The following is a 72,089-nucleotide window of genomic DNA, read 5'->3' on the forward strand; positions in this document are numbered from 1 at the left end:
TATTTGATACGGGTGCGAATAAATCCTTTGTTTCATATGGATTTATTCGACATCCTTCATTTGTTCTAACCAAATTACCTGTTCCCTTAGAAGTAGAGATAGGTAATAATAAAAGTTTTATTGTTTGCGATGTATGTGAAAATTGCAAACTGAGCATTGACGAGGAAGAATATTTGATAAATCTAATCCCGATGTCAATGGGAGAATTTCAAGTCGTCGTTGGGATGGATTGGCTATCTCGACACCACGCAAAAGTCGTGTGTTTCCGTAAAGAGATAAAACTGACATCTCCGAGCGGGAAACACGTCACCATCTATGGCGAAAAAGGAGGCAATCCCATTGTATGCTCAATGTTGAAAGCTCACAAGCTAATGAAGCAAGGATGCAAAGCATTTATGATATACGCTAATGAACCCGAAAAAGAATTACGAAAGATTGGAGATGTACCGGTAGTACGAAATTATGAAGATGTTTTTCCGGAAGATTTGCCGGGGATACCGCCAGAACGGGAAGTAGAGTTCGGGATCGAATTGATTCCGGGCGCGAAACCCGTAGCAAAGGCCCCGTATCGACTTGCGCCGTCAGAATTGCAAGAATTGATGTCCCAAATCCAAGACCTGCTTGACAAAGGATTCATAAGGCCGAGTGTGTCTCCTTGGGGCGCACCGGTATTGTTCGTGAGGAAGAAAGACGGGAGTATGCGCATGTGTATCGATTACCGGGAGTTAAACAAACTCACGGTAAAGAATCGATACCCGCTCCCGAGGATAGACGACTTATTCGACCAGCTACAAGGTGCGAACTGGTTTTCCAAAATTGACCTTAGATCGGGGTATCACCAATTAAGGGTCAAATAAGAAGATGTGCCGAATACGGCTTTCCGCACGAGATACGGACATTACGAATTCCTTGTGATGTCATTCGGGCTAACAAACGCACCCGCGGCTTTCATGGACCTCATGAACCGGGTTTGCAAACCAATGCTGGATAAGTCGGTCATCGTGTTTATCGATGACATATTGGTATATTCGAAAAGTGAAGCTGAACACGCACATCACCTACAAGAAGTGTTAGAAGCCCTTAGACGAGAGAAGCTATACGCAAAATTCTCTAAATGTGCCTTTTGGTTACGAGAGGTACAATTTCTTGGCCACATTATAAGTGCTGACGGAGTACTGGTGGATCCGTCAAAGATTGAGGCGGTGTCAAAATGGAATTCCCCAAAGAACCCTTCTGAAATTAGAAGCTTTTTGGGACTTGCGGGATACTATAGGAGATTTATTCAGGATTTCTCCAAGATTGCGTCGCCACTAACCAAGCTGACCCGAAAGACAGAAAGATTCATCTGGGGTGTTGAACAAGAGAAAGCGTTTCAAACACTAAAAGAAAAATTAACTCAAGCTCCGGTACTAACACTACCGGACGGAGTTGATGACATGGAGGTTTATTCGGATGCTTCACTATCGGGACTCGGATGTGTACTGATGCAACGAGGCAAGGTCATAGCCTATGCCTCGAGGCAATTAAAGATACACGAACAGAAATATCCTACGCACGATCTCGAGTTGGCGGCGGTAGTATTCGCATTAAAAATATGGAGGCACTATTTGTACGGAGTAAAGTGCACCATATTCACCGACCACAAGAGTTTGAAATACTTCTTCGATCAGAAGGAGTTAAATATGCGACAAAGGCGGTGGCTAGAAACGGTGAAGGATTATGATTGTGAAATACGTTATCACCCGGGAAAGGCTAATGTAGTGGCCGATGCGCTGAGCCGCAAATCGGATTATACCCCAATACGGGTACGATCAATGCAACTGGTTGTGACTTCAAGCTTGCTTGAACAAATTCGAGAAGCACAAGATGAAGCTGTAAAGGCAGAAAACTGGAAAAAGGAAAGAATTATCGGCCAAGTTAAGGACCTAGAGGTGGGCAGTCACGGCCTGAAGACTCGCTTTAATAGAATCTGGGTCCCTAACACATGTGGGGTTAAAAAGCTTCTACTCGATGAAGCTCATAAATCCCGTTATTCCATTCACCCGGGAGCGACCAAGATGTATCATGACTTGAAGCAAAACTATTGGTGGCCCGGAATGAAGCGGGACACGGTGAAGTACGTGGAGAAATGTTTGACGTGCCTACAAGTCAAGGCTGAACACCAAAAACCATATGGTAAACTTCAACCGTTAGAAATCCCGGTTTGGAAATGGGAGCAAATTACGATGGACCTATTGACCAAACTACCCAAAACGAGTCGTGGCTTTGATGCTATTTGGGTAGTCGTGGATAGGTTAACTAAGAGTGCTCACTTTATTCCGATTCGCGAGACTTATACGTCTGAGAAAATGTCCGAGGTTTACACCAATGAAATCATAGCAAGGCATGGGGTACCGATATCCATTGTGTCAGATAGAGATACTCGATTTACTTCGAAATTCTGGCGTGAATTCCAAGAACAGATGGGGACTAAATTGTTTCTTAGCACTGCTTACCATCCACAAACGGATGGGCAGAGCGAAAGAACAATACAAACATTGGGTGATATGCTACGGGCTTGCATTATTGACTTTGGGGGTAGTTGGGATGTCCATTTACCCTTGGTCGAATTCGCATATAACAATAGCTATCACGCGAGCATTAAAATGGCCCCGTATGAGCTATTATATGGCAGAAAGTGTCGGACTCCGGTATGTTGGGGAGAAGTTGGTCCGCGGGGGCTAGCGCCAACCGATATAATCCGAGCTACAAACGCGAAAATTGATATAGTTCGGGCACACTTGAAAGCGGCTCAAGACCGGCAAAAGGCATACGCAGATAAAAGAAAAAGGCCAATTGAGTTTCAGGTTGGCGATATGGTCATGCTAAAGGTTTCCCCATGGAAGGGTATCATTAGATTCAGAAAAAGGGGGAAGTTAAGCCCGAGATTTATTGGGCCATTTAGAATCACTGAACGGGTCGGTAAAGTGGCTTATCTACTTGAATTACCTGAAGAGTTGAGTGGAATTCATAGCACATTCCACGTATCACATCTTCGAAAATGTTTGGCCGACGAAACTGCTCATGTCCACTACGATGACATCGAGGTGGATAACAGCCTCAACTATGCGGTAAAACCAATTGCGATTTTAGATCGTAAGGAGAAAAGTTTGAGGAACAAGATATTAAGTCAAGTCAAAGTCAAATAGGAGCACAGAAAAGGGTCAGACACTACATGGGAGTCCGAGGAAGAAATGCGGCGACTCCACCCTACATTATTTGGTATGTAATTCGGTTTCGGGGACGAAACCCTTTTAAGGGGGGTGGACTTGTAACACCCCGAAAATATAAAACTTTATGTTAAAGTTATAAATTATTAATAAACGGGAATTTACTAACTAGGAACCTTTAACCTAGTTAGTTGATAGACTAGAAATAACTCATAAAAGGTTAAAACCTATTAAATAAAGTGTGGAACAAAGTTGAGGGGCTGGAATTGTCAAAACTAAAATTAAATCACCATTAGTAACCAAACACTCCAAATTTTGGAGTGTTGGTCGATCAGAACAGAAGAAGGGGGCGACACCCCATTCCAAAACCCTAAACTCACAAAAACCTCAAATTGAAAGCCCAAGTCTGTTCTAAAACGAAATCTAAACATAGATTAGTGATCCTCATCACGAAAGGATTCTAAGGTATGTAAAAACTTGTGTTAATTTCTTGCTTGAATTTCTCATGATGTTATGAAATCTGGAAAATTGTTGTTGCATGAGTGTTATTTGGTTAATTTAGAATCAATTTGGTGTTTAGAAGTTAAATTCAACCAATTACATGTGAAATCATGACTAAATTCAGAAAACTCCATGAACACCTTGAAGGTGGGTTGTGGGTTTTACAAGGTGATGATGAATTCTAGGGTTCTTAGAGGTTAATCTAGTAAAATTCGACCTTAGAAGATAGTTCCAGGAAAGAGGTGATGTTTACATGACATGTGATAGCTTAATTGAAGTTAAGTTGGCTAGTTAGCAACTTATAAACATGAAAACAAATGAAATAGAAATTCTGCCTCCATAATGTTCGTTGAAATGCCTCAAAGAAGGTTTTAAAAGAAAACTGAATTGTAAAGTTTAAACGCATAAATACGAAGTATCACGAACGTGCGTTATGTGAGTAAAACATGGAGTTCTAAACATAAAGTGCTTGAACTCTTTAGGAAAAGAAGCCGGGGCATCTAGTGGACAAACCGGTGTGGACGCTCGTTTGAAGGGCTCGCTTTGAAAGGTATGTAACATGTCTCGTTACATTATGTAAATTTAGATCGTTGTAGTTGTTTATCAAGTTTCTAGTTAAATTGGATTGGAGCGAAGGCGTTGTCGTATTTGAATACTAGAATGAATGACGAATTTAGCTCGTTGGTAGTTGCCATGAAGGAAGGAAATTCCGTAGGCAAGCCAAATGGGTCAAACAATCAAGTAAACATGATCTATATTCCGAACATGATAAATTGATGTATGTAGTGGCTATAGTATGATGTACTAGAAATATTAGACCTTTACTACATTGATAATGCAGGATGTTGAAACCCGAAAGTTGGAATTTTGGTTGAAATGCTCAAACCAAACAAAAGCATGAATTCCCAGGTGCTACCGTAAATTACGGTGTCACCGTAATTTACGGTAGAGGGTTTTGATTTACGGTGGTTTTCTCCTGTGTTACGGTGCAACCAGGAATTTCCAGCACTCACCGTAATTTACGGTGGTACCGTAAATTACGGTGGAGTCTGGAACACTTTTATATTCTTATTCTTTTTAATGGGGAGTTAAGTCTTTAAACCTTATCATTCTTAAACATCAAGAGCTAACGATCTAATTGTTGATTCTTAGGTAATTAGAAGTCAAGGATGGCGATCAAGCGACAAGATGAATGAACCGAACACTCCACTTCGAAGCTTCCGCTATGTTGAACTTGTTAAACAGTGTTTCTTTTGTTGTAATCAAAGTCTTAAACAACAATATTACGTTCTACTTTTGTTTTTAGTAGGCTAACTAGTAAAAGTTTTGAAACTTATGTAACTTCTATCGGCTTTTGGTATAAAATAGTTATTAAATTCTAGTATAAATATAAGGGTGTAACATCTGATCCACCAGATATGAAGTTGATGATTTGTGCATCAGCTAGGGGAGCAGGAGCTCTTTCTAGAACCTTTTTAGGATCCTGGATCCTTGATTTTTTCCTTCCAAACAGCTCCTTCAAATGCCCTTTGCTTAACAAATAACCAATCTCTTTCCTGGGTGCTATGCATTCGTCAGGGAGATGGCCGAAATCTTCATGATATGCACACCATTTGGATTTGTCTTTTGTTGCAGCTGGCTTATCACTCTTTCTGGGCCATCTTGCCTTTTCACCTAGGTTCTGCGTTGCAAGGATTAGTTCATTATTATCAACAGAAAAGCAATATTCAGAAATGGGAGGATCATCCTCATCATCCTCTTCTTGCTCTATTGCGTGCACATTCTGATTATCAGACTTGTTGTATGATTTGGACTTGTTGTTCTTGAAGTAGGATCCTTGCTTTTCCTGCTTTGAGGATCCTGCCAGTCTTTCTTGGATCCTTATATCATCCTCTAGACGGATGAATCTAAGGGCCCTAGTTCTTACTTCATCAAGATTCCTGCAAGGGGTCATGACAAGATCAACATTGAATCCTTAAGTAAACCCATTTTGAAGGCTTCTACAGCCGTAGCAATATCCAAATTAGGAATCTCTAAGGATTCTCTACTGAATTTAGTGATATAATCTCTAAGTGATTCGTTTTGACCTTGTGTTACCCTATATAGATCACTAGTTAAACGTTCAAACCTCCTACTGCATGAGAATTGGCTATTAAACAAATTAACTAGATTAGCAAATGAAGTAATAGAGTAAGGGGGAAGACTTAGCAACCATTTAAGAGTCGATCCTGTCAGTGTGGATCCGAAACCCTTGCATAGACATGCTTCTTTTAACCTCTCAGGAATGGGATTGATCTCCATACTTTCTCTGTACTAAGTTACATGCTCTTCTGGATCAGTTGAGCCATCATACAGCTTCATGTTTGATGTCTGAAACCTCTTTGGTATCTCTACATCACAAATAGGTGGTGCAAAATGAGATATCTTATGACTCCCATCTGGAATTTCAGGAATGGGCACAAAGCCATGGTTAGCATTATAAGTAGTATTTGAAGTGTTACCTCTTGAAGGATTCAGGGTTGGAATTCCTGATGTGAATCCATATTGGCGAGATTCTGGTATAATTAAGGGACCAGATGAAGCAATGGTTTGCATGGGTATGAAGTCTCCCAAGTGAATCTCTGAACTTCTGGGTTCTGCACTTCTTAAGGATCCTTGATCCTGAAAGATGTTGGATCCTTGATACACCGAAGCTGGGGGTCTTGGAGGATAATCCATGGATCCATGAGCCTGAGATGAGGATCCTTGACCCTGGGATGAGAATCCTGGATACTGAGAGTAGAATCCTTTAAACGTCTGCGTCCCCATGTATCCTCCTGAACTGGTGAAGGATCCTTGATGCTGGAAGGAGGATCCTTGAGGCTGAAGAGAGGATCCTGAAGGCTGAAAGTAGGATCCTTGAGCCTGTGTCATTGCCGATGATCCATAGGGCATACTAGATGATCCATCCTAGTACTGGACACCTGATGCTGTAGAGTGCTGGATAGTTGTTGCTGGGGTGCCGAAATCTAGCGATCTAGGCAACAATGGAGAGTGATCCTCCGCTAATCTCTTCAATTTCTTGATGTCATCAATTTCTCGAAGGATCCTGTCATTAGTGTCAGGATGAAATATTTGGATAGAGTATTTAAAGATATTGTAAGTTAAACACACTTGGTCACACATTTTTTCCATGACATTTGATAACATTTCGTCACACAATATAAAAAAGTGACGATGGTGTGACAAATGTTCATGTAACGCCACATGAAATTTTGTAATTTTAAGTGTGGCTATTGTCTACAACTTGGTCACACAAAATAATGTATGTGGCCATATATATTAGATTTCAGCCACATTATTAAGCATATAGCATTGTCATAGATCATATTTGGCCACACTTTTTTAGTGTGGCTATTTTTTCTTAACGTGTGGTTAAAGGTTTCGAATATATCTATTCTTAGTCACATGAAACAAATATTGTGGTCGTAGATCACATTTGGCCACAATTTTTTAGTGTGACTATGGCTTTTTTCTTAAAATGTGGCCAAAGGTTTTGAATAAATATATTATTGGTCATATGAAAACAAATACTGTGATCGTAGATAACATTTGGCCACACGTTGCTACTGTGGCTAATATATGTCATAGTTTTTTCTTAAAGTGTGACTAAAGATGTCAAATACATGAGTTTTTAGTCACACGAAACAAAAATATGTGGCTATAGAAAACATTCAGTCACACATTTCGAGTTGTGGCTAGTAAATGTCACACTATTTTCTAAAAGTGTGGCTAATGATACCGAACTGGTGTAAATGGTCACATTAATAATAAAATGTGTGGCTAAAGGTGTTTTAAAATGTTATGAATGACTTTAGCCACACATTTTTTCAAATGTGTGACAGTGCAATTTTGCCAAAAGTGTGGTCGTAGACCCTTTTTCACGTAGTGTCTGCAAAATCAAAGTATAAAGATCATTGTTAGTAGGGCCAGAAGTAACAGCAGTATTTGATTTTGAGAAAACGGGGGTTTGTTTCTTCGCAGCATTCTCAGCATTCTACTAGGATCCAGAATAAACAGGAGGCAAAGGTGGAATGCCCTGTGAAGAGGTGATCGCCAGCATGGAGCTTGAAGTGTTCTTCGCTTGAGAAGCCATGTAGTCGAAGGTAATGAACATAAATGAATGAAATGAACAACATTTTCAAGAATGAAGCACCGATTTCCCCACGGTGGGCGTCAAACTATTTTGGTCAAAAATCACACAAGGGTAATGCAACCAAATCCGATTTTGTGAGGTGTGATGCTTGGTTAAATGATCAAATGTATGAATGAAATGAATGTTGGACACAAGGATTTATACGAGTAAAAAGCCCTTGATCAATGTATGATCTCCGGCACAAAAAACCTCGGGTGATGGAAATTACCGATCACCAACAATATTAAACAAATAAGGTTTACAAATCGGGATGATAACAAGCTCGGTACAAGGATCACTAGTGTGTAAAAAGTGTATAATCGCCAATAACTTGCAGAGAGTTCTCGAGAGTAGTGTGTGTTGCTAACTGTTATCTAATCAAGCTTGTTATCCCCTTTTTAAAAATAGAAACTAGCTAGCTAACTAACAATCCGAAAAAGGTGCAAGTTCTCCCACGATCACCACAACGGTCGAAGAGCTCATGCACGTGCATAATTAGAAGGCATATTCCACTGGAATCTCGGTTAGACCAAGTCCCACACGAATACTCCTGCAAAACAAGTTCAAATATAATGGAAACAATTGTTAGTATTAGGATAATAATGAGGATCCTGGATCCTTAGTCCTGCAACGTCTTCTGAGGATCCTTAATTCAAACTGAACTGAGGACCGTGATCCATGCCACACTTGAGGATCCGTGATCCATAGGCTATAAAATTCTATCCCTCACAAAGGTGATGAATAGAAATGAATGAAATGAACAAAATTTTCAGAATTGAAGCACCAATTGCCCCACGGTGGGCACCAAACTGTTTTGGTCAAAAATCACACAAGGATAATGCAACCAAATCCGATTTTGTGAGGTGTGATGCTTGGTTAAATGATCAAATATATGAACAATGTATGAATGAAACAAACGGTGAACACGAGGATTTATACGAGGAAAAAGCCCTTGATCAATGTATGATCTCCGGCACAAAAAACCTCGCATAGTGAAAACTATCACTATCAAGTATATTGAATAAACAAGTTTACAACTTTGGAAGTATTGAGCTTGATACAATGAGTTCTAGTGTGTGTGTTCGAGAAAGAGAGTAGTAGAAGTGTTGTACGTAAAACCAGAGTGTAAAAAAGTGTTTCTAAAAATAAACTCAATACCCTTTTATTCTTAGCCAAAATATCCTAACTAACTATTCGAAAAATCAGCCCATCACCCACGATCACCACTAACGGTAACTAGCTCGTGAACATGTTGAAAATATAGAGCATATTCCCCTGGAATCTCGCATGGAATATGTCTTCTTCGAAACATACCTACAAAACAAGCCAAAAGGTGATGGAAACAATTGTTAAGTTAGAATAATAATAAGGATCCTGGATCCTTATTCCCGCAGCGTCTCCTGGCGATCCTTAATTCAAACTGAACTGAGCATCCATGATCCATGCTACACTTGAGAATCCGTGATCCATAGGTTATAAAATTCTATCCCTAATGTAAGTCCCGAAAATACGGATCAAACAACGATATCAAACGATCAACAAGGATGGGCGGAATCCAAACTTTATGATCTTCAAGAAATCAAGAACAATAAAGATGAAGATTTAAAGATTTGTTGATTCAAAAGCTTAAACTTGCATACAATATCAATTGTCTAATACAAGTTTCTAAAACCAAGGAACCAACCAACCTATGCTCCTAATTTCTACATTCTATTTATAGTAAGGGGTTTCCACCAAAACCCTAGGCCCATATTCCTAAGCCCACTCTAATACCCCCACTTCTAGAACTTGATCCATTAAGCAATTAATCTACTAATCCATAAACCTATAGGGCCTAACAATCTCCCCATAGGTTTACTGGATTAGTTGCTGAATCCGTTAGGAGGTCCACCAGGCAACGGAGCTGGATCATCAAACAACCGATTCTTGATTACAATCTTGAACTTCTTTTCCAGCTTAGCTTTCACCAGATGTCAGCATACCCGCATCACTTTGTAGTTGCTCGATCGCCTGATCTTTGCTTGATATTTGAGCTTGCAAAGATGAGATCTGAACTTCTTTCAGGGCAGCGTCGTGTTCCAACACAATCACTCTTCTTTGCAGCTTCGCTATATCAACAGCCGTATCATCATCACTATCTCTTTCTTCAACAAATTTCATCTTGCTGGTGGCGAAACGCATGGCTGCTTCATCATGCTCAGAGAAATCGGCACCACTGGAACTTCCTACATTGAACCTGATGCTGCTTGAGCTTTCTGGTTGCAAATGAGTTGTTTCAGACAGATCGAGATCGAAATCGAATTTTAAATCAAAATCGAGATCTTGCGTGCTTGTTTCTTGAGTAGGATCGGTGGGCATAGTAGGCTATGGTTCTGAGCTTGGGCCAGAGAAAGAAAATCAGGAGCTGTCGTTTCTTCGTTTCTTGTTGGATGCTTCTTCAGCATCATCTGTCAAATAATCTTCAGTTTCAGGAATAGATACGGAAGGAGGGTTTCCGACACTATTCTTCAATGACTCGATCAGGGCTTTAACGTTTTCAGTCATCATTTCAGCTTTTACAAAGACAATAACGTCCACATCACTGTTGTCGTCAGATTCTTCTTCATCCATTTCTAACACTTCAGCTTCTATCTCAGCTTTATCAGCAACACTCATGAGTTGCTCGTCATGTTCTTCGGCAACTATGGCATTCAAAGGCTTTGGTTTGGAAAGTATGAGAACCTGAAAAACCTTGTAATTCGAATAAGTGGTCCGGTAATACAATGAGAGGATCCGAAATGCTTAAGAAAAGAGATTAGTCCGAAATGTAACTCGAAAGAGAAATGGTTGACAATTTATAGAGTTTCGGATTTGGGCCTGAGATCAACGAGCCAGCCCCAATTCAGAACAGTGTTCCGAATTACATTCGAGAGCAATGGGCCGGATCTGATTCGCTTTATCTGAAACAGTGGGCCCCAATTGTCACACCCCGACCACGTAAAACATCAAATCGTGGCGGAAACGTCGGGGAGTGTTGTAACAGAATTATTGTTCCACAACCATGGTAATTAAATAATATTTTATTCTTCACCCAAGGGTGGAATACATTGTTTCAAATGAGAACCCACAAGTTACATTGTCTTAAAATAAAAAGAAACAAAGTACATAACAAGTTTTAACTAGTCTAGATCCATTTTATCGTCACTAAGGCCCAAGTCCACCCTAGTGTATCACGATCATCCTATGCATTTGCTCCTGAAACACATGTGAAAATAGGTACGTCAGCATAAAAATGCCTGTGAGATACATAGGTTTTGTGAAAATAGGATCCATGACTTAGGTTTTAGAAAAATGTTTAATGAAATGTAGTCATGAACCTTGTTGATTGTATTGTTTGTAAATCATTTGAAAAACGATGGTAGATATGTATTTTTGAAAGAATAATGTATGGTTAAATGAATAACCAAGTAAAATAAGTTGTATAAAACAAGTTGTTTGTAGAACAATGTATTGTGAAAAATATATGTTATATAGCTAAACTGAAATGATTTAAACAACGCTGCGATGCGTAATATCATACAAACACTTATATATAGGAAGTACCAGCGGCGTATCCACCATGTTTGTATCATATTACACACGCATCGTTACTTAAATCACTTACCCAAACAAACCACCAATGTAAACATGTTTATGTTTAACCAAATGTCAAAATGTTTATGCGAAAAACCATGTCTAACGTCAAGTGTAAATCATGAAATGTGTGTAACAATGTCAAAATGTCTATGTCAATGTCAATCATGTCATGTGTAAACAAAATGTCATGTATGGTAAGTGAAATATGTATCAACTAAACCATAGGTGAAAATGCATAAAACAAAGTATTGAAGTAAAACTCAGTTTAAATCAACGTTATGTTTTGTGGAGATGCATGCTATACTGAATATAAACATTTATGCGGTATTGTGAAAATGCATACATTCAAGCCTTGTGACTGTGGTGATAAACCTTTAAACAAATTAAAGGTTTATCGGTTTTTATGTTTAAATCGAATTCGGTCATTCCTTTCATCCAAACATACCCAGGATGTCAGGAACGGGAGTTGTCAATTCCTATGGTACCACTACCTACTAACGAGCGGCGTGATCAAAGTTAATGAATGTATATTGTCCCACTTAAACAAACCAAATGTCATACCCAAAATATAAACATGTGAAAACAATGCACTAAGTATGTAATCAAATGTACACACATAGCGTGAAAATGTCATGTAAATCAAGTGTACTAAGTATGATGAACATACATAGCATGAAAATGTCATGTAAAACAAGTGTACTAAGTATGATAAACATACATAGCATGAAAATGTCATGTAAAACAATGTACTAATGAACATAGCAAGTATATAATGCGAAAACATGAAAGCATGAAAGTAACAAGTAGGCACATGTGTTTCACCCCAAAATGTTTGGAAAACAATAAAAGAGGGGACTATGTACTCACTTGAGATTGCTTAGAAGTCGTAGGATAACCACCAAGCAATGCTAGTAGATCACGGAATCAAACGGCACCTATATAGGTATCTACATTAATAAACGGACCTATCGGAGGATCGGGTAGTACGTGGTTTCGTAAACCAAATAAGTGTGGGAACTTATGTAATATGGTCTAACAAAGCCTACGTACTAAAACGAAACCTATCCTAAGTGCTCTTGACCCGTTACGACCCGCTTAGGTAGCTTATGCTACTTTAACGCGTCGTTCGCGTAAAACGCGTTTGGAATGCCTAACTAGCCCTATGATAAACAAGATATGCCTTAACATGTTCAATATTGTTGTTAAATCAGTTTAGATACCAAAAATTATGTTACATAGGCTTAAAATAAATTTTGGCGTAAAAAGGGTATTTTGGTAATTTTACCTAAGGCACATACATTACCTATCATACAACTAGTTAAACGATGTGACCATAAGGTATAACCTCGGAAGGTTATTCCCTATACAACTATGGTCACCTAAAGTGTTTGGTCGGATCCTAATGATCGACCAAATGGGTCGGGTTCGTAAGCATAAGCGATTGATTAGATCGCTTACCTTTACGACCCTAAACAAGCACAAATCTAAAAGCGACGAGCTAAACATGCTAGAACATGTTTAGTAATGTTAGAAAACAGGTTTGGCATTAAAACAAACGGTTTTAATACCCTAGAGTAATTTGGTTACAAAATACGCGAGAAAACGCATTTTGGCCGAAACTACAACTCGTCACTGAGCCTAGATAACGTGGTAATCAGTAGGTATAGTCACTAGGGACTATAACCATCGTGATTACGCTCACGTTATGAAGTTCAAACGAACTTCGCATTGACCATAAACTGGTCAATACAGAAAGTCAAACACAGTTTGACTTTAACGCTAAAACGAACGAAAAACGCGAAAGAATACTTACAGAAGGTCCCCGCAAGATTGATTTCCAAGTATTTCTCAGGTATGAAGTGTTTATAACTCCAACTTAGAGAAAATCTCAGAATCAAGTGGGTTTGAATGAAGCTGGGGTTGGGTATTTATAGGAAAGGCACAACCGTTAGGATCGTTTATCGCGAAACGTGCTTCGATCTCGGCCGTCCAAGTGTACCCATTGTTTTGCAAAACCATTAGAGCCCATTGTTTCGGTCCCTTGTTTTGAAAATACCATTTGCACATGATTTTTAGGTGTATAACAGCTGTTAACAGCTGTTTTCAGCAAAAATTGCAGGTCTGGGGAGGCCACGCGGCCTGCGTAAGATTCATACAAGTCTTACGCGCCCCGCCTGGGTGCACAGATCAGCAAACAGCTTTCAGAAATGACAGTTTCAGCCCCTGCATGCTTTTAAGACCATTTTTGACACGTTTAAGGCCCGTTAAGCCAACCTTAAGGCCCTAAAATGATGCCTAAGTATGAGGGACATAAAACATGCTCAAAAATATGCCGGATGTCGGTTCGTTTGGTCGTACGATCGCGATGTTCGCTTAATTACGACGGAATGCGCATAAGCGCGAAAGACGATCCAAATTGCGCGACGAATGGATTTTTCTCATGCCAAACATTAAAACATAATATTTTAATGCTTACATAAATTTTTGGATGTCCGGATGTATTCAGAACGTAAGTTATGCGCGAAAATGCGAACTTATGCACTTTTTGACGCTTTTAGTCCATGAATGACCCAAAAGTTTATTTTAGCACACCGAACCCCTCAAAGCCTATTTCTAAGCTATGTAAAGGATATTTAAGGTATGTTTAACTTATGATCATGTTCCGGAACGTTCGTTACAGTTCAGATTGGCATACTTTCGTAGTTTGTCAATTTTAGTCCCTGTAAGCGAATTAACTAGATTTTTGCCATACCAAAGCCTTCAAAACTTATTTCTAAGTTATGTAAAGGTTATTTAAGGTATGTTAAGCATAAATTGATGTTCCGGAGTATTTGTCGCTTTTAACTGATTACGTTTACGCACCAGTTTGTGTATAATTCTCCAGAAAGCGATATAGAGTTTGAAATCGAATAAAAGTCAAAACATGAAAAACATAAACAAACAAACATAGGGATCAAATAACTTTATTTCATTGATAACTGAACTGTTTACAATGATTACAAGCACAGATGTCACACCAATCCGAAATAGTGGGCCAGATTATTACGTTAATGATTTTCATTTTCAGGACAGAAAACATCTTTCTCAAAATCAACGATCCAACCAACCGAGCAACCTTTTTTAGCAAAGAGATAATCAAATCAAAACAAATCAATAATAGAAAACTAATGGAGGAGTAATATAGGGAGAACCTGCCATGGGATCAAAATCGTTCTCGAACTGATTAAGGGACACTTTTCAGCTCTTCGTTTACTTAGGCTGGTCCACGCAATTGTTGATATGTTTGTCCTCTTAAATCCACCGCTCAAACTTCAACTTTTTGCTTTGTGATACGCTTTTAGGTAGTTTTATACTGTGACATCTGTGTGTCCCATTCCAAGGCATACCCCCGCGATCAAGGTAAGCACAACGGCTCATCGTAGCAGGTGAGTATACTGAGATCATCCTTTATGATGTGTGAAATATGTATTAATTAAATTCAACAAGTTTTAAAAATTGGAAAAACCGTAAGCCACACACTACCGGCAAGTGTACCGGTCATAAGTAGTAAAACAAGTAAGTCCGAGTATCGAACCGTGGACACAATCTAGCGACTCTTGATACTGAACCTCTATCGAGCCCTAGCCTAATAAATTGGTTTTGTTTTGAGAAAAATATTTTTTTTAAACTAAAAAGCAATTTAACTAAATAGACGATTAAACAGCAGCAAGCGCAGGCGACTAAAGACTGGACTGAAACTCAAGTATGAGAAAAATAGGTTACCTAGGTAAGAATCCCTAGACTCATGAATAAAATCCTAACCTTGGTTCTGAATGAAGACTCTGCCTAACCCGATAAACCCCTGGAAGGTAAACCGAACCTGACAGTATGACAAGTGATGAAGTGCTAAAATGGACTGACTCGAGTTATCGACCACCAAGTCCCACAACTATCAGGTATAAAGCAATTTATTTACTAAAACCCTCAAATTATGAAGCAGAAATAACTAAGAACACCGAGACCCTAGGAAACTCTAGACGCGAATAAACAGATGAACCCGAGTTATCGGCCACCCAAACTGTCAAACAACGCCCAGCTAATAACCTAGCAATTCTAGATTAGATTTCTCACCTCTAGAAGAGATTGCACGTTTTAATTAATTGGTTTTAATAATTATTACACTTGAATTAGATTTCTCACCTTCAAGGTCTAGACCGAAAGATTACAACCTAGACTGACTCCTGGCTCTAAAGTATATTTCTAAGTATCTAGAGCAATGGAACCAACAAATATATTATCAAACCAATCAAAACCAACACACAAATAGTTAGAATCACGTTCAAAAAATTGTAACTTATAAATCATCACATTCATTCAAAACCAAAAGTTAATCATTTAAACAAATTGGCTACTTCATCAACCCTAGGCAACCATAAAAAGTTTAGCTACTCATATTGATCAAAAGCATAACAAATTCAGTTCTGAAAATCAAACAAAACATGGTTTCAATGCAAAGGATTAGAAAAATAAGCGCAATATCAAACCCGTAATGCTCCAAACTCGAAAACCGAATATTCCTTCTTTCTTGCTCCAAAAGAAACAGCCTCCTCTTTATGCCTTCTGTGATATTGCCTCCGCTTCGTGTTAAGGTAGATGTCCTCCCTATATTTTTCTTTTTTACGTAGGGTTTCACTAATGGGCCGCCCAAGTCTCTTCTGCCTTTTGTCGTGAATGCAATAATCAAATGCCGATGGCCTCATTATTTCATCAACAGCCAGCCCAAAATAACAATGCCACCTCCAAACTTGCGCCCTATTCTTTTCTTTCTTCTAATTCACGTGAGTTTAGATGTTGGAACTAATTCCAACTTTCAAACATTTTGCACTTTGGCCCCTATAATTCTATGAACTATTTTTTAAGAACTTTTCTTTAATTGCAATTTAACCCTTCGTGTTTCGGCTTTATTTAATATTTCCTGATTCTTCGTGCATTGATCGTTTAAGCTCGTTTTTCATTCCTTTTGCACCAGGACCTGTAATAATAATAAATAATAAAATATATGTCTAAATATTATAAAAAGGACTCTAAACTATTATAATAATATACAAAATACACAAGGAAAATAAGATGCGTTTGCAACACATCAAACATCCCCACACTTAAACCTTTTTCGTCCCCAAAAATATGCAATGGAATCATAACTAAGATAGATGGTTTCAAAAAAATTTAGCTTATTTAATTCAAAGATATAAAAACGTTTAACCACGATTACTGGTATTGTTATCCACTTAAACCCAACTGCCAACTCATTAAGCCTTTTTCATGCTAGCATTATGTTTAAATTAACAATCAATCTAAGGGTCTCACACTTAAGGTCCACAAATCCACCTAATCCCATATCAAGCTTATAAGGTTAAGATTAAAAATCTACTACTTTATATAAATAACCCTTTTGTATTTAGAATTAAATTTTGATGGAATGATGGATGATGATGAGCTTTAGCATTTTTTTTCCATGTTTAACTCAGAGGGCATTATCACCAAGTCGCTATCCCAGTGGAAAATACCATAAGCCTCACATTTTTTTTTCTTTTTAGTTAGCTCAAATAGATGGATGATGGCTTTTTTTTTTTTTTTTTTTGCAGGCGCCACCAGATCCGGATTTATTATCATAAAAAGGATAAGGTGTGCCAATTTAATTAAAAATACTTATAGGCTATTTACTTATAGTGGCACCTTTTATACTATCAACAGTTTCGGCTTTTCTATTTCACCTAAGATGAGAACCCATAAGACTTCATGATTTAAAATTAAGGTAATTTAAAGCAATCTAGGGAACTCTCTAAGTCGGCTGGGCCTACCAGTACATCACAGAAAATACGCCTTTGATCTATTTTATCTTTTATGTATAATATTTTGAAAACCAAAATCCCAATTTTTCTATCATTTTCCATTTATTTGCAACAAAATCGGGGACATTTTTAATTTTCTATTTTTTATTTTTCAATTTTCAATTTTTTTTTACTTTTAAAATTTTTTTATTTTTCAATTTTTTTATGACTCAAGACTCTACTAACTAGACACTAAACGATAGTTTCCCATCCCCACACTTAAACTCTACATTGCCCTCAATGTAGGATGGAAACCGACTCAAAAACTAAAAATAAATAAGAATAAAAAGACTAAGGGCAAATTGGAAAGGACTTAGCTGGTTTTATCATCACATATGCTCCAAATCTCTCGTCTAATCCGGCTCGATCGTATAGCATTTCAGTCGCGATCGGCCTTGACTCTGACTAGTACACTTGGTAAATTTCTTGAAATTGGTGTACAGCTCCGAAATCACCCGAATGGAGATTGAGTACGGGTGGTACATATTCAAACCTGCATAAACAAAAACAAGAAAAAAAACCAAGCAGTACCGACTCAAGCTGACTCAAACAGACTAACTAAGACTCAAAATAAAATAAAACAAATACGAAACATTACAAAAAAATATACAATTCTACAACAAGTTATCATAACTCACGGGGGATCATAAATATCAAACTCACCCCTGAACCTCTCACTAGGGCCTCTAAAACAATTACTCATACCGAAACCCTTCTTTCTCCAAAAGTCGCCATCAAACCAACTCGACTTATGCTCGCTCGTGTAGGGATATTTATACCTTGAATTACACACTAAAATATCATCCCCACACTTAGTTTCCTTCACATCTCCAGAACTAAACTCTCCCCATTCATCTTCCTTTCCCGAACTCCAAGAATTATCCTTAAACTCAACCTCACTTCCTACGACTTCCACCTTTTCCTTAAACCTAACATGCTTCTTTTTCTTCCTATCACTCTCCATTCTAACATCTCCAATTCCCTTTAACTCTTGCCTAATTACCGAGGGCGTCCCTACCTTCTCGGAATTCTTTCCATTAACATGGAATGTAACCGTGTCATCGGTGACACCAAGAGTTATCTTACCGCCATGAACATCTATTATAGCTTTCGCGGTAGAAAGGAATGGACGACCTAAGATGAGTGAAACACAAGAGTGCCCACTACGATCCTCGCCCATGTCTAGAACAACAAAATCAGTAGGGAACACAAACTTACCTACTTTCACTAGCACGTTTTCAATTATACCTCTAGGAAATTTCACTGAACGATCGGCGAGTTGAACATTCATGTAGGTCGGGGTAGGCTCTCCTAGCTTAAGCTTCTTAAACACAGAATATGGCATCACATTTATACTAGCTCCTAGGTCGGCCAAAGCAGTCCTAAACTCATAACCCTCTATCTCACAAGGAATGGTGAAACTTCCCGGATCTGGCATCTTTGTGGGAAGTTTGTTCGAGATCACTGCTGAACATTCCTCACTCAATGTAATAATTGAAAGATCCTCAATTTTCTTCTTATTGAGCAGGAGTCCCTTGAGAAACTTGGCAAATTTAGGCATTTTAGCCAAAGCCTCAAGGAAGGGAATGTCTACGTGAAGCTTTTTTATCATCTCTAAAAACCCATTATATTGAGCAATTTGCTTCTTATTCAAAAGTCTCATAGGGTATGGAGGAATGGGCTCATACACTTCAACCGGTTCTTCTACATTCCCATCTTCCGGTTCAACCACATTCTCAACTACCTTTTCTGGTTCTACCTCTTTCTCAACAACCCTCTCAGGTTCTATCACCTTCTCTATCTCAAACCCTTCATCAACAAGTCCTGTGCTCCTACCACTACGTGTGAACACGGCATGTAACTGGGCATTAGGGTTAAGCTGGGTGGTGCTAGGGAATGAACCTGCGGGCCTCTCAGTCATCCTGCTCGCCATTTCTCCTATGGTCCTCTCTAGACTCTGTATGGTGGACCCTTGATTCCTAAACATCAACTCAAACTCCTGGTTTTTCTTCAGCTGCTCCTGATGTCTAGCCTCACCTTGCGCCACTATCGACTCTAGGAGTTTGTTAGTCCTACTCTGACTCTCCTCATTCCTCTTCAAAAACTCGCTCAACTCAGATTTAGACTCTGCACTGTTCTGTCCATCAGCAGGGGTCTGAAACAGACTCTGGCGAGGCTGGAATCCAAGGGGATTCCTGCCCTGCCAGTTTGAGGTCTGGGGTTGCTGCCTTCCAGAGTTGTAACTCTGGCCTCGTCCCTGGTTCTGAACAAAACTCAACTCCTCCTCATATCCTACAGGGAAATCTATCGTCTCATGCCCACCTCTACACACCTCACACTTAGAACTAATCTTAACCTGAATGTCCTTGACCATCTTTGTCAAGGATTCGACCTGGGAGGCTAAGGCTACACTAGAATCCACAGTATGAATACCTTTAGGGGCAGCAGTAACGCCCCCAAAGCTTGGCTCGGTGTAAGTACTAGTGGCTAGATCCTCTATCATCTCAAGACACTCAGCAACTGTCTTGGTCTTCATCATGTTGCCTCCTGCTGTGGAGTCAAGCAGTCTCTTAGTCGCTTCAGAAACTCCATTATAGAATTTCTCCACGACTCTCCACTCCTCAAGCCCATGGTGTGGGCACTTGTTCAGCAACGCCTTAAACCTATCCCAAGTCTCATAGAAAGACTCCCCCGGCTGCTCGGTGAATGCGTAGATAAGATTTCTAAGACGAGCTGTCTTAGCAGGTGGGAAATGTTTCTGAAGGAATTTGGACTGAAGATCATTCCAAGTGGTGATGGCCCCTTGTGGGAGGGAGTCCAGCCAGATAGCAGCCTGATCAATGAGTGAGAATGGAAACAGACGAAGGTGAATGGCCTCCTCAGTGACGCCCGTAAGGCGAAAAGTACTACAGACCCTACCGAATCTAGTCAGATGAGCATGTGGGTCCTCGTCTCGTAAACCATGGAACTGGACCGAATGGGTAATGGTGTTGATCAAGGTAGGTGGGATGGTCCAGTTGTTCGCCTCTATAGCAGGAAGTGTGATGCTCGAGCGAACGGTGGTGGGAGCAACACTAATGTGATCAGCAACAGTCCTACGATCAGCCATAACTACTTCGGCTTCTAAATTGAATTCTACTTTTGGAACCTTAAACTTAAGCTGACGTAGGCGACGACGGAATTCGGATTCGGGCTCAGAGAATGGTGAAGTATCAGGTGGGCTCGAGGAACATGTGTGCATACAACTAGCTAAATAAGTAGGCACACAGAACTAGCAAGTATCCTAAAAAAAACAACTATTTTTTTTTAATTTTTGGTTTTTATTATATATATATATTTTTTTTATTTTTTTTAACTAAGAAATAACAAAAACAACTAATCTAAGAAAGCAGTAAAATGGCTAAATCCCCGACTCGGCTCGTCCTCAAAAGTGCACTGTGTCCCCGGCAGCGGCGCCAAAAACTTGATGTGTGAAATATGTATTAATTAAATTCAACAAGTTTTAAAAATTGGAAAAACCGTAAACCACACACTACCGGCAAGTGTACCGGTCGTAAGTAGTAAAACAAGTAAGTCCGAGTATCGAACCGTGGACACAATCTAGCGACTCTTGATACTGAACCTCTATCGAGCCCTAGCCTAATAAATTGGTTTTGTTTTGAGAAAAATATTTTTTTTAAACTAAAAAGCAATTTAACTAAATAGACGATCAAACAGCAGCAAGCGCAGGCGACTAAAGACTGGACTGAAACTCAAGTATGAGAAAAATAGGTTACCTAGGTAAGAATCCCTAGACTCATGAATAAAATCCTAACCTTGGTTCTGAAAGAAGACTCTGCCTAACCCGATAAACCCCTGGAAGGTAAACCGAACCTGACAGTATGACAAGTGATGAAGTGCTAAAATGGACTGACTCGAGTTATCGACCACCAAGTCCCACAACTATCAGGTATAAAGCAATTTATTTACTAAAACCCTCAAATTATGAAGCAGAAATAACTAAGAACACCGAGACCCTAGGAAACTCTAGACGCGAATAAACAGATGAACCCGAGTTATCGGCCACCCAAACTGTCAAACAACGCCCAGCTAATAACCTAGCAATTCTAGATTAGATTTCTCACCTCTAGAAGAGATTGCACGTTTTAATTAATTGGTTTTAATAATTATTACACTTGAATTAGATTTCTCACCTTCAAGGTCTAGACCGAAAGATTACAACCTAGACTGACTCCTGGCTCTAAAGTATATTTCTAAGTATCTAGAGCAATGGAACCAACAAATATATTATCAAACCAATCAAAACCAACACACAAATAGTTAGAATCACGTTCAAAAAATTATAACTTATAAATCATCACATTCATTCAAAACCAAAAGTTAATCATTTAAACAAATTGTCTAGTTCATCAACCCTAGGCAACCATAAAAAGTTTAGCTACTCATATTGATCAAAAGCATAACAAATTCAGTTCTGAAAATAAAACAAAACATGGTTTCAATGCAAAGGATTAGAAAAATAAGCGCAATATCAAACCCGTAATGCTCCAAACTCGAAAACCGAATATTCCTTCTTTCTTGCTCCAAAAGAAACAGCCTCCTCTTTATGCCTTCTGTGATATTGCCTCCGCTTCGTGTTAAGGTAGATGTCCTCCCTATATTTTTCTTTTTTACGTAGGGTTTCACTAATGGGCCGCCCAAGTCTCTTCTGCCTTTTGTCGTGAATGCAATAATCAAATGCCGATGGCCTCATTATTTCATCAACAGCCAGCCCAAAATAACAATGCCACCTCCAAACTTGCGCCCTATTCTTTTCTTTCTTCTAATTCACGTGAGTTTAGATGTTGGAACTAATTCCAACTTTCAAACATTTTGCACTTTGGCCCCTATAATTCTATGAACTATTTTTTAACAACTTTTCTTTAATTGCAATTTAACCCTTCGTGTTTCGGCTTTATTTAATATTTCCTGATTCTTCGTGCATTGATCGTTTAAGCTCGTTTTTCATTCCTTTTGCATCGGGACCTGTAATAATAATAAATAATAAAATATATGTCTAAATATTATAAAAAGGACTCTAAACTATTATAATAATATACAAAATACACAAGGAAAATAAGATGCGTTTGCAACACATCACTTTAATTTTAACTTATTATTCAACGCCAGACTTCCTGGTGAACAGGTCAGTACTTCCGTACAGCAGAGAGACCAAGGAAGATCTGACGATGGCCCCTTCTTCTCCTTTTTTTTTATCTGTCAGACTTCCTGGTGAACAGGTCAGTACTTCCGTACAGCAGAGAGACCAAGGAAGATCTGACAAGGGCTCTTTTAGCAAGATATTCTGACTGTGTCCAGGTCTGCATATAATCTGGATGCAACAAAGGGACAGCCCGGATGATTTCTCAGTATAAAGACCCGAAACTTCAGATGTTGGCTATCTATCAACGCAGGATTTAAGACCATGAAATCATACACCGTTGGTCTGTTACCCACGAGATGTCCAGTCCATTATGTTTGTATCACTTTTGCTTCTTTTGCTTTTCGAGCGGCAGACCTATCAACACATCGCAGTGGAGCCGAACCTGTTTAACATTGAAACCTTACGTGTGTTAATCGAGTTCTTTAACACGAAAGTTCATTTCATTTCCCGGCAACTTTTTCTCCCCCTCAAATGATGCGTATGTACATATATGTGTTTTTTTTTTTTTTTTTGCTTTTCTCCCCCTCAAACTATGCATATGTACATATATGTCCCTCTTCCCCCCTAAATTTGTGCATCACACTCTATGCGCAAATTTACTTATTTATTTACATTAGTATGAAACCGATTTTTTTTTTGGTCGCTCAGTCGGTGATACGTGTCATTTTCAAAAGATCTACAAGCACATTGAATCACGAGATGCTGACAGGTTTTGTAAAAAGATCCGCTGAATTAGAATCAGTGTGGATCAGTTTAAGTTTAAACAATCCTCTGTCAAAGCAATCTCGAATAAAGTGCACCTAGATATCAATGCGCTAGGTTTTTTAGTAGAAGACAGGGTTTTGTTAATCTGGATAGCGGTATCATTATCAAAATAAGTAGTAGAGTTTAGATAAGTCAAACCGTAATCCTTGAGCTGGTGTTGTATCCAAAGAACCTGAGAGCAGTAGGCAGCAGATACTGTAACGCACTTTGCTTCCGCTGCAAAAGTGAGCTGTTGCTTCTTGCACTGCCATGAGATGAGACTGTCCCCCAAGAATTGGTATCCGGCTGATGTACACTTCATATCCCTGTTTTGATGAACTTGTGTGCCCAGAAACATTTTCACTTCTCCCAACGAGCTCATTTCGAACTTCTTTCTCATCACCAATGCATGTTCCTCATCATATCCGGACCTTTAACTTGCTCGAAGCAACTTTCTCATACCCGATTCGCTGTGGGATTGTGCATCAGTAACTTCCTTATGCTATACCAGATTGCTCCCCCTCATTTGATGCAGTAGAGTTGTTGATCACCGGTGGATCTACAGTGCAGTCTGAGAGAATTGCTCCCAGAAACAGAGAAGTTCCTTGAATGTTTGAGAGTCCTGAGGAGACTTCAGTGTTACGTACTGCACCATCAGGGATAGATATAGCAGGTTCAGAAATCGGCTTCTGAACAGTCGAAGAATGAAGTTGCGAGCCACTCTTGGTGAAGAGAACCTCCATTCTTTTGTCACACATCAGAGATACGCTCAAAAGGTTGTGCTACAGATCAGGGACATAATTGACGTCTGAGAAGGTGAGAACCCCGTGTCTGACAGTGCCCTTCATGGTAATTCTTCCAGTTTCCTCTCCCGCGAAGTTGACAAATCCACCATCAAATACCCTTTTTGTTATTCAACTGGGATAAGTCTTCTATCACGTGTCTGGAACAACTACTATCGATAAACCAAGGTCTAACGATTGCCCTCCATAGCCGTTCCTGCACACTTAGCGGGATTAATTAGAAACTGGAACCCAGGCCATTGTTGACCTGAGTTGACCATCGCTATCAGTGTATGAAACCAAACGAAAAATCATATGACTCTTAACATCGCCGGTGGTTTTTGGTGATGGAGTGGATGTTGATGGTTGCGAACACGGAGACTGGGATCCAACAGGAGTTTTAGGTTTCCAATTCCTAGTGTCTGAAACACTTTCATTTGTTGGAAAAACTTTTGTTTTTCTTTGAAACCTGTTAATGTTTGAAAAATTTTTGTTCTCCTGTTTGGCAAGATTCCAGTCTCTGTCAGAAGGCTTTGCTTTGGGAGGACCATTTTTGGTAAAGTGAGAGGGCATGGCCTTCTGATGGTACATGTTCCTAGAGTAGTAGGGACGATGAACACAATTTCTTGCGATGTGTCCCGGAATTCCACAATTAAAACAGGTTTGTCTCTTTGAGAAAAAGACATTTAGCTCTGCTTGTGTTATTCCAGGAAACTTATCAAGTCTTTTCTTTTCTTTTGATGTTGACTGCTTGTGTTTATGTTTTGTCTTTGAAGAACCCTGCTTACAGTTATCAGCACAAGAGCAAGTATCGACAGCTTTACCCTTCAGCTTAGGTTCAGTTTGCTTGAGAGTCGGGTTTTCCTTTCGAACATTCTTTTTCCGTGGTCTTCTGTTTTTACGTGAACGTCTTTTCTTTAAAGGAGCAGATTCAGTAGACTTTGCTTTATTTGAAATGCTTTCTTCCGAATCTGATCCTTTGGGATCGAGAGTTGAATCATTGGTTGAATTGACTTCCACAGATTCCTTTTCCTCAGAAACTGTGCTCTCAGGAGGTTCTGCAGAATTGGTTTCCACAGATATCTCTTCTTCAGTTTCATCAGTTGAATCAACTGTTGAATTGGTTTCCGTGGATCCCTTTTCTTCAGGCTCCGAGATCTCATAAGTTTCCTCAGAATTGGTTTCTACGAATATCTCTTCTTCAGCTTCGTCAACCTCTGAGTTTCTGACGTCGGCTGATTCTGGTTTCACAGACGAAGAGCAATCTATGTTTGAAACAGTTTGACTCTCTTCGGGCGTTGCACTACTTGGTTCTGAGTGTTTGTCACACTCAAAATTCCTAGAAGCGCTACGCTCATTATCTGACATACCAGAATCTGCAACTTGGATGTCAGGTTCATCAGATGATCCTTGTTCATCAATTTCTTTACTAACACAGTTAAACATATCAATTTTATCATCTTTATCCTGTTTATAAGTTTCTGATGTATCAGTTGATGTTTCAGGCACACTAGAATAGTTACCCAAATCAGCAGAACTGATTTCTGAGTCACTTGAAACAGGTGTTTCAAATTTATCAGACAAAACATCAGATTTCCCTGTTAAAGCATTTTCGTCACGATCATAATCCAAAACCACAGCACCTGAATCATCAGTTTTAATCGGAATACCCCGACTCTCAGCATACCAAGACATAACACAGTTCCAAGCGTAATGATCGGGTTTGGCAGCATCCGAATCATCAGCAACATCAGCAACGATTGAATGTGGTTCATCATCCACTGCAGACTGCTCTTCAACTGTCACTGATTCTGCATATGTACTAAAACAGTTAATGTTATCTACAGAATCGGAATCAGAACTTGACATAATTTCTTGGTGCTCCTCAGTTGACATTTTTTCTGGTTCTGTTTCATTTCCTTTTTCAGATTTGCCAGCCGATTCATTTAAGCAATTTTGATCCGCATTCTTAACAAAATTCATTGGTTTTTGAAAATCAGCGGGTCTGGCATTCTTTGGTTTGAAAGGCTCCCATGTAACATAATCACTCGGTTTACCATAAATCAAAGTATCATAATTTTCTTGTTCCTGCTCAGTAGTAGGCATTCTTGAGTAATTATGATTATATGGCGGAGGAACCTGTTTGTAGCCCAAACCCTTACCCTTATTTTCTTTATAAGCAAGTTGCACATCGCACAGATTACGAACAGTGTCACTGGAAGTATCAAACTTTTTAATGTTTAACTCGTTTTGTTTATACTTTCCAGTGAGGAGCTCTAGCTCACCCTTCACAGAGTCACATTCAAGAGTTTTAACTGTGAGTCTATGTTTATAGTCGTGAACCCAACATTGTTGTTGATTCACGTCTCTGTGAAGTTGAGCTATGTCCTTCTTAAGTGCGTCAATCTTTTCATAGAGAATTTTATTGTTCTCTCGAAGACCGATGTACTTTGCCATGACACTGTTGTAATCATCCATCATTTTAGAATTGAATGCCCTTAGTTGTGCAACCCTATTCCTGCAAGGTTCAGTACACAACAGATAGTTGACAGTGTCAATGAGCGATCTTGGTTTGTCTGGCTGAGTTTGGACTTGGGCTTGGGGTGCTAGTTTGGCCACTACATCGAGATGAGATCCTGTTGATTGTGGGGCCTTCACATCAGATGATGCATCAGCCGCAGGTGAAGGTGAGGAAATCTGAGCGGCGTTGGGATTAGTAGCAAGTGGCGAAGTAGCAACGACCTTCTGACAGTTAGACATAGATGACGATGTGTTTGCGTGATTCTGACTCCTCTGCTTGTCCTCTTGAACATATTCATTGACTAAGGAGATCACATCTTTTGTTTCCGTTGTAGCATGATTGTATGTCCCCATGATAACTGCAACACGATAGTCCCATGTCTTGCTACGTGGCAAACCGTACAGAAAAGCCCTGTTAATCCTACCAAGTGTCACATATAATCCGATCTTCTCGATTTCAGAAAGCAGCTCGGTAAACCTTCTGATCACGTCTTCTACGGTTTCACCCTCAATGTAACCGAAGTTATCAAGTTGTTGCGAGAGTAACTGACGTTGAGAATCAATACTTGGAGAATTCATCGTTTACCCAAACGATGACCCGTAAACCCGTTAGCTCAAGCACTCGCAAACGAATGAACCCACTTCCTGTACTGCTCGTCAAAAACCTGTCGAAACTTTTTACCCCAAAACGACACAAAAACCCCCTTTTTTAATATTTTTAAATAACCCCTTTTGAAATTTTTAAAGTAATATATATTTTTAATTAATTTTTTTAGTATTATATATATAAATCTTTTTAATTAATATTAAAATAAACTATTTAAAATATTATAATTATATATTTTAATGTAAACTTTTAATTAATATTATTATTAATAATTATGTAATGATTGTCTAATGATTAACTAATTATTATATAATTATATTATAATAAACTAATATTAATAAAAACTAAACGACAGAATGTACGTCGTTTCTGTCTTGTTCGTTAAAATGAATCCTCCGAAACCCTAATTAGTAACGCAGCCGCCGCCAACTTTTCCGACAACACCGGAACTGAAAATAACGATGATGATGATAGTCGCCGGAGGTGGTTTACAGGTGTGAAGGTCGGCGACGATGATGAGGAACGATGGAGGTTTGTTACGGAAACAATGAACGGAAGCAGTGGTAAGGTGACGTTGTTTGATGGTACGTCGTCGGGAATGAAACGACGTTAACCGGAGGAGGGATGTTGCAGGTAACGACGTCGGAAACTGAACAGAGAAGATCGGAGTTGCAAGGTCCGAGAGGATGAAAGAGTTGCAGGTTTACGATAGTCGGAGACGACGACGAAGGTGAAAAAGGCGATCGAAAATGGCGGAGATGAAGAAGGTGGATGCAGGTTTTAGGGTGAACGATGATAAAAGTGGTGACCGGAGGTTGAGGGAATGATCGGAGAGGAAAGTAATGAACACGGTGGGTGGTGTAGAGGTAGTTGCAGGTAGGGGGTGGTCGTCGGAAGCCGGAGTCGAACAAAGGTGAGTGTGCGGTGGTCGGCGATGAAGATGAACAGAGATGATGATGAGGACGATGAGGAATGATGAACGGAGAGAACAAAACGGAGATGAACAGAGATGATGATGATGAACCGGGATACGTTTCGGATCGAGTGAAACAGAACGATATCGGATGATGATAACGTCACGGATACGACACGGATGAAATTCTGATGATGATGAATGTTCGAAATGACGATCCCGGATGATTACGGATTAGATAATATGATTCCGGATGAAAAGGTTATCACGGATGGAATTGAAGATGCATTACGGATGAGGAATGTTGGTCCGAGATGCCCAAAGTTTTTTATCCGGAATGACTCGAGATGGAGTGTTATGAAGATGGGTTTTATCCGGAATGACTCAAGATGGAGTGATGATGATAAGATGATGATGATAATTCACTGTTGATGTTAGAGGTTGTTGTCTGCTGTTATGACGATGAAGGAACAATTGTACGATGATGTCTGCTGTTGATAAGATGATGTTGACTTTTGATAATGATGAAAGGATGATATTGATGAGATGAGATGATGATTTCGGATAGATATGATGATGTCACTGATGATAAGTGATGAAGATATGAATATTTTAACACTTTTCCAAACAGATCAAAAAGCAAAATATAGTGATTCTTCGAAGAACACGATGAACAACCCGAAGAACACTATCAAGATCTTCAACCAAAATTCAAATTTTTCTTGAGAGTTTGATATCAAAGTGGCTCTGATTCCAATTGTAAATCCCGAAAATACGGATCAAACAACGATATCAAACGATCAACAAGGATGGGCGGAATCCAAACTTGATGATCTTCAAGAAATCAAGAACAATAAAGATGAAGATTTGAAGATTTGTTGATTCAAAAGCTTAAACTTGCATACAATATCAATTGTCTAATACAAGTTTCTAAAACCAAGGAACCAACCAACCTATGCTCCTAATTTCCAACTTCTATTTATAGTAAGGGGTTTCCACCAAAACCCTATGCCCATATTCCTAAGCCCACTCTAATACCCCCACTTCTAGAACTTGATCCATTAAGCAATTAATCTACTAATCCATAAACCTATAGGGCCTAACACCTAACAGCTACCATAAGTATTTCTAGGCCCATTCTATACGCACCCCCCCCCTCCTTCCTGATTACACCCCCCTTGTGAGAGGAAAACTGTCGGTCCCACGCAGGCCCCACCTGTAAGTATGTGAGAGGAGGGGGGTGAAAAAAGTAAATAGGGGGTGTAGAAAGTAGCACCCAAATTTCTAATATTTATTATATCGCTATCTAAACTAATACAATTAATTTAAAATTTGATATAGATGTTTAATTTTTCGTATTTTGATAAATCCTTCTTTCGCCATCAAAATTAATTATTTAGCAAAATTAATACAACCACATTTTCAAAGCCAAATTATGTCAAAGGCATTGAATCAATTACAAGAGACAAAAGTCGTGCAGATGGTAAGTGAGATTCTGAGCCTAATACGTGCCCTTTTTATTTAAGAAGGGAAAGGGTATTTTCGTCTTTTACCACATAGCAGAAAATATATAATCACATAATGTTACGTAACTACGTAATGGTACATAGTCATGTAGTGTTACATAATTACGTACCGAACATAATCATGTAATGTTATACAAAATTATGTAACAGTATACAAAATCATGTAACGTTACCCTTGTTTGACGAATAAATTGCGTATTACGTAATTACGAACGGGTACATAATTACGTAACAATATACTTGTTTCTGAATATAATGAATGTTGCGTAATTACGCAGACTTATGAATCACGTATTCACGTAATCACATAGCTTTGTAAAACAAAATCTTTTAAAAATTAACGAAACTATAGCAATACCCTACTCAAATTAAAGAGAATGAAATGCTCGTTAATACAGTGTATTTTAAAAAAAAAATATATTATCATATGAAAAAGTTATAGCCGTTTGAAAATCAATGAAGTATTTGGTTGAATGACAGAAATACACATTTGTTATTTGTTTTTCAACTATAATATTCCTTTATTTACGAAATTGCCACAGATAAAATTGTAGCCCTTGACCTTTAGGAATCTAAGGTCAGGATTTTTCACGTACACTTCGTACGTAAAATCCATCATGTACCCTATCCTCTCCCTTAGACCACCCGTAGTGGGGGTTTTTGGGCGTTTTTTCCCCAAAAAACCGCCCCCCAACACCTTGAAACCCCCCCTAGACGTTTTTTTTAAATGGTCCTGAGCGTGATTTTTTTTAACGCCTTTGTTCGAAATGTTTGGCCAATGACCGGTATTCTTCTTTTTGTTTGGCCACTAGCATTTTTTGATGGTTTTTTTAATTTAATTCTATTACACCCTTTTTAACATAATGCCCCACAATGCTCACATCCCTACTACACCCATTTTAGAAAAACGCCCTACAATGCTCCATTGCTGACTGGACTACCACATGATGCAAAACGCCGAAGGATGAGGGCATTATTTGTGTCTTCAACTACACATGTTATTATGTAAAAACCAAAATACAATTGTCTAGACAAAGTATCACTCACCTAGTGTGAGGTTCATTGGGGAACAGTAAAGAAGTGGGGAACAGTGGGGAACCGACCCAAACGAACTCCTGTTGGACTCATTTCAGCGGCCTTGGAACCGGCTCGTCGAACCCTAACTACGATCTCTTAACCTTAAACCCTAAATCATAACCCCTAAACCCTAAATATATTAGGGTTTAGCTTTAGGGTTTATCATTAGGGTTTAGCTTTAGGGTTTAGTGTTTAGCTTTAGGGTTTAGGGTTTAACTTTAGTGTTTAGCTTTAGGGTTTAGCTTTAGGTTTAACCTTTAGCGTTTAGCTTTTAGGGTTTATAGTTTAGATTTTACGGTTTAGCTTGGGTTTTAGCCTTATTTTTTAGCTTTAGGGTTTAGAGTTTAGGAGTTAGGATTAGGGTTTAGGGTTAGGAGATCCTAGTTAGGGTTCGACGAACCGGTTCCAACGCCGCTGGAATGAGTGCAATCGGAGTTCGTTTGAGTCGGTTCCCCGTTGTTCCCCACTTTTTTAGTGTTCCCCAGTGAACCTTCCCCCACTGACCTATACCCAAATTGTTTATTAAATATAATAGATGTCTCTCAAAACTAATTACGTGTTCATACTAAGAACAACTGTAGTGGTCATGTGATTGAGCGTGACGTGGCAAAGATCATGTCCCATAATGTCTCGTACATCATTCTCTGGGGCGTGTCTCGTACATCATTCCCTTTACACACAAAAGAGGTCGCCGCCTCTCTAACCGTGTGTAAAGGGATTTGGGTGAGGAGGAGGAGTGGATTCTCTCGGAAAACGCGAAGCTTATCAAGGAAATCGAGATGAATAAGACTAAAGATTTGAGACAACGTTCAAGGGTTAGATGGGCTAGAGATGGGGACGAAAATTCTTCCTTTTTTCAATCTATGATAAACTGTCGGAAAGCGAAAAATGCCATACATGGGTTACGTGTTAACGGCTCGTGGTGCTCGAAGCCAACAAAGATCAAGAAGGAAGTCTTTGAGTTTTATCGGGGATGTTTTAAGGAGGATATGGCAGTTCGGCCTTCGATGTTATTGGACAATGTCAAAACTCTTAGCCAGGATGATGCCGATAGTCTGGTGACGGTTTTCTCTAAGGAGGAGCTGAAGCAAGCGGTCTGGGATTGTGGCAGTAACCGGGCCCCCGGTCCGGATGGTATCAACTTCCTTTTCCTCAAACATTTTTGGGATATCTTCGAGGATGATTTCATGCATGTTTTGGACGAATTTTATTCTAATGGGTCGGTTAGTCGCGGGTGTGCCTCGGCATTCATCACCTTGATTCCGAAAGTCCGTGATCCTTCTAATCTTGGTGAGTATCGTCCAATTAGTTTGGTCGGGGCTATAAACAAAGTTATTTCCAAGGTCCTAGCTAACCGGTTAAAGAAAGTTCTTGGATCGGTTATCTCGGATAACCAATCGGCGTTCCTTGTTGGGAAGTTTATTCTTGATAGCCCCCTGATTATTAACGAAACTATCTCTTGGATAAAGAAGTTGAATAGAAAGGCTTTTTTATTCAAATTGGATTTCGAAAAAGCATACGATAATGTGAATTGGGGTTTTCTTATGTCTATAATGAGCCAAATGGGCTTCCCTCGACTTTGGTGTGATTGGATCCTTGGGTTATTATCAGCGGCTAGAGCAGCTGTCCTGGTCAACGGCTCCCCCACCTTCGATTTCCAATGTTTCAAAGGTATGCGACAAGGCGACCCGTTATCCCCATTTTTGTTTCTCATTGTGATGGAGGCCCTTTCTTGTTGTATCTATAAGGCTGTCGACATTGGTAGTTTAAAAGGTATTCGCCTCCCGAATAACGGTCCTACTTTGTCTCATCTTCTGTTTGCGGACGATGCACTTATTATCGGGGAATGGTCTGGGGATTATATCTATAATGTCATAAGGATCCTCCGTGGTTTTTATATTTGTTCGGGGCTTCGAATTAATCTCCATAAGTCTAGTATTATGGGGGTTGGTGTTCCTGTCTCCGATGTAGATCTTATGGCTTCTTCGGTTGGGTGTAAGGCGGAGTCCCTCCCTGTCAAGTATCTCGGGATCCCGGTTGGAGCGAATATGAATCGCTTATCTAACTGGAGGCCGGTTATTGAGACTTTTGAGTCTAGATTGGCTATGTGGAAAGCGGCGGTTCTATCTATAGGGGGGAGGGTCACGCTCATTAAGTCTGTATTGCAAAGCCTCCCTGTGTATTATATGTCTCTCTTTAAGGCTCCGGTCGGGATCATCAACCATCTGGAGGCTATCATGAGGAAATTCCTTTGGGGAGGGTCGGGTCCGAGTAAAAAAACCTGCTGGGTCTCTTGGGATTGTGTCACTGACCCGATTGATAAAGGTGGGCTGGGAATTCGTAGACTCGCTTTGGTCAACAGAGCTCTTATTCTTAAATGGGCCTGGAGATTTAAAGTTGAGCCTAATTCGTTATGGGTCAAAGTGATCTCGGCGATTCACTTGCATCGTTGTTCGTGGGATTTTATTCCGGTCAAGTCTGCTCTCGGAGGTGTGTGGAAATCCATTGCTAGCTCCATTGATAAACCGATGCTTGGTCCAGATAGGTTTCGTCATTTTGCCAAAGGTGTTGTGGGGAATGGAGCGGCTTTAGCTTTTTGGCTTGATCCTTGGCTGTGCAAAGACCCATTGAGATTATGCTTCCCGAATTTGTTTGCTTTGGAGTCTGATAAGAGATGTCTAGTGCGGGAGCGGATTGGCAGCCCTTTCTCCAACCCGGATGCTAGTTGGCGGTGGAAGATACCTCCAAATAGTAATGTGGAGATTGCGGAATGGTCGGCTTTGTGTGTTCTTATTCGGGATATTAGCTTGACAGGTGATTTCGATAAATGGCAATGGTCGGTGGATGTTTCAGGCCTGTTCTCGGTTAATTCTGCCTATGAGTTAATGAATCGGGAGAAGTGTGTTGGTAATCGGATCGTGTGGGAGTGGTGCCGATGGGTGCCTATTAAGTGTAACGTGTTCGCGTGGAGGGCGGTGTTAGAGAGGCTCCCAACTAGGGTGGAGCTATGCAAACGGGGTATTGACCTTCCGGAAGTGGCTTGTCCGATGTGTGGAGACGGGGAAGAGACGGCTTCTCATTTGTTCACGGCTTGTAGTTTTTCTACGGCTATTTGGTTAAAGATTAGCTCCTGGTGTAACGTTCCTTTCCCTGTGGCGTTTTCTTTTGTTGATGTCGTGAAAGTGTTTCGTTTCAGTGGGCTGTACGGGTCGAAGCTTCTGCGGTATCAAGGCATTGTGATTATTGCTTGCTGGTTGATTTGGAAAGCTAGGAATGATTTGGTGTTCAATGCTAAATCGCCGAAAGTGGAGGAGGTTTTTTGTTCGATTAGGTCTCTCGGGTTCTTGTGGTTTAATAGTAGATCTAAATGTATAGATTTGTCTTGGGAGGATTGGTGTAAATTTGTATAGCTGGTTGTTCGGTGTTGGTCGCCCGGGTTTTTTCGGGCTGGCCGGTTGCTAATGAAGTTTTCCTTTCAAAAAAAAAAAAAAAAATTTTGATAAAAGTTTCTGCCTTATGAGTTTGAATTTTGAGTCTTGTGATTAATATAAAAGCTGATCTGATTAGATTGGTGTGCCCTACCTCAACGACTTTACTTTAACTTCAATCAACTTCCATTAATTTGATAATAACTATAAACTTTTCCATAAAACGCGCTAATTATTTTTAGCTTCTATTCTTTCTTTAGGTAAACCATTCACCCCATTTGGTAAACAATAACATCGAATATAATGATTCTTTGTTAAGAAAGACAATAACGTACACATTTAAGTATTTAACTTAATGATTGTTTGTTAAGAAAGACAATAGCGTACACATTTAAGTATTTAACTTTCTTTTGTAAAAAGTAATTGAAGTATTTAACTTTCTTTTGTAAAAAGTAATTGAAGTATTTAACTTTCTTTTGTAAAAAGTAATTGATTTGTTTTATAGTTTTATAACATATGTGGAAATTGGTGAAATTAAGAACTCTTACTTGAACCTATGGGGTGATGGGTGGTGGTCGGTTGGAAAAGACAAAACTTTTAAACACTTTGGTTTATGAGACGGAGGTCTTGGGTTCAAATCTCATAGACGACAGGATAAAAAGAAATTTGCTATTAACAAAAAATAAATAAAAAAAATAAAAACTATTACTTGTGTCCTCGTGAATTATTACATATAATTGAGATTTATATGCAACCAAATAAATATTTGGCAATACGGTTTCTGCATGCGTAACGCACACTCGTATATAGATGTGAATTTTTTTATGTAACTCTAACATAAAATTTGCAGGTTTGCATTTAATTTAAACAAATTCAAGTTAGTTTCATGTGAATTATTACATATAATTTACTTTTTTATTTTTATATTTTTGTTTTTTAGATTTGTTTGATATAATAACTTAAATAGGGTGTTTTATTATATCAACATTTAAAAGTTTAATAATAAGTTTTCATAACAAAGTATTAGTGCGAAGTTAGAAGAGTGGCAAGCAACTATAAAGGACAATGGTTCAAGGATTGACTGAGTATTTGTATTGTGACTTTAGTGCCATAGGTAACGTCGAGGACACTCGAATCATTATTGAGGGTCAAGTGGTTTTGCAGATGGCTTAATTCAAGTATTTAGGATCGTTTATAGATGGTGACTTTGTCCACTGCGGCATCCAAGTTGGATGGTGTGAGTGAAAGCTGTCATAAGGTTTTGTGCAAGGGAAGGTTTCAAACTAAATTTAAAGAGAAATTTTATTAGGTTGCAATTAGACCTGTTAGGCTATATGTGACTAGTCGGGTCATCAAGAAAGTAAAAGCACGTAAGATGAAAGAATCAAAAATGAGAATGATGATGTGGATGTGTGGGCACACAAGGGTAGACCATATAAGAAATGAGGTTTTTTGGTAGAGGTTGGGGGTAACTAGTATATCATATAAGATAAGGGGGAGAGATTGAGATGGTTTTGGCATTTGAAGAAGAGGTAGACGACAAAGCCAATTAAAGCGGTTAAACCGTCATTGTGGATAAGAGGAAGAATAGAGACAGGCCCAAGTTGACTTGGGATTAGCGGATTAAGCTAGATTTATTAGGGTTACACATCTCTGAAAACATTGACCATGATAGGAGCTCACGGAGACGTAGGATTAGGGTTAAGAATTTTTATGGGACGGTACATCTGCGTGTTAGGCGTGTCACGTGGGCTTAAATTTGCATACACATTAGGTGGAATTTACATGTATTTGTCATCTTGTATCTATGTTTATAGGTTGTTTGTAATGTAATATTTGTCTTTTTCTGGCATGTACCCTTTCGTCACTCTTGTTTAGGGGTGTTCAAAAAACTCGTAGCTCACAGCTCGCTCGAAGAAAGCTCGGCTCGAAATTGGCTCGGTTGTAAACAAGCCAGCTCGGCTCGGCTCGATTTGTAAACGAGCCGAGCTCGAGCTTGGCCTGGCTCGGTTCGTGAGCTCGTGAGCTGGCTCGATAAGGTTTACATCCTTCATTTTTTTTGTCCCACATCGCTTAGAAAACAAAAACTAAGGAAGTATCACCCCTATAAAAGAAGGTAAAGACAGTGTAGAAAATGAATTAACTATTTATACTTGCATATTTAGCCATATGGTTTGTCACACCCCCAAAATCCCACCTGCGGAGTACTACCGCTTGGAGGCGCGACTGACCAGGATCCAGCCACCAATCATACTGAACAAGCATATAAGTAGTTATAAAAGTTTAACCATCACGATTGGTGTTCCAAAACAAATAAGTTTAAGTTGCAAGCGGAAGCATAAGTTTAAAGTTATAACATAAGTTCCAAAAATTTCAAGTTAAACATAGTCTTGTAGCAATCCCTGTCCCACAACGATCCTCCTCCATGCAAGCTCCAGCTGAGTACCTATGGTCCTGCAAAGCATGTAGTAACGAGTCAATCAACTAGTTGAGTGAGTTCACGGGTGGGCGTTCGTTTTAGTTGTTTCGAAAACAGTTTACTTTATCTGGCATCCTGCCGTGGGGGTTACCCCATAGTTTTAAAAACGTGACCAGTTCCTTCCCAGTTACTCCGGCACTCCGGCCGTGGGGGCTACCCCATGTAGTTATCAGGCATTTCGGCCGTGGGGGCTACCCCATGTACATCATCTGGCTCTCCAGCCGTGGGGGCTACCCCATGTGTATACTAGACTCGTTACCGTATCGATTGCTGACTGTAGTCATGTTTATGTGCCCTGAAAACATCAATGTCTATCATCATTGACGTGCCCCAGATCCATTAGTTCACGCCCGTCCTCTGCGGCACGGTGTGAGGCTTGTCAGACCTAAATAGCGCTATCTAACTAATGACCCGCTCGCCATTGGCCCGGCGATTAGTCGATACAAAAAGGAGGGACTTCGTGATAGAGTTTTAGTCTAGTACGTTTATCCGTCCATCCGGACGAGGAATCACATTCCTGAACCACTGACGTCCTACCCAAGGTAGACGAGGAACCACGTTCCTTAACCCCGTTCCCAACCCAGGGAATCCCATGCTTTGTAAAGGGTGTGAACTCACCTTGGTTTGCTCGGCAGTTAATCACAGAAAGTCAATCAAGTCGCAAGTAGTCAATAACGTCCTAACACGGATATCACGTATAATCAGATTCGAACCAAGTAGTGCACAAATGTTCAGCACGTTTGGCAAGCACGTTTAACAGTTCACAGTATCAACAGTAGCACATAAGGTTCACAAGTTCAGCCCAACTACTTAGGCCCAAACACGTAAAAGCAGATAACACAGAAGCCCATCGGTCTGGCCCATTAACTAAGGCCCAAAAAAAGTGTGGTCTCGAGTCGCAACCGGACTCGCAAGCATGGTCTCGAGTCATGCTGTGTGTTGATCATGGATGGTTGCGAGTCGCAACCGGTGTCGCAACCGTAGTTTCGGTTCATCATGCTGAGGTCTCGAGTCGCAACGGGACTCGTAACCTGTGGTTTCGGCTTGTCCTGATATGGTTGCGAGTCGCAACCGCGTGGTCTCGAGTCATCACGCTGTGGTTGCGAGTCGCAACGGGTGATTGCGAGTCGGTAAGGTGTCGTTTTCAAGTTCACGTGTTGATGCAGGTGTATCAGTCCCATTAGTACAATATAATCAGGCCCAAATCAGGAAACTACCAATAGCATTCCACTAACAGTTTTCCTAATCAGGTTACTAGTCAAAGATGGATCAAAATCACAAGGGTTTTCATATTCTTAACTATCATTCAAAGTGTTCTTCACATATTCAAACACATATTCATCAAGATCATAACATATTAATCACTTATTCACCCAAAACTATGAACAAGCATCAAAACACTAAACATAACACACAACTCGGTTTTCATATATGTCCGATTTCATCACAAGTGCAACCCGATTTCATCATTCATTTTTAACATACAATGAATCTATTTTCAACATCAAGCATTTAGACACAAAATATCACAACTCATCTTTTAACATATGTTAACCGGTTATCAACATTGTGCATATTAGAATCATCATAAACATCAAGAACATCATGTAATCTCTAACCATAAACATCATCTTATTCATTCATTCACAAAACACAACAAAAATCAACCATAAAAATACTAACCGGTTGGTGATGTGTGTGTGTGTGCCGATCCAAAGTCCAAATCCGAGAGTTTCTTGTGTCAACCGAGTGGATCCGAGAGTCTTGGAGGTGTGTTTGTGTTCTTAAGGTTTAGAGAGAAAAGTAGGAGAGTGTGTGTGTGTAATGTTCAACAAATGGCAAGAACTAACTAAGGTATGGTATATATATAGTCAAGTTCCAAGTGTGTGCACCCTTAGTGGGTTTCGAGTGGGGGTTCACGGCCCAAAGGCCCAACCGGCCAAAGGTTCTCGGCCCAAGTCCACTCGAGACCTCATGGTCTCGAGTCGGGTTCTTTGTTGTTTCGTGTCGGGTTCTCGGTTCACATATAACACGTACACAAATATATACAATACACACATAACAAAGCACTTATCACATAAAAAGGTTCACGTTATCATTTTAACTAGTCACATAACGTACAAGCAAGTTACAACGAAAGGTTCTAAATTTCGAGTTGTCACATCATCCCAAGTTGAAAGAAATTTCGTCCCGAAATTTGATGGCACTCACTGAGGAAGCTAGTCAAGTTGCATGGTTCTCCCGGTTATCCTGGGGTGTCACATCCACCCCCCGTTGATCTGGAATTTCGTCCCGAAATTCCGTAGCTTCAACCTCAGTAGCGTTTGTACTGTTCTCAAACAGTTGGGGATACTTTTGTTTCATCCGATCTTCGCGCTCCCAGGTAAACTCTGGGCCGCGACGTGAGTTCCAACGAACTCGAACAAGAGGTATTCTAGTGCTCTTGAGGACCTTAACATCCCGGTCCGTGATCTCGACAGGTTCTTCGACGAATTTCAACTGTTCGTCGATCGTGAGTTCCTTCAGAGGAACTACGTGCGTCTCATCTGACAGACACTTCTTCAGATTCGACACATGGAAAACGTTGTGAACTGCACCGAGTTCTGCTGGTAATTTCAGTCTGTAGGCCACCTTGCCTATTTTCTCAAGAATCTCAAAAGGTCCAACGTACCGTGGGTTGAGTTTGCCGCGTTTACCAAAACGAACCACACCCTTCCAGGGTGAAACTTTGAGTAATACCCGCTCCCCAACCTGGAGCTCAAGTGGTTTCCTGCCCTTATCGGCGTATGCCTTCTGACGGTCACGAGCGGCCGCCATGCGTTGTCGTATTTGAGCAATCCGCTCAGTAGTGTCTACCACATGTTCTGGACCAGTGATCTGACTATCCCCCACTTCTGCCCAACAGAGGGGTGACCGGCATTTACGTCCGTACAATGCCTCAAACGGGGCAGCTTTAATGCTGGTGTGGTAGCTGTTATTATACGAAAATTCCACGAGTGGCAGATGCCTTTCCCAGCTGTTGCCAAAGTCGATTACACAAGCGCGAAGCATGTCTTCTAAGGTCTGAATAGTTCGCTCGGACTGCCCGTCCGTCTGTGGGTGATACGCTGTGCTCATATCTAGGCGTGAGCCAAAAGACTTGTGCATTGCCTGCCACAGTTCCGAAGTAAAACGTGCATCTCGATCAGAGATGATAGAAGTGGGCACCCCGTGCCTCGAAACAACTTCCTTGAGGTATATCTCCGCCAGAGTGGAGAACTTATCCGTTTCCTTGATTGCCAAAAAGTGTGCGGATTTCGTGAGTCGATCCACGATCACCCAGATAGTATCGTTTCCGCGCTGTGATCTAGGTAGGCCAGTAACAAAATCCATGGAAATCTGCTCCCATTTCCATTGTGGTATCTCTGGTTGCTGAAGTAGGCCTGAAGGTTTCTGATATTCCGTCTTGACTCGCGCACAAGTCAAACACTTGCTGACGTAAGTTGCTATGTGGGCCTTCATGCTAGGCCACCAATACGTAGTTTTAATATCGTGGTACATCTTGTCCGAACCAGGGTGTACCGAGTAGCGAGATTTGTGCGCTTCATCCATCACAAGTTCTCGTAAATCGCCATAGTGTGGGACCCAAATGCGTCCTGTTACATAATAAGCGCCGTCTTCCTTCTGTTCTAAGCGTTGTCTTGACCCGCGTAGAGCTTCTGCTCTAACGTTTTCTGGTTTCAGTGCTTCTATCTGAGCAGCTCGTATTTGCGAAGGTAGACTAGAATGGATCGTGAGTTGTAAAGCTCTTACACGCTTAGGCGTAGTGTCCTTTCGACTCAGGGCGTCCGCCACCACATTGGCCTTGCCCGGGTGATACCTGATAGAGCACTCGTAATCATTCAGCAGTTCGACCCATCGTCGCTGCCGCATATTCAGTTCCTTCTGCTTGAATATGTGTTCTAAACTTCTGTGGTCGGTGTAGATGGCGCACTTGGTTCCGTACAGGTAATGCCGCCATAGTTTAAGTGCGAAAACAACAGCTCCCAGCTCTAAATCATGTGTCGTGTAGTTCTTCTCGTGAACTTTAAGTTGTCGTGAGGCGTAAGCTATGACTTTATCTCGTTGCATCAATACGCAACCAAGACCTTGAATTGATGCATCACAGTAAACCACAAAATCATCTGTGCCCTCTGGCAATGAAAGAATAGGTGCACTACAAAGTCTATCCTTTAGATGTTGAAAAGCTAACTCTTGTGCATTTCCCCAATGATAGACAACGCCTTTCTGTGTTAACAAAGTGAGAGGCTGCGCGATCTTAGAAAAATCCTTAATGAATCTCCTGTAGTAACCTGCCAATCCCATAAATTGGCGAATTTCCTTTGGTGTACGGGGTGCAGGCCAGTTCTTAATAGATTCCACTTTGGATGGATCAACGTGAATCCCATCCTTGTTCACCACATGCCCTAGGAAATGGACTTCACGAAGCCAGAAGTCGCACTTCGAGAACTTTGCGTAAAGCTGTTCCTTCCGGAGGAGTTCCAAAATAAGTCGTAGATGCTGTTCATGCTCTTCCTTGCTCTTAGAATAGATCAGGATGTCGTCGATGAAGACTATAACAAACTTGTCCAGGTACGGCTTGCACACTCGATTCATCAAATCCATAAAAACTGCCGGTGCGTTCATCAGCCCAAACGGCATGACCAAAAACTCATAGTGCCCATATCGAGTCCTAAAGGCCGTTTTAGAGACATCCTCTTCCCGAACTCTCAACTGGTGATATCCCGATCTCAGATCGATCTTTGAGTAGTAACTCGACCCCTGCAACTGGTCGAACAAGTCGTCAATACGCGGTAGAGGATAACGATTCTTCACAGTCACCTTGTTGAGTTCGCGATAGTCGATACACATTCTGAAGGTACCATCCTTCTTTTTCACAAATAACACTGGAGCTCCCCAAGGCGATGAGCTAGGACGAATAAAACCCTTATCCAAGAGTTCTTGTAGTTGCGTGGAGAGTTCCTCCAACTCTGATGGCGCTAAACGATAAGGTGCACGGGCTACAGGAGCGGCTCCAGGAGCTAGATCAATCTGAAACTCGACTTGGCGATGGGGCGGAAGACCAGGTAATTCCTCAGGGAATACCTCAGGATAGTCGCGTACAACGGGAAAATCTTCTAGCTTCTTCTCTTTCTCTGTGGTATCAGTAACTAGAGCCAAAATCGCAGTGTGGCCCTTTCGTAAGCATTTCTGGGCTTTAAGAAGAGAGATGATGTTCTCAACAGCACTTCTCTTGTCGCCACGAATCATGAGAGGTTCACTACCTAAACCAGGAATACGAACGATCTTCTCGTTGCAAAGAATCTCTGCTCGGTGTTGGGATAACCAATCCATCCCAATGACAACGTCGAAACTACCAAGACAATAGGAATAAGATCAATAGAGAAGGTCTGGTTAACGAGAATAAGCTGGCAACCCTTGACTACGTGTGAGGCTTCCAAACTCTTACCATTAGCTAGCTCTACAGTGTGCTTGTCGCTCAGGGATGTAGGAATACGCTTAAGCATCTTACTAACTTCTAGTGATACATAGCTAGTATCGGCACCCGAATCAAATAAGACTGTAACATAAAAGTCGTCGAGAAGGAACTTACCCGTCACCACGTTGGGATCATTCCTTGCTTCACCTTGACCAATCACGAACACTCGTCCCCTAGCACCATTGTTGTTGTTGTTCCCATTGTTACCATTCCCCTGATTGTTGTTGTTGTTGTTCTGGTTTAGTTGGGGACAATCTTTCTTGAAGTGACCTTCAGCTCCACACTGAAAGCACCCTTTGTTGTTACCCTGCTGCTGTCGCTGGTTCTGCTGAGGTTGCTGACGATTCTGATTGGCAGGATATGCGCTCCTGCAATCCTTTGCAACATGACCAGGCTTGTTGCACCGATGACAGTTGCCCCTGGTGCATGGCCCACTGTGGTGTAGGCTGCAACGATTGCACTTGGGGTGATTCCCCTTGTATCCACCGTGACTTTGACCACCAGACGATTGCTGACTGGGGCTCTTGTGATCATCCGTCTTTCTCTGCTGAGACTGAGTTTGCACCGAAGTTAAACCCCTGCTTGAAGTTCCATCCCATTTCCGTTTATCCCCACTAGAAGCACCAGAAGTAGTTGCAGCGCCTATGCGCTTCGGTAACTTGTTCTGCTCCACCGCTTGGTCAGTGAGACGGTGAGCCAACTGTACAACCTGCTGGATAGTAGTCAACCTCGCTGAAGTCACATGACTTTGGATCTCTGGCACCAAGCCCTTGAGATAGAGTTCAATTCGCTTATACGGAGGATCCACCATAGTAGGACACAACAAGGCAAGCTCATGCGATCTCTTAGTGTATGCCTCAATTTCCGATCCCGACATCTTAAGATTGTAGAACTCATCTTCCAGTTTGTGAATGTCGTCACGACTGCAGTATTCCTCCCTGATCATTTCCTTGAAGTTTTCCCATGGGGTGGCGTTGGCAGCAACCAACCCCAACATCTGCACTTGAGCATTCCACCACGTGAGAGCCAAACCCTCGAGAGTACCAGTAGCATACTTTACCTTGCGCGCTTCAGGGCATTCACACATTTCGAACACAGACTCCAGTTTCTCAAACCAGTGTAGGAGACCTACTGCTCCTTCAGTGCCGCTAAAAGTTGTGGGTCGACAGTCCATAAAGGTCTTAAAAGTGCACACCGGTGCCTGAGCATACTGACCTAAGGTAGGTGAAAGAAAGACAGAGCTTAACACAAAGGTTGGTTCACGAGGGTAGGATCCAAACGATCCTAGAACAATTTCGGACTGCAGGATATACCTCCTGCGTGTGCAGCTGCGAGCGCTGCGGCAACTCGTTCGTTGATCAAAGCCGTCAACTGGGCTTGTGTCATGTTAACGCGTCCAGACATGGTTCTTCATAATAAAAGCAATACGTGTGAGAGAGGTTCGCGAAAGTACGATAGTAGGACAGAGTAAGCACGCACGTGATCAAACAACAGTAGTCATACTAATCAAGCATACCATGAGCAATGTACTACGCAACTAACAAGTAGGCAATATACATACATCATATTACCTAGAACGTCGAGCCTTGCATGAGGAGCGAAGTGTCGTTGTGGACCGTTGAGCACTGTTCCGGTTATAGTCTGGTTTTAACAAAAACGTTTCTCCTTTATTAAAACCAAGTTCACTATAACCAATGGCTCTGATACCAATCTGTCACACCCCCAAAATCCCACCTGCGGAGTACTACCGCTTGGAGGCGCGACTGACCAGGATCCAGCCACCAATCATACTGAACAAGCATATAAGTAGTTATAAAAGTTTAACCATCACGATTGGTGTTCCAAAACAAATAAGTTTAAGTTGCAAGCGGAAGCATAAGTTTAAAGTTATAACATAAGTTCCAAAAATTTCAAGTTAAACATAGTCTTGTAGCAATCCCTGTCCCACAACGATCCTCCTCCATGCAAGCTCCAGCTGAGTACCTATGGTCCTGCAAAGCATGTAGTAACGAGTCAATCAACTAGTTGAGTGAGTTCACGGGTGGGCGTTCGTTTTAGTTGTTTCGAAAACAGTTTACTTTATCTGGCATCCTGCCGTGGGGGTTACCCCATAGTTTTAAAAACGTGACCAGTTCCTTCCCAGTTACTCCGGCACTCCGGCCGTGGGGGCTACCCCATGTAGTTATCAGGCATTTCGGCCGTGGGGGCTACCCCATGTACATCATCTGGCTCTCCAGCCGTGGGGGCTACCCCATGTGTATACTAGACTCGTTACCGTATCGATTGCTGACTGTAGTCATGTTTATGTGCCCTGAAAACATCAATGTCTATCATCATTGACGTGCCCCAGATCCATTAGTTCACGCCCGTCCTCTGCGGCACGGTGTGAGGCTTGTCAGACCTAAATAGCGCTATCTAACTAATGACCCGCTCGCCATTGGCCCGGCGATTAGTCGATACAAAAAGGAGGGACTTCGTGATAGAGTTTTAGTCTAGTACGTTTATCCGTCCATCCGGACGAGGAATCACATTCCTGAACCACTGACGTCCTACCCAAGGTAGACGAGGAACCACGTTCCTTAACCCCGTTCCCAACCCAGGGAATCCCATGCTTTGTAAAGGGTGTGAACTCACCTTGGTTTGCTCGGCAGTTAATCACAGAAAGTCAATCAAGTCGCAAGTAGTCAATAACGTCCTAACACGGATATCACGTATAATCAGATTCGAACCAAGTAGTGCACAAATGTTCAGCACGTTTGGCAAGCACGTTTAACAGTTCACAGTATCAACAGTAGCACATAAGGTTCACAAGTTCAGCCCAACTACTTAGGCCCAAACACGTAAAAGCAGATAACACAGAAGCCCATCGGTCTGGCCCATTAACTAAGGCCCAAAAAAAGTGTGGTCTCGAGTCGCAACCGGACTCGCAAGCATGGTCTCGAGTCATGCTGTGTGTTGATCATGGATGGTTGCGAGTCGCAACCGGTGTCGCAACCGTAGTTTCGGTTCATCATGCTGAGGTCTCGAGTCGCAACGGGACTCGTAACCTGTGGTTTCGGCTTGTCCTGATATGGTTGCGAGTCGCAACCGCGTGGTCTCGAGTCATCACGCTGTGGTTGCGAGTCGCAACGGGTGATTGCGAGTCGGTAAGGTGTCGTTTTCAAGTTCACGTGTTGATGCAGGTGTATCAGTCCCATTAGTACAATATAATCAGGCCCAAATCAGGAAACTACCAATAGCATTCCACTAACAGTTTTCCTAATCAGGTTACTAGTCAAAGATGGATCAAAATCACAAGGGTTTTCATATTCTTAACTATCATTCAAAGTGTTCTTCACATATTCAAACACATATTCATCAAGATCATAACATATTAATCACTTATTCACCCAAAACTATGAACAAGCATCAAAACACTAAACATAACACACAACTCGGTTTTCATATATGTCCGATTTCATCACAAGTGCAACCCGATTTCATCATTCATTTTTAACATACAATGAATCTATTTTCAACATCAAGCATTTAGACACAAAATATCACAACTCATCTTTTAACATATGTTAACCGGTTATCAACATTGTGCATATTAGAATCATCATAAACATCAAGAACATCATGTAATCTCTAACCATAAACATCATCTTATTCATTCATTCACAAAACACAACAAAAATCAACCATAAAAATACTAACCGGTTGGTGATGTGTGTGTGTGTGCCGATCCAAAGTCCAAATCCGAGAGTTTCTTGTGTCAACCGAGTGGATCCGAGAGTCTTGGAGGTGTGTTTGTGTTCTTAAGGTTTAGAGAGAAAAGTAGGAGAGTGTGTGTGTGTAATGTTCAACAAATGGCAAGAACTAACTAAGGTATGGTATATATATAGTCAAGTTCCAAGTGTGTGCACCCTTAGTGGGTTTCGAGTGGGGGTTCACGGCCCAAAGGCCCAACCGGCCAAAGGTTCTCGGCCCAAGTCCACTCGAGACCTCATGGTCTCGAGTCGGGTTCTTTGTTGTTTCGTGTCGGGTTCTCGGTTCACATATAACACGTACACAAATATATACAATACACACATAACAAAGCACTTATCACATAAAAAGGTTCACGTTATCATTTTAACTAGTCACATAACGTACAAGCAAGTTACAACGAAAGGTTCTAAATTTCGAGTTGTCACATGGTTAAATTAAATGACAACTATGGCCCTTAGTCTATGAAGAAATTCATTTTTAAGGATTTTTTAAGTAGTAAATTTTGCGGTTCTTTGTTATTTCGAGCTAGATCGAGCCGAGCCAAGCTAGCTCGAATTCTAATCGAGTCGAGCTCGAGCCTCAAATCTCAGCTCGATTTGAAATTCGAGCTCGAGCCGAGCCAGCTCGAATCGAGTTCGAGCCGAGCTCGAACTGGGTCTAGCTCGGCTCGACTCGGCTCGTTTACAGCCCTACTCTTGTTGTTATTAGTATCTTTATACAACCCCCCCCCCCCCCTCCAACCATGTTCAATTTATTAGTATGTTGAGTGTTTTAGAGCTAAGGTTTGTCTACATCTCACACTCTCAAACCCCTACTAATAGCTTTGCTATTTATGGAATATAGTGGCCATTGTTGTTTAAACATAATTACTTCAAAAATTAATTTATGGAAATTGATTGTCTTTGTTATTATTTTTTGGGGTCAGATGCATTGTTTTGTGTCCACCTCCAAACATACATGTTGAGTTCGAGGTTATATGTATGATATAACTTTAGAGTTCGTTTTGGGTTCAACCGTCAACACGCAAACATGTCATGTTTAATACTACTAGTTGTATATTGAACGAACAAATGATAGGGCTAGAAGGCCACATCCTTTGCGGGATCATCCCCTTAAAAAATGTGTGTTTTCCATCCAACTATCTATACATATAAAGTAGGTTTTTGGTGTTGCAAGATATACAAACATAAAGATTCTCTATGTTTTTCTTCGTTTCTTCACCTTAAAAGTTGAGTGTAATTTGAATCATCAAAACGTCCATAGGAGTATTCCGATAGTTTCTAGACCGCTTGGTAGGGTTAATTTGTGATGGTACCCCTGCCTTTAAAACCACGTGAGTGGCTTCAATTGTTATCCCTACCTTTGAAACCACGTGAGTGACTTCAATTGTTATCAAATTATTAATCATGTTATAAATGAGATATAACTAGCAATAAGACCCGTGCGCATAATGGCGTGTGTACATCGCAAACATCGAATGAACTAGTTTAAACGTTATGTGATGCGTTAACCATATGAAAATGAGTGTTTCGACTTATACGATTGAACTCAATGTAACCTATATAAGCATTGCGACTGGATCAAAACATGATATCAAAGTGAAACTCATTAATAAAATATATGCTCTAGCTAGTATTAAGATTTAGACGTACTAGTAGATTTATCATTTGTAGCTTTTCGTTTAAAATTATTCATAATTCAAGTTGTCTAAATTGTAAGTTTCAACTTATGTATATATCGATAAATAGCAATAATTATCTATGCATCTTAAATTGTGTTAATTTATTTTATTTTTCTTCAAATTTTAAAGAAATTGATATTTTTCTAAGTATGGGTGGTCTTAAGCAATTTTTTATAGTATTTTTCATCTTTTACTTACGTGACATATTTTCTTCATTTAACCCGTATAACACATGAATTCCATTAACTTAATTATAATATAGGGCAGGGTGGCGTGAGGGTTGTTTCCTCCTCTTCAATCCATCCCAATATATACAATATGTTGTAGGTTACCTAGGGTGGGGATCAAATAGGAAGTTTATTTTGACTAAAAAGGATAGAAAGCAATAGGATTAGGACATATGGCAAAATTTAAAATAAAGAGGAAGGGTATTTTAGTCAATCTTATCATTTCTTCTTCCTTTTCAAAACCCAGTAGCTTCAAAACCCACCATCTTCAACCATTTCTTCACTTTCTATCTCAATAATCACTACATTATAGTGCGATTTTCGTCACCAATCAATGATTCAAACACCCGATCAACGTGTTTTTCAGCTTTTTTTTGAAGAAAACCCAGTTTAATTTCATACAAAATCTCGTTTTTTCTGGTGATTTTGAAGACAATCACTCGATCCGTTCGATTCGAGCGCTGATAAGTATTTCAATCATTCAAAATTTGTCAATTGTTAAAGAAATCACTTCGATCCATGTAAGAAATTTTTTAATTTCATTTTTACGATCTGGGTTTTTGATTTAGTTATTGCGTTTTACGATCTTGGTGGGGGTCCGGGGGCAGCGCCCCTGGTAGCGGGGTCCCAGGGGCGGCAGCCCCTGGCGGGGTCCAAGAGGCAGAGCCCCTGGCTGGGGTTGAGTTGCATTCGTAAACTGCATTGGTTCAGACAATTCACAGCTCAGACAATTCACAGCACAAACAAAACTATTGTCATGGTTCAATGCGTTTTAGAGAGAACACTTTCTTTGATGTTTTTAGGCAATTGCGTTTTAGGACTAAAACATTTTTATGTGTTTTCTGGCCATTGCGTTTTAGAAAAACACATTCTTGAAGTGTTTTTAGTCATTGCGTTTTAGGTAAAACACATTTTTAGGTGTTTTCAGTCCATTGCGTTTTACAGAGAACACTTTCTTTTGTTTTTTAGGCAATTGCGTTTTAGAATGAGACATTTTTAAGTGTTTTCTGGCCATTGCGTTTTACAAATAAGACATTTCTTTGTGTTTTTGGTGTATTGCGTTTTAGGTAAAACACTTTTTTATGTGTTTTCAGTCCATTGCGTTTTAGAAAACAGACATTTTAAGTGTTTTCTGGCCATTGCGTTTTAGAAATAAGACATTTGTTTGTGTTTTTGGTGCATTGCGTTTTAGGTAAAACACATTTTTATTTTTATGTGTTTTTAGTCCATTGCGTTTTAGAAAGTACATTTTCTTTTGAGTTTTTAGGCTATTGCGTTTTAGAAATAAGACATTTCTTTGTGTTTTCTGACCATTGCGTTTTACAAATAAGACATTTCTTTGTGTTTTTGGTGCATTTCGTTTTAGAAAAATGTCATTTTTTAGGTTTTTTTTTCCATTGCGTTTTACGCAACTGGGTTTTAGAAAAAAATTCGAAAATATAGCAATAGTATACTCGTTTTAAAGATAAAAAAACGCTCGTTTTTTTGGTGAATTTTTTATAAAAAAATAATGTCGTATGAAAGAGTTATTAACGTTTAAAAAATGGAGGGAATTGGATGAGAGAGAAACTATTGGCTTGGATTGACTAGAATACCTCTAAACAAACTGACGCGCCTTTTTTCTTCCCTTCAATTTCCCTGATTTAATCTTAGCCCTTGATTTACTAAATGGATAATCAAGATCATTTCCTAGCTTTCTTAGCCAAATAAACTTTATATCATATCTCCACCCAGGTTACCTATTACCTTTTTATCAATTTTTTTGTAAAAATAGGGTTTGAAAACTAATTTTTAAAACTATCAATTTCTTATTTTGATAAATAGGAATTCAACGTTTTTCAAATTTCTGACATTTAAACACAATCTTATCATGTGTGAACTCCTTTTCAACGTATGAAAAGAATATTATAGTTTATTACTAAATTGCCCTCTTTAAGTTATTAAATGTTATAAATCAATCTATGTTCAATTCTTAGTTTATAACCTTTTGGTTTTAAGGGAAAAAATCAAATAGGAAGTTAATTTTCGCTAGAAAGGATAGGAAGCCATAGGATTATGACATGTGGCAAATTTTAAAATAAAGAGAAAGGGTATTTTAGTCAATCCAACTCCTTCTTCTTCCTTTTTCAAAACCCAGTAAATTCAAAAACCCACCATTTTCAAAACCCACCATCTTCAACTATTTCTTCACTTTCTATCTCAATAATCACTACATTATAGTGCGATTTTCATCACCAATCAATGATTCAGAACCCGATCAACGTGTTCTTCAGCTTTTTTTTGAAGAAAACCCAGTTTAATTTCATAAAAAAATCTCGTTTTTTCCGGTGATTTTGGAGATAATCACTCGATTCGTTCGATTCGAGCGTTGATAAGTGTTTCTATCATTCAAATTTTGTCAATTGATGAAGAAATAGGCTTCGATCCATGTAAGAAATTCTTTAATTTCATTTTCATGATCTGGGTTTTTGATTTAGTCATGGCGTTTTACGATCTTTAGGTGCTTTCAGTCCATTGCGTTTTAGAATGAGTCATTTTTAAGTGTTTTCTGGCCATTGCGTTTTACATATAAGACATTTCTTTGTGTTTTTGGTGCATTGCGTTTTAGGTAAAACACTTTTTTATGTGTTTTCAGTCCATTACGTTTTAGAAAATAGACATTTTAAGTGTATTCTGGCCATTGCGTTTTACAAATAAGTCATTTCTTTGTGTTTTTGGTGCATTGCGTTTTAGGTAAAAACACATTTTTATGTTTTTCTGACCATTGCGTTTTACAAATAAGACATTTCTGTGTGTTTTCTGGCCATTGCGTTTTACAAATAAGTCATTTCTTTGTGTTTTTGGTGCATTGCGTTTTAGGTAAAACACATTTTTATGTGTTTTCTGACCATTGCGTTTTACAAATAAGACATTTCTGTGTGTTTTCTGGCCATTGCGTTTTACAAATAAGTCATTTCTTTGTGTTTTTGGTGCATTGCGTTTTAGAAAAATGTCATTTATTAGGTTTTTTTTTTCATTGCGTTTTGCGTAACTGGTGGTTTTTCTATTGCGTTTTACGCAACTGGGTTTTAAATTTTTTTTTTTTAAATATAGCAATAGTATACTCGTTTTAAAGATAAAAAACGCTCGTTTTTTTTGTGCAATTTTTATAAAAAAAAATAATGTCGTATGAAAGAGTTATTAACGTTTAAAAAATGGGGGGGAATTGGAGGAGAGAGAAACTATTGGCTTGGATTGACTAGAATGCCCTTAAACAAACTCACGCGCCTCTTTTCTTCCTTTCAATTTCCCTGATTTAATCTTAGCCCTTGATTAACTTAATGGATGATCAAGATCACTTCCTATCCTTCCTAGCCAAATAAACTTTCTATTGTATCTCCACCCTTGGTTTTAAAAGAAAGATGTTGCAAATTTTAGTAAAGTCATGATAATAATTTAAAAAAAAAATAATCTTTTTTGAACTTTAATATTAACAAAAATAAACTTTGATCCTATAAACCAAATTGGCTAGTTAGATGTTATAAATCATTCTACGTTTCTTAGTTTATAACCTTTTGATTGGTTTTAAAAAGAAAGATGTAAACCAAATTGGCTAGTTTTCTCCTCGAACTTTCTTTTTTATTTAATTTTTTTAATATCAATCAACAATGATTCCTACTCAATGGTAGAAGTTATCAATCACACTCACACCTTATCTTCTCACTATTTAAATGATTAAAATAAGTATTTTTTTGTGATTATGAGAAGACGAATTAAGATAGGGGTTCCTTTTTGCCCCTTGGTGTGAACAAGTCCAAGGACAAAGTTGAAAAAAATGAAAAAGAAAAGTATGCAACTAATGTTTTTATATCATATCCTTTTCTTGAAATTTTTTATTATATTTTTGCCAACTAAATAAGCCGCTAATCGGCGAAAGGTGATCATTCAAGGTGGGCGAAGGTTGGGCTGTAAACCAATCAAACGGTCAGCAAACACTTTGTGAACTGTTTGACGAGAAATTCGCTTACGTTCGTTCGTTTTATAAATGAACGAACATAAACAAAAAATGTTATTCGATTAGTTAGATCAACAAACATGAACATAGGTCTCCTTCGTTCAATTGGGGGGGGGGGGTAGTGCACGGTCCTCCCAACCGCCGGAGTGATCTCACTCCGGGAGCCGCTACCCGACCAAGCTAGCTCCGCGGTGACATCCCCATGCCGAGTTCTTACCCTGGGCGACATATGCCACTCCCAAGACTCGAACCCGGTACCTCTGGGTGTTCGGTAACATGTTCGTGAACATTCATTTATCTTCGTTTGTTTATGTTGATCATGAAATTTTTGTACTTTTATTTATTTTATCCAAACTTTGAATATTCTTTAACTTTAATTTATTTTATTATCCTAAAATTAAAATAAGAAGCCTTATTTCCGAAAACCGTTCTATGGCGTGATGATAACACATGGTCTTATTAGGCCTTGAGATGTACTAGTTTAACTTCATTGGTGTTAAAGATGACATGACAAGTTAATAGGTTTTTCAAACCACTCCCTTCTAATGTTAAGAGGTGTTAAAACCTCCCTTGGTTAACATGTTAACTTAGGCAAAAAAGAAAAAAAAAATTAATGTTATTTATTATCAATGTCTATTTTAGCGAACAAGTTAATGAAATGATATTATTATTTATTTTGTATTTAATTTAATTATGTAATATATTAATAATTAAAAAAATGATGGGTGAGGTAAAGCTAAAAAGGTTAAACCATCTTCATAGAATGATATGAAGTAAAAAGAGAAAAAACAGGTAATGTGACGCTTAAATGCTTAATTAAGTTAAAAAAAAGTTAAGGTATACCTCATGGCGGAAACATTTTCCATAAATTTTCAGGTTGCATAAATAAAAAAGAATTAACATAATATATTTAGGCTCTCATTATTACCACACCCTAAATCTTTTTTTTTTTTTGAACGGCAAAACACTTTATATATATATATATATATATATATATATATATATATATATATAGGGGAAGGATGTATAGAAAACCCACTTTAATTTAGAAAACCCGGGAAACTCAAAGCTCCCGATATATATTTTTTTTTTTTTGAAAAAATTTACACATGTTATATACATGTTTTTAAGGGTTTTAGGCAAAAAAAATCAAAAAAGCGCCGAGTAGATATTTTTTAAAAAAATAAACAAGTTTTGGTGTAACACATGTTACATTCATCTGACATATTTGTAACATGTGTTACACCAAAAATTGTTTATTTTTTTAAAAAATATCTACTCGGCGCTTTTTTGACTTTTTTTTGCCCAAAACCATTAAAAACATGTATATAACATGTGTAAATTTTTTATAAAAAAAACATCGGGAGCTTTGAGTTTCCCGGGTTTTCTAAATTAAAGTGGGTTTTCTATAGATACTTACATTATATATATATATATATATATATATATATATATATATATATATATATATATATATATATAGGTAAAGAGTAAAATACAAATGTGCTTATCGTACGATACGTACGCGATCATCTCAGCCGTTCAATCAGGTGCAGATCTGGTGCGAATTCAATACATATCGCATGTGAAAAAATGGTTAACATGGGGTAGTGTGAAAAATGGCACGGGGTGTGTAGATGGACAAAATCGCATGTGGAAGATTTGAATATCGCATGTGAAAAAATGGCATGGGGTAATGTGAAAAATGGCATGGGGTGTGTAGAATCGCATGTGGAAAATTGAATATCGCATGTGAAAAATGGCATGGGGTGTGTAGAATCGCATGTGGAAAATTGAATATCGCATGTGAAAAATCAGTGTGTGTGTTACTGTTCATCTTCTTCGATTGTTAGTTGATCATTGTCAGTCTTCTTCCGTTTTACCCTTACAACTCCCAAATTAGTAGTTCTTATTATCGATATCGCACTAAAAGGAATGAAGGGAGGTTGGGGAAGAAGATTTTCAGGTTTTTGAATTTGATTTAGGGTTTAATTTTGAACTATCATCGGTTAATTACAGAGATTTATGACCTCGCAATGACGTTTAACCTTCCTGGTATGATTTAGATATATTAAAATGATTAATTTAATCATTTAAATTAGTTTCGCTCGCGTTTGATCGATTGAAGATCGTACAGCTGAGGGCATCGCGTACATAATGTAGGATAAGAGCTATTGTACGTTAACCGGCCTATATATATATATATATATATATAGGGGGGCTGCTAGAATGAAAACCACCCCGAGTTGTAAGAACCGCGAGAACTACACCCCACGGAGCGCCGTTCGCCATGATTTTTTTTTACAAGTATGTGTGTGTTATAAACACAGCCGTAAAAAATCATGGCGAACGGCGCTCCATGGGTGTAGTTTTTTACACCACAAGTTTGGTGTTTTTAATTTTTTTTCTTTTTTCTTTTTTTTCCACCAAACTTGTGGTGTAAAAAACTACACCCCACGGAGCGCCGTTCGCCATGATTTTTTACAGCTGTGTTTATAATATACACATCTACTTGTAAAAAAAAATCATGGTGAATGGCGCTCCGTGGGGTGTAGTTCTCGCGGTTCTTACAACTCGAGGTGGTTTTCATTCTAGCGGCTCCCAATATATATATATAGGGAGGGGCTCATGCGAGAACCACCCTTATTGTGAGAACTTTGAGAACAATGTGAACACAACCTAAAATAGCTAAAAAACCTAAAAAAAACCTAACCACCCCCCCCCCCAAGCTAAAATACTAAAAACTAAACCCCCAAAAAACCTAAAAAAAATCTTAAAAAAATCTAAAAAAATAAAAAAAAAATCTAAAATTTTGTTTTTTTAATATTTTTTATGCTCAAATCGCTACTTTTAGTGGCCAAAAAAAATTAAAAAAAAAATTTTTTTGGCTTCGAAAAGTAGCGATTTTATATAAAAAATATTAAAAAAAAATTGTGTGATTTTTAGCTATTTTTAGGCATTTTTGGTGTGTTCACATTGGTTCTCGTGGTTCTCACAATAAGAGGTGGTTCTCGCATGATCTTCTCCCTATGTATATATATATATAGAGAGAGAGCCAGCAAGAAGCTGAGATACAAAAACGACAAAAAACAAAACAGAACAGAAACAAACCCGCCTATTACATCATATCTAAACTATCAAAAACTAACCATTTTTCCCAAACCGGCGAGCTCCCCTTTGATCTGTTGCTTATCCAATGAAGAGCGTCTTCTTTTATTTGATCCACCGATATGGATATCGGGATGAATTTGTCTTCGAACACTTTTATGTTTCTTGCGTTCCATATCCTCCAAACCGTAGCGATGGCTACGTTGTAAACCGTCTTCTTCCATCTCGAGTCGCCCGGCTGACATTTGATGAAATCGATTAAATCCTTTAGGTTGTGCAAGTTAATCGGAGGGCTCACCCGCATCCAGACCATAATATTCCACCAGTTACACCTGGCCCAAAGACAATTTAAAAAGATATGGCCCGGGTCTTCGTCCGCAATACTGCATCGCGGGCACAACCATGGTTGCAAAAGTCACTAGGCGCTCCCTAGTCGGTCGACCGGGGAGTTGAGAGTACTCGGCCTAGGCGGAGAGTACACGGGGAGTACTCGGACATGCCAAATTATAAAGAAATTAATTTTCAGAAATTAAATATATGTCAAATAACATAAATTTACTAATATTTATAACACAATACGTGAAATTGATATTTATTCTTTAATATTATAAGCATAGAAATTATGGTTTATTTTATTTTAAGTCAAACTCGGTCCGAGATGACCTACTAGATCTGATTTTGGCCGATGTTGACCGCATTTTATTGATTCCGAGTAAATAGTCGGAGTTGAAGAAAGTCGCCTCGGCAGCCTACCTTGTAGCGACTACTCGGGGAGTACTCGGCCTTCGAGACCTTGTTTTACAACCATGGGCACAACATATCACCGAGCGGAATTCCCCTGTGACGCAACCCAATTTTGGAAGCGACTTTTCCGAGTATCGCCCTCCAAATCAAGTAGTTGGACTTCGGCGGGGCCCAACTATTCCAAGTATATAAAACTGGCTCGCGAACTCCGTTAGAACTAACATCATCAAGGTCCAAACAAACTTGTTTGACGGAAAAGGATCCATTCGGGTCATTCTTCCATTTCCAAAACGCCCCCTCCTGAATCAAATTCTGCTTTAAATTAATACCCACTTTTGCTAAATCCGCTTCCACCGCAACAATTCCCCTCCAAACACCTGGGACCGATTTTTTTAAAGGCAGAAAAGGAGGTGCAGAATTTGAACTGTTGTCACAGTGAATCGCACAGAGAACTTCAGCCCAAAGCTGATTGGGATATTCTTTAAACCTCCAGCACCACTTAGTTAGCATCGCAAGGTTGAACCGTTGAATGCCCCCTAGGCCCATAACACCGGCCTTTTTAGATTTGGTCAAAAATTCCCACCGAATCCACCTCATTTTATGTCCCATGACCATTTTTCCCCAAATGAACTCCCTCCTTATCTTTTCGAGTTTGTTAAGAATACATTTGGGAGCAGCAAACATCGAAAGAAGGAAGACTCCCAAGCACCGATTTGGCAAGGGTCATTCGACCCGCAAAGGAGAGGTGATTCGCTTTCCATTTAGACAATTTGGCCGAGAATTTATCGATCACCGGTTTCCAATACCTCGCCTTTTTCATATTGACACCGATAGGGATACCTAAGTGCAAGAACGGAAGGGTACCCTAAATCTTATTCACACATCTTTTTTACTCTATCTTAATATATCTATGTATGTATGAAAAGAAATAGAGGAGAAGAGTGTGAATATTAAATCTTATTTATAATTGTACAGAAAATGAGAAAACCTATGCCTAAGTAAATAAATAACTGATCATTGCACATGCAGTTCCGTAATTCAAATATTTTTTTCTCGCTTTTTTATCCCTTGAGTATTTTCTTTTATTTTTATAAATGTATCAAATGAGAACATGGTCTTATGATTTCAAAATGTTACTACTGACTTTTTAATATTTCTATCATATTTAAATACAAATACAATTAGGTTTTAACTTTCAACTAAACTATCATATTTAAATATTTCTATCAGCATGTCTTTGTCCCCTGGCATTTGACACGTTCAGCTCCTTGACGCCGAAGGCAGTTCGGTTCTTGTCTAAAGTTCAGCGTGTGGTCCACAGCTATTTTTCGACCCCTCAGGGGCGAACCTTTGTTTTTAGTAGATTAGGGTTTTCTATTCAGAAAAGGATGATGGTGCAATTTGTTGCTCGTCTACCTGCTATCCTTATGTCATTTGCCCTAATGATTAGAATGAAAATAGTATACTAAACTAAGTTTATCATCATATTTATTTAATAAACTAGTTACTGTTTGATCTAAAATTTTAATTTTAATAAATGTTATTAGGTAGATAATTTTAACTTTTTAGTACAATAATATTGACACGAAAAGAAAAATATAAATTAAAACAAAAAATAAAATTACATAATGACAAAAGTACCCACTAGACATAATAAGTATTGAGCTCTGCAACATTCAAAAACTCCATTGCAAGTAGCTCCCACTATCAGCTAAATTACAAACATAACCTCATAACCACTACAAAATTACAAACATACCCTAATAAACACCGCCACGTCTCCAAATATCAGTGGCGGTTGTAACTTACATACACAAATAAACGACTACACTAGATAGCTGCCCAATCGATCTCATACGACGGGTATTTTTCCAACATATTATCCAACGCGCACCACGCGCTTTCTTCCTCTGTGAACTCCGGCAACGACAGCTCCGACGCCGGCGACGAGCCGCCGGAGCCAACACTCTCCGAGCTTTCAACTTTCACAACTTCCGGCTTCTCGACCGCCGGCGACTTTTTCACCGCCGCAGACCGCCGGGAACTTTTCTTCTTTCCGGCGTCGATGCTCTTCCCGTCGGCGAGATTCCGGCAAATTTCCTGCAGTTTGGCGTCGACGGAAGAGTGTAGCGGCTTGTAGCCGTTGAAATCGGAGCCGTTATGGCGCAAGTGAGGGAAATTGAGGCGCGCGTAGTCGCCACGCAGCTTGTATGCGGCTATGTCGTAAGCCAGCGCGGCTTCTTCGGCTGTGTCAAAAGTACCCAGCCAAAGCCGGGTACGGTTTTTGGGTAAACGGATCTCGGCGACCCATTTTCCCCAGTGTCTTTGCCTCACACCTCTGTAAAGCTTCGTGGGTTTGGGATCTGACTTGACTTGTTTCATGAGTACGGGTTTCGGACCCAAGTAGTTGTTGTAACCCGGTAGGTTGATTTGGGTTTGGATCTGGTGGATCTGAGATGGGGTTAGGTGGTTCAACCCGAATGATGAAACGGGTTGTTGGGTTGGGAAATAGAGATCCGGGTAAAACCCGGATTCTTGCGAAGGAGAAGAGGTAGAAGAAGAAGAAAAAGACGAAAAAGGGCATGGGTCAGAAGTAGAAGGAGAAGAGGAAGGAGGGGTATTTTGGTAATCTGGCTTGATAAAAGGCTCAAGTGCATCCATTAGATCACCTCCAGTGAATCTTTGCATATTATCAACACTCCAAAATTCCATTACAGCAGAAGCCATTTTTTATAAGATTTTATAAAAACTAAAAACAAATATTTATAAGAAAAAATATCAAGATTTTCCCAAGAAAAAAACAGGGGAAAACTGGGGTTTTTGATAAATAATCAAACCCGAAAAGATTAAAACAAAATCAACCTCAAGGGGACAAAAACTAACCCAAAAAGGTGTGATTTAGATGATGGAAAAACAAGATTTACAAAAATAAAAAGAAATAGAACCCAAATTAATAAGCTGGATCTCTATTCTGAAAACACCTGACTCTGTTTTATGAGAAAAAAAACTAAAATCAAATCAAGCTTGCCTTTTGTTGAAAATCTTGAAAAAACAAACCCAAATTAATCAATTTTTTTGCTGTTGACAGACAGATGATTTACAGAAAGGGATGATCAGAAGCGGGGAAATAAGAGTGGGGGATTACAAAAGAAAATTAAAGAAATCAGAAGAGAAATAACAAGAAATATTGAAAGTGTGTGTTTTAGTGTGTTTGAATGTGTGTGTGGTGTGTGTGTTTTGTGTTTGGAATGAAGATTGGGTTGTGAGTGGTGGTTGTGTTTTATAGGGGTGGAACATGCTTGCTTCAACCCACCTTCCTAACTAGAGTTGGCTTATTATGGTGATTAAGATTTTTTTATTCAAATTATTATTTATTTGTATATTGATAAAGTATTAAATTGTTTGAAAGTGATTTACTTTCTTCAGAATTAATAATTAAAATAATAAATTATAATAAATAAATTTATTAAGTAATTTAACGAGAGAAAAAAGAGGATTTAAAAAGAAGTAGAAAATAATGATGTTCTGGAAAAAAAAATTGAAGAGAAAAGTGAAAAAAAAAAAAAAAGTTGTGTTCCAAAGGGATTTTTTTTAGAGTAGTGTAAAGAAAAGAAAAAAAGGGATAAGAGTTTAAGGCTAAGGGGGTGTTTGTTTTTTTTCAAACATCTTTAAGGGATCTGATGTCTGCAGGCGTGCACACGTTACCCTTGAAGACTGTTTGTTTTCTTCTTTTAAACAGATCTGGAAATGACTTTTTTCAGCTTAAAAAAAAGTTATGACACCTTTCTTCAAACATCTTCACAAACAACCCTTCTCCCTCATATACGTTCTGAACTCAAATTTGAACCAAATTGGACCAACACCACTACTGTAAGGTCACCGGCGCCGGTCGTCCCCTCAGCCGGCCACCACCACCGTGCCGGAAAAAGGTGCCGGAGTGCCGGCTGGAACCGGCATAGCTTGAAGTTAGTTATAACAGATAATATATTCAACTAGATTATATCTCATTTCGGTAAAAAAGGAAAATTCGAGAAGTTACAAGAAGTAAAAACGATCCAAAGGACCGGTAGTAACATGTCCGCCTTCTAAGTCTTTTACCGATCAGGATCTTCACAAAGCCTGTAAAATTGTGTCATCCTCTATGACTTTGTGCGCAAAGGAAGAAGCTTTACAAAAATGTGATCTTTATATCACACCAGTTGTGGAGGTGCTGCGAAAATGCAGCCTACATGGTGGTCCAGCGTTGCGTTTTTTCTCATGGGTTGGAAATGTCACACCCCCAAAATCCACGTGCGGAGTATCACCGCTTGGGAGCGTGACTGACCAGGATCAAGCCACCAATCATATAGAACAATATATGTAGTAAAAGTGATTGCCATTAAACCAAACCAAATCCATATGAAAGGTGTTCCAAAACATAAGTAAGTTATCATTGTTTAGCGGAAGCGTAAAATCAAAACCCAACATAAATAAGTACGAAATGTCATAAGTGTTTAATAAGATAATCACGATCCAAACCCACAACGACCAGCTCCTCCATGTGCAAGCTCCATGTATCTAACGACCTACAAGGCATGTAACAGAGGATCAACAACTAGTTGAGCGAGTTCACAGAAAGTAAGTGCGTAATAGTAAGTACGTTGGTAACATGTGGCTCTACTGGGCCGATAGTACGATCTATTAGTGGGGGCTTCCCATGTTGTATATCCACTAGACTATTCGTAACCATAAGTGTTCTACATATCCCGAGAACAGTGACACGTACAAGTTTACGTAGGTTTTACGTAAGTAATCCTTCACAACCGAGGATAGGGGTACGCGGGGGTTTACGTAGGTTTTACGTAAGTGCCTGACACAACCGAGGCAGTAGTGAGTATAATTTCACGTAGGTTTTACGTGAGTATCCTTCACAACCGAGGATAGTGAGTAGCATAAGTATACGTAGGTTTTACGTATGTGTCCTGCACAACCGAGGACGATGGTATGGTAGTCTAGTAACAGTGTATGTACGAATCTAGTCAATCTCATTCCTTCAATCCCATTCCCAAGCCCTTGGGAATCCCATGCCTTAGTAAGAGTGTGAACTCACCTTGGTTTGCTCGGTACGCTATGTTATGCACTCACAAGTAATCAGTCAAGTCCTATTGTGTGCACGTGTAATAAATCAGTTCATGTTCGTATTAATACGCAGGTAATCTATATCATAGAGCGTTTGACAGTTAACATCATGCATCACATACGATAGAGTTCTTGATTGATACGAATAAGGTTATTCAGTAACACAATTAGCAGATTAGCCGCGTTTAACAAGATCAACATGCTTAACAGGATAACATAATTTCGCAGCACTACTACACTTATCATGGTTTACATGTACAACCACATTACATACTTAACAAGGTTTCCTGCAATAGATAATAGAGTTAACTGTTTAAGAACTGCTACTTACTGTGCTTGCTGATGAACAAAGTTGAGTTAAGCATGCATACATTGAACATAACTCGGACACTAAGGAGGGGGGGGGGGTTAAAAAGTCGGACTAAGGGAGGTGTGGGTTTGAAACTCGGACCAAGGGTTCCAAGGCCCAAAACTCGGACCCAACAACCCACCAAAACTCGGATAAGGTGTGGCCAAGCACTAAACTTCGGACCATGGGGGGGGGTGGAGGTTTAAACTCGGACAGGGGGTATTACCCACAAAACTCGGACCCCTCAAGACCTTTAAAGGTCGGACCTTCATTCCCTAAACCAAACTCGGACATATAAGTTATTCAAACTCGGATTATATGTTTTAAGTATAAAGCTCGGCCTAGAAGACATGTATATACTCGGACCATGACAAGTTACAAAGGTCGGACCATGTTTGATAAAGAACTCGGACAACCACAATGTGCTATGAAACTCGGACTTATGTGTTTGTTTAAAACTCGGATCAAAATCCTTCCTTATGATAAAACTCAGACATCACAATCATCACAAATTCGGACCATGCATAACATTATAAAACTCAGACAACTAACATTAGGGTTACGAAACTCAGAACAATTATATCAATCCAAAACTCTGACTAACACAAGTGCGTGAATTCCAATCCTTGCACAGAATCAAATCATCAGTTACGATCTTTCATTCATACGATCAAACCCTACTTCATACTTTCTTAATGCAAAATCAACACGGCAAACAATATTCCTTCATATCATGCATCAACATTGTGACACTCGAGGTTTTTCCATACGAACACTTTGTAATATTTTGTGTATATAAATATTATTAAATGAAAACGTGACCTTTGTGCATGATATGTGATGTATGTATGTATTATATATATATATGCGAGAGCCGAAACCACGACCCGAGACCATGACTCGCAACCGGGCGGTTGCGAGTGGGCCACTCGGTCTCGAGTGGGCCGTTGAGCCGAAACCGGTTTGGGCCGAAACCCCAAGCCCAACCCGAAACCCCCACTTGGTATATAATCCCCACTTTCCTTCATTCCTTCATTTTACACAACACACCAACACATACACTCCTTATTTCTCTCTCAACTAGAACACCCCAAAACAACATCCCAACCTTCTCCAACTTTCGGATTCAAGCAAGGGATCTCGGACAAGGACTCGGTCAAGCTCGGATCACTCGGACACTTCATCTTATCTCATTTTCTTTCCTTGTTTTCGGCTCTATCTCCTCCTTCTTAACCGGTTAGTGTTGTTACTTTGTGCATAGAAATTAGGTGATGTTCATGAACAAGTATATGCTTGGTTAGTAGTTTTGTATGACTTTTAGGTTGATTTGTAAAAGTTTGACAATATGTGGTAACATGTTAGAAATGGTAGTTTAGGAATGTTTATGCCAACCAAAACTATGCTCAAGATTATAAAATGAATGCTTCATTGTTCTTGCAAAAATGATGTTGTTAAATATGAGATTTCGACTATATAATGTATGCTTTCTTGTTTAGCATCATGATCTTGTCAAAAATATGTGATTTTCGGTTCATAAATGTGTGATTATGTTGGCATGAAAACCCTAAAAAAATGATGAACAAAGGATGAACTTGTTTGAATATGGTTTGAAGGTTTTAAAAATGGCAAAGTTTGATCTATATGGTTTGATGGTCAAAATTAGGCAAAGTGTTAGTGAAATATTATTGGTTGTTTCCTAATATGGGCCTGAATTCTTGGTACAAATTGGACTGTCATATCTGCATCATCACGTGTACATGAAAGTGACAGATTACGACTCGCAACGACGGCATTACGACTCGAGACCACACGGTTGCGACTCGCAACCAAAGCATGACAAGTCGAAACCACGAGATTGCGACTCGAGACCACGCCGTTGCGACTCGCAACCAAAACGTGACAACTCGAGACCACGGTTGCGACTCGCAACCACAGCGTGACAAGCCGAGACCACCTGGTTGCGACTCGAGACCAGCTGGTTGCGAGTGGGCTGTCCATTTTGGTTATTGGGCCATTCTGTGTTAACTTGGGCTATCTGTTAAGTGGACTATGTGTTGCTGTGTTCTGTGTTACTGTTAGGGCCGGCCCAATAACCCCATGACTATTACTTGTATGCATGTTATGTGCCTGTATATGTTCTTACGTGATTACTTGTACACCGAACCTGACCTATACCGGTAACCATGTTAGGACGTGGTGACCAACGTGATTGACAAGTAACCTAAACCTACCGAGCAACCCAAGGTGAGTTCACAACTTAAAAGCATGCGTCCCGGTGGTTTGGGACACGAGACTAACAACCCTATCCCCTGGTAAAAGGGGATACCATTTACATACCTTCCCTAGTTATTGGGAACAAAACTTACTTTTCCTTCCCGGGTATTGGGAAACCTTTTGGTTAATTACTGTTTATACGGATTGTAACTAACGGCACTAAACGAAACTCTATCACTCAAGTCCCTACTACAAATACCGATTAGTCGCCGGGTTAGGCGAGCGGGTTATTAGTTGATAGCGCTATTTAGGTGTTTACCAGCCTCACACCGTGCCCTGGTTTGGGACGGTCGTGAACTAATGTACTCAGAAATCCGTCAATGATGATAGAACATTGACATCGGGGCATCCTGCGGATACGCAACGGTTACCTAGTGTTCGGTATTGGAAAAACAGTTTAGTCGCTAACTTTTGGGGTAGCTCCCCAGGGCATGTATAAACGGATAAATTAACCGGTGAAACAAAGTTTTTGGTAATTAAAACTGGACAACTAGTGAACTCACTCAGCATTATTGTTGACCCCTTACTGCATGCTTTGCAGGTAACCAGTGACGAAGGAGCTTGCAGCTTGGGAACGTGTAGTGTCTGTTCACCCTTGTGTTGGGTGTTACCGTATTTTGAATCATGAACTTTGTTTTAAACTACCGTACTTATGCTTCCGCTACTTGTTACTGTTTTGAACTTAAAACTTTAAACTCTGAACTTAATATTTGCTAAGCTTATGCATAGTAAGTATTACTTTTGTTATCAACTTAAGTATTCGGTATAATTGGTGGCTGGATCCTGGTCAGTCACGCCCCCGAAGCGGGTGTTATCCGCAGGTGGATTTTGGGGGTGTGACAGATTGGTATCAGAGCCATTGGTTATAGTGAACTTGGTTTTTAAAAAGGGGAAAATCTTTTTGGAGAAAACCAGACTATAACCCGTGACTCGCGACGACACTACACTCCAAGTGCAAGGCTCGACACTTCTGACCTCATAGCTCGGCCCAGTGTTTACTTGTTGCTTACTTTATGTTTCCTGTTATAATATACGTACTAGTGTGCCTAAACTAGATAGATACACCTCTCTCTTCTATCTCATTCTCGCTACACTACGACATCACACTCATACTGTGTTTTCTGGTTATGAAGACAATGAGTGGACGCGGAAGAGGAAACATTAACATGACACAGGCTCAGTTCACTAACCTGCTCAACACAGTGGCTGCGGCTTTTGCAGCTCACCCTATAGGTAAGCTCGTTGTTTTAGGATGTATAGATCCTACCGCCACATCGACTTTTCGCCTCTAAACCTATACGCTTCGCTTCTCACGAACAGGTCAGCATGCACCTGCGCAACCACCGGTGTGTACTTTCAAAACTTTCATGGATTGCAAGCCTCTCCCTTTCAACGGCACTGAGGGTGCCATAGGTCTTCTGCATTGGATTGAGAAAATCGAAGCTGTTTTTGCTGTCTGCGAATGTCCCCCTGCAAACTGGGTGAAGTTTGCTACTGCTACGCTTGAAGGAAGCGCGCTTTCTTGGTGGAAGGCGCAAATTCAGATGTTTGGATTGGAAACTGCAAATGCTACTGCGTGGGAGGATTTCAAGGATATGATTAAGGATGAATACTGTCACCGGGATGACATCCACAAGCTTGAGAACGAGTACTATGAGCTCAAGATGGTTGGGTCGGAAATTGAAACTTACACCAAGCTGTCTAATGACTATGCTGCTCTTTGCCCAAACATGTCTCGACCAATGTACCGAAGAATCGAGTTGTATATCAAGGGTTTGGCTCCAGAAATTCGAAGCCATGTAACTACAGCCAACCACACTACCATTCAGCCGATTGTTCGACTTGCTCACAAACTTACTGATCAGACCGTAGAAGAGGGCAGGTTGCCCAAAAGGATCAGTGCTACTGTCGGAACTTCTAGTGACAGCAAGCGTAAGTGGGAAGGAAGTCAAAGCAAGGATGCTAACCCCACTCAGGCCCCAGCACAACAAAGGAAAACTGAAAACAACAAAGGCACCCAGCAACAGGGTGGCTACCGGGGAAGCTACCCTAAGTGCAACAAGTGTAACAAGCACCACAATGGGGCATGTAACAAGGGCCAGTGTCAGCGATGCCACAAGATGGGGCACGACGCCAAGGATTGTCGAAGTCAGTTCCCAGCTAGACAGAATCAGCAACAACCCCAACAGCAACAGCAGCAGGGAAACAACCAGGCATGTTTTAAGTGTGGAGCTGAGGGGCACTTTAAGAAGGATTGCCCTGAACTGAATCAGAATCGCAACAATAATCAGGGAGCTGGGAACAACAATCAGAACAACAATGCTGGGAATGGTGCTAGAGGAAGAGCTTTCGTCATTGGAGCTGGTGAAGCAAGGAATGACCCCAATGTCGTGGCGGGTAAGTTCCTACTCGATGATCGTTATGTTTCTGTGTTATTTGATTCCGGTGCCGATGCTAGTTATGTATCCCTACGTATTAGTAAGAAGCTTAAGCGTCCGCTTTCGTTACTAAGTTCTCCTCACCTCGTCGAGTTAGCTAATGGTAGAAACATCGAGGCCTCACACGTTGTCAAGGGTTGCAAACTAGAGTTGTCTGGTCAGACATTTAGTATCGATCTTTTCCCTGTTACTCTTGGAAGCTTCGACGTCGTTATTGGTATGGATTGGTTATCCAAGCATCGCGCTGAGATCCTTTGTCAAGAGAAAGCAGTTCGTATTCCTCGCCGTTCTGGCAGACCCCTCATTGTACAAGGTGGCAAAAGTGGAGAAATCTCCGGCGTTATTTCTTTCTTGAAGGCCCAGAAGTGTTTACGAAAAGGGCACACCGCTATTTTAGCACTTGTCACCAACACGCAGGAAAAGGAAAAGAGGATTGAAGACTTTCCAGTAGTGCGCGACTATCCCGAGGTATTTCCTGAGGAATTACCTGGACTCCCTCCCCACCGTCAGGTCGAATTCCAAATCGAGCTAGCTCCCGGAGCAGCGCCTATAGCTCGTGCGCCTTATCGACTAGCCCCCGCAGAACTGAAGGAACTCTCGACGCAACTACAAGAACTTTTGGATAAAGGATTTATCCGTCCTAGTTCATCACCCTGGGGAGCACCGGTACTCTTTGTTAAGAAGAAGGATGGCACGTTCCGAATGTGCATTGATTATCGTGAATTGAACAAGGTTACCATCAAGAATCGCTATCCTCTCCCTCGAATCGATGACCTATTCGATCAGTTGCAAGGATCGAGCTACTACTCCAAGATTGACCTGCGATCAGGCTACCATCAGTTAAGGGTCCGTACTGAAGATATTTCCAAAACTGCATTCAGAACTCGTTATGGTCATTATGAATTCCTCGTTATGCCCTTCGGAATGACCAACGCCCCTGCAGTATTCATGGACCTCATGAACCGGGTATGCAAACCCTACCTCGACAAATTTGTGATCGTGTTTATAGACGACATCTTGATCTACTCGAAAAGTCAGGAAGAGCATGAACAGCACCTACGCCTTATCCTCGAACTCCTTCGCAATGAGCAACTGTACGCCAAGTTCTCGAAATGCGACTTCTGGCTTCGAGAAGTCCATTTCCTTGGGCACGTGGTTAACAAGGATGGAATCCACGTCGACCCAGCTAAGATCGACTCTATAAAGAATTGGCCTACCCCTAAGACTCCCACTGAAGTTCGCCAATTCTTGGGATTGGCAGGTTACTACCGCAGATTCATTCAAGGATTCTCAAGGATTGCACAACCCCTCACTACGCTCACTCAGAAAGGCGTCGCCTACAAGTGGAATGAAGCACATGAATCTGCTTTTCAGAAGCTTAAGGATAACCTCTGCAGTGCTCCTATTCTCTCGTTACCTGAAGGAACGGATGACTTTGTGGTTTACTGTGATGCATCCATTCATGGACTCGGCTGTGTGTTGATGCAACGCGAGAAAGTTATTGCTTACGCCTCTCGACAACTCAAGACACACGAAAGGAACTACACAACGCACGACTTAGAACTGGGAGCAGTGATATTTGCGCTTAAGATATGGAGACATTACCTGTACGGTACCAAGTGCACCATTTACACCGATCACAGGAGTCTCGAGCACATCTTCAAGCAGAAGGAATTAAACATGCGACAACGTAGATGGGTCGAACTTCTGAATGATTATGAATGCGCCATCAAGTATCATCCGGGCAAGGCCAATGTTGTGGCAGACGCCCTCAGCCGGAAAGACACTATACCAAAGCGCGTGCGAGCATTACAACTTACCATCCAGTCTAGTCTTCCTACCCAGATCCGAAATGCTCAGATTGAAGCTCTGAAACCGGAAAACATCAGGGCTGAGTCCCTGCGAGGATCGAGGCAGCAACTAGAACAGAAAGAAGACGGCGCCTACTATGTGGCAGGGCGTATTTGGGTCCCACTTTACGGAGATCTACGAGAGCTTGTAATGGACGAAGCCCATAAGTCCCGTTATTCAGTACATCCTGGTGCAGATAAGATGTACCACGACTTGAAAACCACTTACTGGTGGCCTGGCATGAAAGCCCACATAGCAGCCTACGTTGGCAAATGTTTGACCTGCGCAAGAGTCAAGATCGAGTATCAGAAACCCGCAGGCCTACTACAGCAACCCGAAATCCCGAAATGGAAATGGGAACAGATTTCCATGGATTTTGTTACAGGGCTACCTAGATCCCAACGCGGGAATGACACTACTTGGGTGATAGTAGATCGATTGACTAAGTCTGCACACTTTCTGGCCATTAAGGAAACAGACAAGTTTTCTGCCTTAGCAGAAGTCTATTTAAAAGAAGTAGTCTCCAGGCACGGGGTGCCAACTTCTATTATTTCCGACCGAGACGCTCGTTTTACTTCCGAATTGTGGCAAGCTATGCACAAATCCTTTGGCTCACGTTTGGACATGAGCACCGCTTACCACCCGCAAACGGATGGGCAGTCTGAACGCACCATCCAAACCCTGGAAGACATGCTTAGAGCATGTGTGATCGATTTTGGCAAGAACTGGGAGAAGCATCTGCCGCTGGTGGAATTCTCCTACAACAACAGCTATCACACTAGTATTCAGGCGGCACCTTTTGAGGCATTGTACGGTCGTAAATGCCGATCACCCCTCTGCTGGGCGGAAGTCGGTGATAGTCAACTCACAGGCCCAGAACTGGTGGTGGATACAACGGAAAAGATTTCCCAGATCAGGCAACGCATGGCGGCAGCTCGTGACCGTCAGAAAAGCTACGCTGACAAGCGTAGGAAACCATTAGAGTTCCAGGTCGGGGACCGGGTTCTACTTAAAGTCTCACCCTGGAAGGGTGTGGTCCGTTTCGGTAAACGGGGCAAGCTGAATCCACGGTATGTTGGACCATTCGAAATTACCGAGAAAATCGGTAAGGTTGCTTATAGATTAAACCTGCCTGCAGAGCTGAGTGCAGTGCACAACGTTTTTCATGTATCTAACCTGAAGAAGTGTTTGTCGGATGAGACACTTGTAATTCCTTTTAAGGAACTGACGATTGATGAACAGCTACACTTTACTGAGGAACCGATTGAGATCACGGATCGAGAGATCAAAACCCTCAAACGTAGCCAGATACCCCTTGTGCGAGTTCGTTGGAACTCACGGCGCGGCCCAGAGTTTACCTGGGAGCGGGAAGACCAGATGAAGTCCAAGTATCCCCAGTTGTTCCCAAACGAAAACCCCAGCACTGAAGCTACAACCGAATTTCGGGACGAAATTCCAAACTAACGGGGGGATGATGTGACACCCCGTTGAAACACGCTAGCTTGGCAGTGGCTGCTTCAACTTTCGGGACGAAAGTTCTTAAAACTTGGGGATAATGTGACACTCGAGGTTTTTCCATACGAACACTTTGTAATATTTTGTGTATATAAATATTATTAAATGAAAACGTGACCTTTGTGCATGATATGTGATGTATGTATGTATTATATATATATATGCGAGAGCCGAAACCACGACCCGAGACCATGACTCGCAACCGGGCGGTTGCGAGTGGGCCACTCGGTCTCGAGTGGGCCGTTGAGCCGAAACCGGTTTGGGCCGAAACCCCAAGCCCAACCCGAAACCCCCACTTGGTATATAATCCCCACTTTCCTTCATTCCTTCATTTTACACAACACACCAACACATACACTCCTTATTTCTCTCTCAACTAGAACACCCCAAAACAACATCCCAACCTTCTCCAACTTTCGGATTCAAGCAAGGGATCTCGGACAAGGACTCGGTCAAGCTCGGATCACTCGGACACTTCATCTTATCTCATTTTCTTTCCTTGTTTTCGGCTCTATCTCCTCCTTCTTAACCGGTTAGTGTTGTTACTTTGTGCATAGAAATTAGGTGATGTTCATGAACAAGTATATGCTTGGTTAGTAGTTTTGTATGACTTTTAGGTTGATTTGTAAAAGTTTGACAATATGTGGTAACATGTTAGAAATGGTAGTTTAGGAATGTTTATGCCAACCAAAACTATGCTCAAGATTATAAAATGAATGCTTCATTGTTCTTGCAAAAATGATGTTGTTAAATATGAGATTTCGACTATATAATGTATGCTTTCTTGTTTAGCATCATGATCTTGTCAAAAATATGTGATTTTCGGTTCATAAATGTGTGATTATGTTGGCATGAAAACCCTAAAAAAATGATGAACAAAGGATGAACTTGTTTGAATATGGTTTGAAGGTTTTAAAAATGGCAAAGTTTGATCTATATGGTTTGATGGTCAAAATTAGGCAAAGTGTTAGTGAAATATTATTGGTTGTTTCCTAATATGGGCCTGAATTCTTGGTACAAATTGGACTGTCATATCTGCATCATCACGTGTACATGAAAGTGACAGATTACGACTCGCAACGACGGCATTACGACTCGAGACCACACGGTTGCGACTCGCAACCAAAGCATGACAAGTCGAAACCACGAGATTGCGACTCGAGACCACGCCGTTGCGACTCGCAACCAAAACGTGACAACTCGAGACCACGGTTGCGACTCGCAACCACAGCGTGACAAGCCGAGACCACCTGGTTGCGACTCGAGACCAGCTGGTTGCGAGTGGGCTGTCTATTTTGGTTATTGGGCCATTCTGTGTTAACTTGGGCTATCTGTTAAGTGGACTATGTGTTGCTGTGTTCTGTGTTACTGTTAGGGCCGGCCCAATAACCCCATGACTATTACTTGTATGCATGTTATGTGCCTGTATATGTTCTTACGTGATTACTTGTACACCGAACCTGACCTATACCGGTAACCATGTTAGGACGTGGTGACCAACGTGATTGACAAGTAACCTAAACCTACCGAGCAACCCAAGGTGAGTTCACAACTTAAAAGCATGCGTCCCGGTGGTTTGGGACACGAGACTAACAACCCTATCCCCTGGTAAAAGGGGATACCATTTACATACCTTCCCTAGTTATTGGGAACAAAACTTACTTTTCCTTCCCGGGTATTGGGAAACCTTTTGGTTAATTACTGTTTATACGGATTGTAACTAACGGCACTAAACGAAACTCTATCACTCAAGTCCCTACTACAAATACCGATTAGTCGCCGGGTTAGGCGAGCGGGTTATTAGTTGATAGCGCTATTTAGGTGTTTACCAGCCTCACACCGTGCCCTGGTTTGGGACGGTCGTGAACTAATGTACTCAGAAATCCGTCAATGATGATAGAACATTGACATCGGGGCATCCTGCGGATACGCAACGGTTACCTAGTGTTCGGTATTGGAAAAACAGTTTAGTCGCTAACTTTTGGGGTAGCTCCCCAGGGCATGTATAAACGGATAAATTAACCGGTGAAACAAAGTTTTTGGTAATTAAAACTGGACAACTAGTGAACTCACTCAGCATTATTGTTGACCCCTTACTGCATGCTTTGCAGGTAACCAGTGACGAAGGAGCTTGCAGCTTGGGAACGTGTAGTGTCTGTTCACCCTTGTGTTGGGTGTTACCGTATTTTGAATCATGAACTTTGTTTTAAACTACCGTACTTATGCTTCCGCTACTTGTTACTGTTTTGAACTTAAAACTTTAAACTCTGAACTTAATATTTGCTAAGCTTATGCATAGTAAGTATTACTTTTGTTATCAACTTAAGTATTCGGTATAATTGGTGGCTGGATCCTGGTTAGTCACGCCCCCGAAGCGGGTGTTATCCGCAGGTGGATTTTGGGGGTGTGACATTATCACGAAATCGATTGTACAATTAGTCACTCATCTTTATCACAATAATTAGAATCAAATCAAAGCACAGAACCATCAAATCAAAGCTAGGGTTTACAAGTATTTCAATAACCAAGAGTTGATACAATCAAACAATCAATAAACAATAATCAACAAACAATTACCTTGAACGATTCTAGAGAGAATGTGGAAATCAAAAGTGATGAATGTCTTGTGCCAATGATGGTGGTGATGATGATTGCTAGGGGATTAGAGAATACAGTGCTTTGGTTTTTGTGCAAATGATTAGTGAACAAGGGATTAGGGTTAAGAATCTCTAGGATTTCACTAATTACCCTCTACCTCCCTAAGTATCATATTTTACACATGCACACCATCACATAACAATTTCATAATTTCACCACAAAGTTTATGCCTTTAACAAATTTTATCACAATTTAATACATAACCATGCATAA

General features: G+C 40.2%; 2 protein-coding genes across 2 annotated transcripts; both read right to left on the bottom strand.

Moving 5' to 3' along the window:
- Positions 1-17,587: 17,587 nt before the first annotated feature.
- On the bottom strand, positions 17,588-29,086 carry LOC110884417. The gene is made up of 2 exons (XM_035984037.1): positions 27,588-29,086; positions 17,588-22,394 (listed from the first exon to the last, which is right to left on the bottom strand). Exon 2 carries the CDS (start codon positions 20,608-20,610, stop codon positions 18,004-18,006), a length of 2,607 nt encoding a protein of 868 aa, XP_035839930.1. The 5' UTR covers positions 20,611-22,394; positions 27,588-29,086; the 3' UTR covers positions 17,588-18,003.
- A 28,166-nt stretch (positions 29,087-57,252) lies between these two features.
- LOC110912626 (ethylene-responsive transcription factor RAP2-4) lies at positions 57,253-58,935 on the bottom strand. The gene has a single exon (XM_022157394.2). The coding sequence runs from the start codon at positions 58,398-58,400 to the stop codon at positions 57,504-57,506; it is 897 nt and encodes a 298-aa protein (XP_022013086.1). The 5' UTR covers positions 58,401-58,935; the 3' UTR covers positions 57,253-57,503.
- Positions 58,936-72,089: the final 13,154 nt, after the last annotated feature.

The sequence above is a fragment of the Helianthus annuus genome, chromosome 15, assembly GCF_002127325.2.
Source record: "Helianthus annuus cultivar XRQ/B chromosome 15, HanXRQr2.0-SUNRISE, whole genome shotgun sequence".
NCBI classification, from domain to species: domain Eukaryota; kingdom Viridiplantae; phylum Streptophyta; class Magnoliopsida; order Asterales; family Asteraceae; genus Helianthus; species Helianthus annuus.

Bases quoted from the DNA above. Each gene is read 5' to 3' on its own strand.
- LOC110912626 (XM_022157394.2), bottom strand. From the start codon at position 58,400: ATGGCTTCTGCTGTAATGGAATTTTGGAGTGTTGATAATATGCAAAGA.
- LOC110884417 (XM_035984037.1), bottom strand. From the start codon at position 20,610: ATGCACACATGTTCCTCGAGCCCACCTGATACTTCACCATTCTCTGAG.